Raw genomic sequence first — 61755 nt, 5'->3', positions numbered from 1 at the left:
TTCCTATTCTCTACTATCCTCCCTCCCCTTCCCTCCCCTCCCATCTTCTCTCTCTACCCCATCTACTGTAATTCATTTCCCTCCTTGTTTATTTTCCCCTTCCCCTCACAACCTCTTATATGTAATTTTGTATAACATTGAGGGTCTCCCTCCATTTCCATGCAATTTCCCTTTTCTCTCCCTTTCCCTCCCACCTCACGTCTCTGTTTAATGTTAATCATTTCTTCCTGCTCTTTCTCCCTGCTCTGTTCTTAGTTGCTCTCATTATATCAAAGAAGACATTTGGTATTTGTTTTTTAGGGATTGGCTAGCTTCACTAAGCATAATCTGCTCTAGTGCCATCCATTTCCCTGCAAATTCCATGATTTTGTTATTTTTTAGTGCTGCGTAATACTCCATGGTGTATAAATGCCACATTTTTTTAATCCATTCATCTATTGAAGGGCATCTGGATTGGTTCCACAGTCTAGCAATTGTGAATTGGGTATTTCATTGTTAATGGCACCTCTGTTTTGGTTTTCTCTCTCTGCTGGTTTGCATGGGTGAATAACATGACAGGAATAGCTGTCCCCTTGTCTCCAGGGTGTGGCTTTAGGGATTCTGACCCAAGCATTTGCTCCACTATGGGACATGGAAAAATCTAACTTCTCACCATCAAGTAGGACCATGACAGGAAAGACAATGATACTGAGGGGTTTTAATCTGTGCTATTCTTTCCATGAACATAAACATTAGTATCATGCAGATGTTTCTAGTGAATGACCTGGTAGGACTGTATAGAAAACAGGGCGCCTGAGGCTGGGGACAGTGGAGATGGCCAGGTTGGTCCTGCAGACTACTTTTGGTCTTGCCTCTGGTACTTAAAATCAGTAACTGAACCTATAAGAACCTGTTTTCTTTTTATTAGGAAACTTTAGCTTAATTAGACTTTTATTAACCATATTAGAACTATTTAGATTTCCCTTTGATTGAACAGATATTTTGTGTTGATTACACTAGTCCCACTGGTTAGTGGTACAGTTTTTACCTGATATGATTCTTACCTGTTTTATTTTGGGAGATTTATTGGCCAATATAATATTTTATGGAGATTTTAATATTTCTTTAAAATGTAATTGGGGGTTATCTTAGTAGTAGAGCCCTTGTTGGGCATGAGGGAATCCCTGAGTTTCATACCCAGCACCACAAAAAGCTAAACTAAATCATTATAATACAAATAATATTATGCAGAAATATTAACATTGTTTATTATTATATTTAAAATACAGATATTACACTAATATTGTAATACAAAATAGCATAATTAATGAAAGACTGTTAAGTTACTCTAGAATTCATGAATTAAAATGTATTTTTCCTCATAAGGAATTTGTGTATGTAATATATTGTTTCATTTGTTCTTGATTCTACAAAAGTTGTAATAATGAATGTCATCTGGTTCATTTTTTACTCAGCAATATTAGGATTAATATTTGTTAGGATTTGTTCACTTTGTTGGGCAGATCTGTAGTATATTTGTCTCCACAGCTGTGTTATATTCCACTGAGAGAATATTCTACACTCTAATATCCACTTCTCATTTGTAGCATTTGAATGCGTGCTCTTTCCAGTGCTCTTTCATACGGCTCCCCGTGTGCTTTGTGTATAGCAAGCATTTGTGACAATGGAAGGTATAGTAGAGTCTGACTCCATCTTCTCCTGTTTGACTGCTTTTCCATGTTTATGGTTTCCAGCCCCACATCTCACTCCCTTTCTGACCCACATCTGGATGAGCCCATGAGGAAGCAGCCTGCTCCATTCCTTGGTACAGGTAGGAAATTCAAGGCACAGATGAAAAAGTTCATCCCAACCCCAGCCCAAGACCCTGTGTAAACCCTAATTCTCTTTCCCCTTCCCTTAAGGCAATTTGCACCAGCTTGGGAAACCTCCCCTGCTCTCTCCTTCCTTACCCTCTTGGTGAGTATGTGGCATTGACCACTGGGACTAGTGTGGTTAACACAACAGACTGTGCAACAGCAAAACCTGACTTTTGGGCTGCGGATGGCCGCGAGCTCTCTGTACTGTGCTGCTGCTTGAGTCAGGGCCTCCCTGCAAGCTGCACCATTTCCTCCTGCATCTGCTGAGTTCCACAGAGCCTTCACTATATATTTAACTCTTCTAAGGCAAAATTCATACTTGAAATTTAGGGTAGGGGGCCCTCCTTGCAAAGGTACTAGGTCTTGTCTCAGCTGGATGTATTTATGCATTACTTTGAATGTCTTGATTCCAGCACTTCTAAAAGCAGTTTGCTCAATAGGACTTTTCCTGTATTTTTGACAGGAGAAAGTTCCTGATCCTCAAGATCATAAGAAAAAAACATTCATGGCACTCTATGATATGGCCTGAGGTTCTAATTCAACCACGATCATGCAGGAGGTCACTAGACATCAGGTGAGGTGTCCTGGAGGAAGATACTTGTAAATGTGAACAGCATCAATGCTTCTGAATCATAAGAAGGAAATGCGAAAGAGGAAGAAAAAGAGAGAGGGAGAAAAATCTGGATATAAAAGGAAGAAATGAAAAATGTAAACAGTAACCTAAAATTTAACAGTACTGGAAATCTAATTTTTATTAAAAGAATTATTACACCAAAAAAGAAAGAAAGAAAGAAAGAAAGAAAGAAAGAAAGGAAGGAAGGAAGGAAGGAAGGGAGGGAGGGAGGGAGGGAGGGAGGGAGGGGCTGGGCTGGGGTTGTGGCTCAGTGGTAGAACACTTGCCTAGCATGCATGAGGCCCTGGGTTTGATTCTCATCACCACATCAAAATAAATAAATAAAATAAAGGTATTGTGTCCAATTGCAAATAACCAACTAAATAAATAAATAAGAAAGGGAACTGATTGATTTTGAGCCTCTGAAAATGCACCAACTGGAAACATTCATGATTTTAGCCAATACTGAGGCTTGAGTAGAATAGTTGTTATATACAGGAATCCCACTAAATTAAAAAAGGTAGCACCTATTATCTTAGAGAAAATTACTGAAGCACAAAATAAAGAACAAGCATCTTGCATTTTAATCATTAGAATTAATCATTGCCTTACCCAAATTACCCATAGTCAGCATACTTTTTTTTCCTAAAGTATGTAATGGACACATTGACCCTATGAGTAATAAATCAGAATTAAACTATGGTTATGATTTTGGCATGTTTAAATCAACTTGAGAAAGTGCACATTATTGTCCAGTTGTCCCAGTCAAAACAGTTGATGTTGCATAATGTAAATAAAATATAGTCTTCAAGGGTGATCCCCAGTGTCCAATACGAATATGTCCTGTTAACTAAACCTGGAAAGACTATCGGAGCCTTAAAGACATGGCTCTACCCATTAAGTCTTTTATACACAAAATTAGGAAAATCACTCCCCCCATCAATCAAACTAATAATTATTTTGCTGCTATAGGTTTGGTGAATACATTGTGTTCCATCTTATTTCAACAGCCCCTCAGCTACCTTTTTCCCCTATGTTTATGGGGACACAACATATCTGCTCACCTCAGGGTCCCTCAGCTGCCTTGGGATCTGCCAAGCAAGACCTTAATGCACTGAAGTTTCTCAAAGAGCACTGCCATTACATCATCATGATGACTGCCTCATTACAGGGATTCATTTGACACGCTCACTTAGGACATACAACTAAATATTCAAAAAGGAGCTCACGAAGAGAGTGGATTCTAGCTTCACACAGCACTGGGCCCCATCTGCTTGGCCAAATTCCTGAAAATTACTTGGTAAACCAACGTTGCTCCATTCCTGACACTGTGAAAAAGCAGTAACATCCCTTAGGATTTTGTTTAGGTTCCCAGGCACCCATTGCTCATTTACAAGTTTTGCTTAAGCATATATGTGCTGTTACTTAAACGAAGCATACTTTGAGTGAGGCTTTCTCCAACAAGAGTCTCAGCTACCATAGAGTGGTGCTCCAGCTAGTGCTCCTAGAGTCCTTCAATGCAGAGGTTCTGGAAACCTCATCTCATGTACTCTGTATTATTTGGGCCATCCTGATGGTGCTGAATTGTCTGTGAGCTGCTAATGTGAAAAGCCTCCCTTCTTAGCCCTGTGCTATACACCATCAGAGCAGAAAGTACTGCCACTTTCTGGGTTCTGGTGGAACCAGAGAATCTCTTAGTGCCTGGTGTGTGTGATCCTCCTGACCCTGCTGCCCATTATGCATAGGGTCACAGAAGGAGCAACCTACAATTATGGCACAGTCACTAAGCCTCTTGCTATAGGATGCAGCCCAACATGGGCCCTGGGAGTGTTCCCCCTATAAGAGGGAACGTCCATTCTGTGCTCAGTCCCTTGCCATATGCCACAGTGCTAGAGGGTGTCACTCCTTACCCAGTCTTCTTGGGTACCTTAAGAGTTGATCTTTTGAGACAAACTGAATGAGCAGCTGCTGCAATTTGCATTCTTAATAAATTGCATCGCCTCTATTGCATGCAATGGAGCTCAGTGGAGAACTGCTGTTTTTTACCCCTTAATCAAAATGTCACTGATAACAGGTCAATAAAGTTGGCCAAACTGAAAGCATTTTAGTTCTAGATACCCTAGCCAACAACCAGACATATCTATACACTTTATGAACTCGTTGTCTATTGAAAACAGTCTGGCTGTCTGTTCTAGCCAATAACCCAATTCCTTTTTCAAGGATCCTCCCATTGGAAAAAGAACTCTGAGAATCTCTTGTTTCACTGAGATGAATTAAATATAGTGAGCTCCTTTTTATCTTATTTAGAGATAGGATCTCACTAAGTTGCTTAGGGTCTCTCTAACTTGCTGAGGCTGGCTTTGAACTTGTGATCCTCCTGCTTCAGCCTCCTGAGTCACTGGGATTACAGGCATGCACTACTGTGTCCAACAATATTGAGTTTTTAAATGAGGTGTTCAATGAACCTAAGTCTCTTTTATCATTTTCAAACTTCTTTTTTTTTTTTGTGATTTAAGTCTTTTTTTAAAAATTTTTTTATTTTTTTCATCTTTCATACATTTGATTCAAGTGAGTAGAGCATTATAACAGTTCACTCAAACAAGATCAAAATCACATTAAGTAGAACCTGGCACATTTTGATCATGTGTCAAACATAAGGGAGTATTATAATAAAGAATGGGGCTCCATTATTTCAATGTATGAGTGCTGAAAACTTTTAAGCCTCAGTTTTCCTTCATCTCCTTGTGCTACATAGCTAGGCAAGATCATAAACAAACTCAGTGTTCCCTCTTTTGGTGGTAGTGGGACCTTTGATCCACACCTGAGAACCTCTGCCAGAATTTCAGCCCTGAGCATTATGAACAGCCTAAGCCAACCACTTTGCCCTGTTCTCTCCAGTTATTCTTGGCCACACTAGGAAAACCTTTCCTACTCTCCCAGAAAGCCTCATTTTGCAGGTAAGTGAAAAAAAAAATCCAACTTTATCAGCTAAACAAATACCAGTCTTGGCTCTAAATAGAGAATGGAAGTTATTCAATTGTTCTGCTCTAAAACATTAAACAGCCATGCTCTAAATTCAGCTAATCAATGTATGTAATTAGTGTTTAATTTTTCTTTTATTTTCATTTCCCTGAATACTAATAAGATGCCAAGTATCTCCATTTATTTTTATAGATCATAGATATTTCCTTTTCTAAGAAATGGTTGTTCCTGTCATTGGATCATGTTTCCATTGGGGTATGATTTTCTTATACATTTCTACATGTTCTCTACAAATACTGAATAGTTATTTAGCATTGTTGCATGTGTTATTATATCTCCTCCCAGTGTCTGGTGGCTGATCACTTTTTAAAATATGTCTCAATGATAGGAGTGCTTCATTTTAATATGGTCGAACTTATAATTTTATACTGCAGATAGCAGTTTTGGTACTCAACCCTAGGGCAGATAGGCTGTCACTTATATTTTCTTCTAAGAGTCAAAAATTAGATAATTATGTTTTTACTTAAGCCGGCATTGACTTTGTATATAGTATGAATTAGAAGATTATACATATTTTCCTACTTATAGCTTATTTTCTAGTTTAACATATTGAATATTTCTCTTTCTCTCACAACTTTTGGCATCTAGCAACATTACATATGTGTTGAACTGTCTCTAAATTTTCCTTTGTTCCTTTGGTCACTGTCTTTTCTCTTTCAATATGTAATGACCATATCTTTGTTGGTTTTGTATATTGAGGAAACTCTCTACTTGCTATTCAGAACTTTCTTGAGCACTTTGTTCTCTTGTGTTTTCATACATATTTTATTTTATCACATTTATGTATTGGTTTATTTTTGTGGTGCTGGGGATTAAAACTGCAGCCTTGACCACACTAGGAAAGCACTTTAATCACTGAGCTCCATCCACATTTTAGCACTCTGGAGAATCCTTGTATAATTTTTATTGAAGTGGGTTCAAATTTGCAGATCAATTTAGAAGTGGTAGCTTAAAAATATTAAGGACTAAGGGCTTAAATCAAAGATATGCACAGGATGTTAAACATATACCAAGGGAACAATTAACTTTTCTATCCATGAATATGGACTAAATCTTCATTATTAAGATCTTTTTGTACATATTTAAGTAAATTTTTAAAATTTTACACCTTCGAGAATGACATGGTTTCATTAGATTTATTTCAAGTTGCTTTTTACTCTTAGTTATAAAGTATTATTTAAGATAACTCATTCTCTTTCTCTCCCTCTCTCTCTCCCTTCAGTGTACTGTAGCACTTATTTTTCCTTACTCAATGAAGTGTTGCTGGGGGCTAATGTTCTCATATAACAGTAGAAAACTAAAAATTTGTCATCTCGTAAATATTTGAGTATATACACACACACACACAAAAAAAAAAACCTTACATAATTTAAAATGAATAAATTTACAGGTGTAAATGCAAACCGTTTCCAACTCAAGGCAAGTAATAACCAAAGGTGGGCAGGCGGGAAAACGTTGGTTAAGAATGGAAACTGGGTCCTAAGGCTGGGACTTTCCCACCCCGTTAGACCAGCGAGAAGTGACAACTAATCCAGGAATTCTTGCCAGCCCAAGCAATCCTGGAACAATCTGTCAGCGGACACATCAATACCCTGCGGAGATCACTGCTGTGGTCTCAGATTCGCTAAGCCACGGACTTCTCTTCTGCATGCATGCTTTCACCTCAGGCACCAGGTGACCAAGCCACAGGGACTAAGGGCTGAAGTCAAAGGTATGCCCAGGGCGTTAAACATATACCAAGGGAACAATTAACTTGAATACAGGGTCCAAATCAGCAACAAGTTCTACGATCCAGTGCTGACATCAGATACAAGCTTCAAAGAAAAATTTCTTTACCAAGGCTTATTCCAGTTTCATGAGGCTAACATGAGGGTGTATACTTTTGCCAGGGCAAATTTATACTTCAGCATCCCCTCTGAGGGAGGGGCGGGCGGACGTGCGAAGGCTGGCTGCCAGGGTCACGCCGGGCGCGGGCCCAGCGCTCTGGTCCTGCAGAGTTGGCTACTGCCACTCGCTCCCCGCCGCGCGCCAACGCCGGCTTCTAGTGTGCCGCTGGCCCTCCGCCCCTCTCTCCCTTCCTTCCTCCCTCCCTCCCACTCCCCTCCTGCTTCGGCGCCCATTCCCACTCCCCCTGCCGCCAGCCAGGCCAGGCGCAGAGGACAGGGGCGGGGGTCCTTGACGCCACCGCTGTCTGGCGTAGGCTCAGGCTAGGGCAGCGGAGCCCCAGGTGTGGCCATGAATTTACCGCGGGCGGCGTCCGCAGAGGCAGAGGAGGAAATGGAGTGGAGCTTCGCAGGAGGAAAGCCTGGACCAAGTGCTCTGGAAGGTGTTGGAGACCGAGTATCTGTCCACAGAAGCGACGACGCAGGATGAGGACTGAGGACGAGGACCTGGGAGGACCTTCCTGGTGCGAAGTTGCAGGCACCCGCAGGGAGAGGAAAATTGCAGAAAAAGAAGATCGCCATATGGCACAAGGACTGACTTATACCTTTGAGAGCCTCACCGGATGAGCAAAGCACCAGTAACCTGAAGGGTGTACTTGTGAGAAATGGAGGAAGTTTTGTTGTTGTTTTGTTTTGTTGGTACCTGGGCTTCAACTCAGGGGCACTCAACCACTAAGCCATATTCCCAGCCCCTTTTTTGTGTTTTATTTAGAAACAGGGTATCACTGAGTTGCTTAGGACCTTGCTAAATTGTTGAGGCTGGTTTTGAACCATCAGCCTCCTGAATCGCTGGGATCATAGACAGGTGCCACCACCACACCCAGCGAAGAAATGGAGGAAGTTTGAAGATGATTTATCACTGGGAACTGAAGCCAACCACCTCCATGAAAGTGATACTCAAATTGAAAACGGGAATAACATCTTGGCCAAAGAGAGAAGACTCCAGTTTCATCAGAAGAGGAGAAATGTGAAATGTGGGTGTGGGAAGAGCGTGGGACAGTCTCAAGAGTTTCAGAATTATTGGAACTTTGTGAGGAAGAGCTTGAAGAAATTCTTTGTAATCTTGGATTCGGACGAGATGAACCAGACATTGCTTCTAAAATTCCTTCCAGATTTTTAAATTCTTCATCATTTGCCACAAGGGATAGATATTAAGGCATTTTTTAACATTTATTTTTTAGTTATAGGTGCCTCACGCATGCCAGGTGAGTGCTCTTCCACTGAGCCACAACCTCAGCCCCAATATTAATGTATTTTTGAGTGCTCAAATGCAACCAATGACATGCTTACTATTAAGGCAAATGTGTTTTATATTTTATATTTTTTCTTCTTTATACTCTCAAGTCTCTGGGACTCCCCTTCAGAGAATTGGAAATATGTCCTCAGTGACCTCTACCAAGGAAACAGACTCACCTCACCTTTAGATATCTGAGTCACCTTTAACAATGCAAATCATTTAATGAAAACACTATCAAAACTAAATTTTTGATAAAACAGAGAAAGGAGAAGGTAGCAATCCTTCCCCAGCAGTTGAAAAAGGAAAGATTCCAAATGTTTCAATGATTGAAGAAAGTGGCAATAAAAATGATAAAAAAAAAATCTCAAAAAGTTGTAAAAAAGAAAGACTCATCTTCTATGTTAGCTACAGTTAAAGAAGAAGCCTCGGGTATTTCCTTAGGGGTTTTGCAGAATGCTGACACTGACAGATTTTCTGATGAAACAAATAGAGATTTTAACCAAAAAACTGAGAATGAACAAAATAAAGAGACTCAAAGTCATGAGAGTATATTGCCTGAGGAGTCTGTAGTAGGATCTGATTCAGGTGGTGATTTCAACATGTCCAAACACAGTGAGCTAGAAAATGTCCCTCTGTCTGCACTTGAAAATGAGCCCTGTGCACCATTGATGATCCCATCCATAAGAAATATAATGACATAACAGAAGGACTCCTTTGAAATGGAAGATGTTCAGAGTATAGAGGGAGAAGCTCCTCATGTTCTGTCCACTTATGAGCTAGGTCTCACTAAATCCAAAAGAGATCATCTGCTATGTACTTGCAAGTCAGCATTCTGATAGCAGTGGTTTTGCCAAAGATTCCATTCATGGGTCCCTGCAAGCCATGGGGAATAGTGCCGATAGTTGTGACAGTGAGACAACAGTCACATCATTTGGTGAGGACCTTATTACATCAATAGCGCAAGATCAACCTTATTTCAATGAGGCAGAGGAGGAATCTCTTACCCTTCTTCAGGACGGAAGAGCCAGGGCAGCAACAGTTGCTGAATGTGGGACTGCTGAGAATACCAGAAATATGCAATCCCCCTGTAGTCCAGAGGATCACATTCCTGAAAGTACCAAAACAGAAGAGGATTTGTCTTCAGCACAGACAGTAGAGCTCACGAGGGAAACAAGTGGTGAAAGTGATGTGAATTTGCCCAGTACACCACACACCATATTCTGAAACTTCTGGCTTCCGTTGAAGCAAAATGCAGTGATACGAGCTCTGAAAATACAGTGGGGCCTCCTTCTTCTGTGGACAGATTTAATACAGCTTTGCAAAGAGCTCAAATGAAAGTTTGTAACTCTGTCTAATCAAAGATTAGGGCGTAACCTGATAAAATCAAAAGATCTTTTTTAAAACAAAGATACTTGCTGGCAAAAGCTGGCTCTCCTCCAAGAAGGTCTCAGTCTTTACCAACAACTTTATTGAGCCCAGTAGGGGTTGTGTCCTCTGTCAATGTCCAGTTGTCACCAGGGAAAAGGACCAGCTACAGCCCACTTTCCTTCAGCTAATAAATACACACCCAAAGAGGAACAGGAAGGGGATAAAGGGGTGACTGAGCATGACAGTCAGTCTTTGGTTAAATCTACCATTTTCATCTCTTCATCATCTGTGAAGAAAGAAGAAGCCACCCAGAGTGAGATGACCAGGTTGGAAGAATGCCATCATGGAAGGACTCCTGCCTGTTCACAATTCATCCCAGCATAGATATCTCAGTCCACCTCTCCCTTCACTCCGTCTACTCTCAGGGGCAGGAAAGGCCCCTGTGTGAGCACATGAGAACTCTGAGCACACACAGTTTTTTCAATATCTCAGGTACCATCTGCAGTGCCTTTGCCTCCCCTATCAGGTGTCCTTACTCACACAGGTACGTTGCCTACCCTTACTGAATGTGCTCTGTGAATCCTCCTTCTGCCATAGAAATGCAGTTTCAAAGAGCGTTGCATGATATTAGAAACTCACTGCAGAATCTTTCATGGTACCCTGTGATGAGAGGACCTGATTTTGCTGCTCTTCCTTTTAGTACTTAGAAATCATCTCTTCTACATCTTTATGAAAATACTTTTCAGGAGCTTCAAGTAATGAGGCAAAGCCTGAATGATGATGGATTTAGAGTTGGCATTGCTGCATCAGCAGACCAAGGTTTGTCACCACATGACTGAGGAGGAAAGATATGAAGTTGATCTGCTGCAGGGTTTGAGAAATTCAGTCCGAATGGAACTTCAGGACTGCTTGTTGGACCTGAATGGACAGCTTCAGGCTGTGCAGGTGTCTTCTCCTTTCCACTCCTCAGCACTTGTGGGAATGTGTGGCAGCAGAAGCGCTGATAACTTGTCATTTCCTTCTCCACTTTACGTAATAGAACCAGTCACTGAACTGATAATGAAAACAGTCGTACTTGAAGTCTGAATTGGGCCTGGAACTTGGAGAAGTGGGATATGAACTCCCTCCTGGAGAAAGCTCAGAATCAGTTTTCTCCTACTCAGTATCAGATGTCGGGGTTGGGGGGGTGCTGCCTTGAACAGGAGCTGAGCACACCCCCTTAGCCTTGAGTAATGGGGGTGTGGAACTGGTATTGCACACAGTGCAAGGCAGGTGGGCTTCATCTTCTCTTGGCAAGAAAGTACAGCTCTGGGATTGGGCTACACCCCTGTGTTTGCTGTAACACAATCCTTTGCCTTATTTGGGTAGAATTTTCTATCAAATGTCATTCCCCTAAATAAAAACAGGGGTTTAGGATGCGCTCGCTCTCTTGCCTCTTGCCTCCTTTGGTCCTCTTTCCCTCCAGTGTGGGAGCTTAGGTCTCAAAACCATCCCTGACCCCCGAAAAAGGTATTTCTGTGTTTGTGTGATCTTTCGGTTGCCAGCACAATTCATGCGGAGTGACCCTGATTCCATTGCTTGCGCAGGTTGTGGTAGATAATCAGAGTCATCCTCTGTGTGTTCTGGTCCCTCTCATGCTAACAGAAGAACTGGAGTGCCTTCGGACTCTGTGCAGATGCCTCCAGAGTTGGAGAGTTCTGAAGAAGTTGGAGTAGCCAAAGAAGAAGCCTCATGGGTTGTAGGACCTAACTCTGAAGTGGAGGAAGGGTCTGGAAAACTCCCCCTAATGCCTGAAGAAATGCATAGAAATGTGGAGCAGAACAAGTTGCAGCAAGTCATGTGGTAGACTAAAGAGTCAATTGTTGGGGAAATCAGAAGGGAAATTGTAAGTTGACTTTTAGCAGCAGTATCTTCCAGTACAGCATCTAATCCTAAGCAAGATAGTCATTAAGTGAAATTTTTAGGTTGGCATGGATCCTATAGTTATGACTATTTGTGTTATCAATGATATACACTGGTGGAGGTGTTATCTGTACTTCAGAAGATACTGTCTGCTGAGCTGGGCTACTATATACAATGTGCTATGTGTTTCCCCTCGGTATATCTTTTCAAAAAATATACATAGAAACTAGATACTTTGCTGATTATTTATTTTTTTAATCTCTCAAAACTGTAGCAATTTGGAAAGGCCTAATATTTATTTGTATGTTGATATTTTTCCAATTGATTCTCTATGTAGAATTAATTATAAAACTTGAAGGCTTCCCGACATAACCAGTTTATAAATAACATACTTCTTCAGACTAGCTTCTTACAACACTGACCTCTATGAGGTATTTATTATGCAATAACTGATTCATTTTATGAGAGCTTGAAGCAATCAATGATTTTTCCTTCACTGCTGTTAATTAGTATCACTTCCAAGAAAACAAACTGTTCTGTTGTAAAAATTGCTCTTAATTCTTGAAGAGGCTACTGATAGCAGTAAGTTAGAATTACCTACAACTGCTCAATGTTCTTACACTGTAAAACTCATTGCTTTACCCCAAACAAATGTAATTTTATTACAGCTTACATATTATTTTTCTTTTGGAAATGTACCTTTTGTTAAATGCTATGTACTTTTGCATTGTCTAGATTTCTTATAAGGAGATGTTTCTTCTTCTGTGTTTTAAACTACATAATATTGTCAAAATAATGGGGCCTCTGACTTGAATGGATAGAAATGAATAAGCTGGTTTCTTATTTTTTCCAAATGGAAGTAATTTAGATTTGTTCTCCTCTTATATAAATTATTTGAATTCGGTATTAGCCAGTCAAAACTCTTTACTTTTATCAAAGAAAAAGGAAAATGGTTTCCTATTTGGCTTTATATGTGCTAAATAAATGTGAAAAGTGACAACAACAACAATAATAAAGAATCTGTTTATGCAGTAGGTGCCCAGAACCTTCTCAGTCCATCTAGAAGCATTTGCAGTGGAAAATGGAAGGGCCTAACTCAGTGTACTCCTGCTTGTTCATCCACATCTGCTGGAAAGTAGATTGTGAGGGCAGGATGGAGCTGCCAATCCACACAGAGTCCTTGTGCTCAGGGGGAGCAATAATCTTGATCTTCATGGTGCTGGGTGCCAGGCTGTGATCTTCTGAGTCCTGTCAGTGATGCCTGGATAAATGGTGGAGCCAACAGACAGCAGAGTGTTGGCATAGAGGTCATTGCAGATGTTGATCTCACACTTCATGATGGAGTTGAAGGTGGTCTTGTGGATGCCAGAGGATTCTGTACCCAGGAAAGAGGGCTGGAAGACTGCCTCTGGACACCAGGACCACTCATTACCAATGATGATCACCTTCCTGTGGGGCAGCTCGTAGCTCTTCTCAGGGAGGAAGAGGATGAAGCAGTGGCCAACTCCTTCTTGAAGTCCAGGACAACATAGCACAGCTTTTCCTTGATGTAACACATGATCTCCTGCTCTGCTCTGGTGGTGAAGCTATGGCTATGTTCTGTCAGAATCTTCATGAGGTAGTCTCAGGTCCTGGCCAGCCAGGTCCAGATGCAGGATGGTATGGGGAAGGGCATAGCCCTCACAGATGAGCTTTATGGGGGTGACCCAGTTACCAGAGTTCATAACAATGTCAGTGGTGCACCCAGAGGCATACAGGGACAGCACGAACTGGATGGCCACATATGTGCCAGTGTGTTGAAGGTCTCTAACATGATCTGAGTCATCTTCTCTCTGTTGGCCTTGAGGTTCAGGGGGGCCTCAGTCAACAGCACCCTGTGCTCCTCATGGGCCATATGCAGCTCATAGTAGAAGGTATGGTGCCAGATCTTCTCCATGTCGCCCCAGTTGGTGACAATGCTGTGCTCCATGGAGTACTTCAGGGTCAGGATGCTGAGCTTGCTCTGGGCCTGTCCACCATCATACCCTGGTGGTGGAGACGCCCAATGATGGAGGGGAACACAGTCCTGGGGGCGTCATTGCCAGCAAAGCCAGCTTTGCACATGCCGAAGCCATTGTCAGTGGTGAGCTTAGTGATTTCTTCTTCCCTTGTGATTGCAGAGCTGCAGGAGGACACGGAGCTTGGGCCAGCGCATGATCAAGATAATGCATTCTCACTGTTTCTGCTATTGTATATATGTTACACGTATATGTAATATATATATAATAGCATTGCTATCGACGTTTGTATGTTATAACACACTGCCATATTAATAATCTGTTTTTTGAATCTTAGCATTTTTAACTATAAACACAAATTTTACTTGTTTTGTTATGAAGTAAAAGTGAAGGAAACCACATAAAGTACCCACTTTACAAGTATCCTTTATTACATCTCCTTTGGCATTACCTTTTCTTTGCCCAGAAATGCTCTTCTTGTTCAGTGCAAGAGTGAATTTCATAATCCAGGAGCCCAGAAGAACTCTCAGTTAACCATCACCACATATCTTGTGCTCTGTATTCTACCTGCAGTAAATAATATATATATATATATATATATATATATATATATATATATATATTAAAATTGCATCTATACTGAACATATACAGATTTATTTTGTCTTTATTCTCTAAATAATACAACAACCATTCACATAATATTTACAATATCTTAAGTATTTTATGCAATCTAGAGATGATGACTTCAAATATACGGGAAGATGTATAGGTTATATGCACATTCTACACTACTTTAATAGAGTTTAAGCTTCTGTGTATTCTAGTATTTTCAAAGGTGGGGGTTCTGGAACCAATCCCCTGAGGATATATGTATTACTACATTTTTACAGGGCAGGGAAAAATAGCAAAAGATGTGTGCCCTTTTACCTAAGGACCTCACATGCTGTAAATTTAGTTAAAATGCAGAAGTGTTTGTATTTTCCTGGAAAAATCAGATGAAACTGTGAGATAACATGCACACAAATGCTTTGTTGCTTTCACTGCAACACCTAAGAGACAACACAGCATGGCTCTGGCTCAGTACATACTTCCAACACAGTTGTAGGGTGTGAATATAAGAGTCACTGTTTTAAAAGCTTACAGCTTTTTTTTTCATTGTTTTTCCCTCATAAGAATTTAAGTGAACCAAAAATTAAAAGATTATATAAATAAAAAGACTGTGACTTTGGTCATAGTAGATTTTTCAGAACCAAAAGATAACAATAATAACATGACAACAGTTTTACTTCAATGTCAGGAGTCCAGCACAGATATCCCACATAACTGAATGTGAGAGTATACTCCAGGTAAGTGAGGTATGTGTCAGAGTAACAGGTAATTTTTGGAAGATGCACCCCCTACACAAATGATCAAAATTTTAATACATTAATTGAATCTGGAATAAAGTTTTTTGTTATTTTTGTATTATTTTTACTCAGACACTTAACATATAATCCAACAATCATAGTTTTTCATCTTATCCAAATATGTTCACAACTTATTTCTACAAAAAATCCGGCACGTGCATGTTTATAGCAAATTTCTTCATAATTACTAAGAATTGGGAGAAACCAAAATGTCACTCAGTAGATTTATGTATAAACAAACCATAGTACATCCATATAGCAGAACATCATCCAATATTAAATATTAAAAAGAAATAAAAAATTAACAAAAAGACATGGAGGAGCCTTAAATGCAAATTGTAAAGTAAATGAAACCAATCTTTAAAACCATATATACTGTGTAATTCTAGTTGTCCTTCATTCAGGAAAAGATAAAATTGTGGATACAATAAAAATAGCCCTGAGCAGAAAGGTCTCAGGAGCAGGAGGAGTGATGAATAGCTGGGGCACAGGATTCTAAGGTGATGAAACCATACCATATGATACTGTAATGGTGGGATGAAACCATACCATATATACTATATGATACCATATGATAATGTATTTCATGTAATGACATAGAATACATGTCATTATCCTTTTGTCAAACTCATAGGACAAAAGAGTGAACCCTACTGCAAGCTTGATTTATTAGGAATGTATAAACACTGGCTAATCAATTATAACAAATGCCCCACACTAGTGTAAGTAGGGGAACCTGGAGGTTTTGAAAGAGGCATAAGGGAATTCTATTCTTTCCATTCAATATTTCTGTGAACGTACAGTTGTTCAAAAATAATATTTTACTTAAAAAGTATTAGCCAAGGGAGTTGAAGATTTATATCAAAGTATTCATGCAAGTTTCAGAAATTTAAAAATCAAATATTAGTGAAGACTTAGAGTAGGGGGCCTAGGAGACAGGGTGTGAGCTTGTGAGCTAAAGAGCCTGAGGATTAAAGTTCTAAATGTGACTTTGGTATTGGTGGTGTATTAAAAACTATTGCATTGTTCTCTCTAAATGGATGAATTTTGTGGTATGTGAATCATATCTCAATCTGATAAAATTGTGGAGGACCCTGGACTGGCAGTTAGAGACCAGCATCACCAAACCTTTTGATGAGTGTGGAGGAACGACCCATGTACTGCGGCTCAGCTGGTCACCTGATGGGCATTACTTTGTGTCTGCCCATGCAATGAACAATTCTGGCCCCACTGCCCAGATCATCGAGCGGGAGGGCTGGAAAACCAACATGGACTTTGTGGGACACCGGAAAGCTGTAACTGTTGTGAAATTCAACCCAAAAATCTTCAAAAAGAAGCAGAAGAATGGGAGTTCTGCAAAGCCCAGCTGCCCTTACTGCTGCTGTGCTGTTGGCAGCAAGGATTGCTCACTCTCTGTCTGGCTCACGTGTCTGAAACGGCCTCTGGTTGTCATCCATGAGCTGTTTGACAAATCCATCATGGATATTTCCTGGACTCTGAATGGGCTGGGCATCCTGGTGTGCTCCATGGATGGCTCTGTGGCATTCCTCGACTTCTCCCAGGATGAGCTTGGAGACCCCCTCAGTGAGGAGGAAAAGAGCCGCATTCACCAGTCCACCTATGGCAAGAGCCTGGCCATCATGACTGAGGCCCAGCTCTCCACAGCTGTCATCAAGAACCCAGAGATGCTCAAGTACCAACGGAGGCAGCAACAGCAGCAGTTAGACCAGAAGAGTGCCGCAGCCAGAGAGATGGGCTCAGCATCCTCAGTCGCGGGTGTTGTCAACGGGGAGAGTCTGGAAGATATTAGGAAGAATCTTGAGAAGTTGAGACTCGGACAGCAGATGGTCGAAGAAGAATCACGCCTCTCTGCATAGCTCAGCTGGACACTGGGGACTTCTCCACGGCATTCTTTAACAGCATCCCACTCTCGGGCTCACTGGCAGGCACCATGCTCTCCTCTCATAGCAGTCAGCAGCTACTGCCATTGGACTCCAGTACCCCCAACTCCTTCGGCGCCTCGAAGCCTTGCACAGAGCCTGTGGCAGCTGCCAGTGCCAGGCCTGCAGGCGAGTCTGTCAGTAAGGACAGTATGAATGCTACCTCTACTACTGCTGCATTGTCACCCTCCGTGTTAACAACCCCGTCCAAGATTGAACCCATGAAAGCATTTGACTCCCGATTCACAGAGCGGTCCAAAGCCACGCCAGGTGCTCCTTCCTTGACAAGTGTGACTTCGACGGCTGTTGAAAGGTTGAAAGAACAGAACCTTGTGAAAGAGCTGAGGCCCCGGGATCTCCTAGAGAGCAGCAGTGACAGTGATGAAAAGGTCCCCTTGGCTAAGCCATCCTCATTGTCCAAGCGAAAACTTGAGCTTGAGGTAGAGACAGTGGAAAAGAAGAAAAAGGGGCGTCCTCGGAAGGACTCCCGTCTCCTGCCTATGTCTCTGTCTGTCCAGTCTCCAGCCACAGAGAAGGAGGCCATGTGTCTGACTGCACCAGCACTTGCACTGAAGCTGCCAATACCAGGCCCCCAGAGAGCATTCACCCTCCAGGTGAGCTCTGACCCCTCCATGTACATTGAGGTTGAAAATGAAGTAACCACCGTGGGGAGTGTAAAACTGAGCCGACTGAAGTGCAACCGGGAAGGAAAGGAGTGGGAGACAGTGCTCACTAGCCGGATCCTCACTGCTGCCGGCAGCTGTGATGTGGTGTGTGTCGCCTGTGAAAAGAGGACGCTGTCGGTGTTCTCCACCTGTGGTCGCTGCCTCCTCCCTCCCATCCTCCTGCCGTCCCCGATCTCTACTTTGCACTGCACAGATTCCTATGTCATGGCGCTCACTGCTGCAGCTACACTGTCTGTCTGGGATGTTCACAGGCAGGTGGTTGTGGTGAAAGAAGAGTCTCTACACTCCATCTTGGCAGGAAGTGATATGACAGTGTCACAGATCTTGCTGATGCAGCATGGAATCCCAGTGATGAACCTATCTGATGGGAAAGCGTACTGCTTTAATCTGTCACTCTCTACGTGGAACCTGGTTTCTGACAAGCAAGACTCACTGACCCAATGTGCGGACTTTAGGAGCAGCCTGCCATCCCAGGATGCCATGCTGTGCTCAGGACCGTTAGCCATAATCCAGGGCCGCACCTCCAACTCTGGAAGGCAAGCTGCCCGGCTTTTCTCCGTGCCTCATGGGGTACAGCAGGAGACCACGCTGGCCTACCTAGAGAACCAGGTTGCAGCGGCACTCACCCTACAGTCCAGCCATGAGTACCGCCACTGGCTCCTTCTTTATGCACGTACCTCGTGAATGAAGGGATGGAATACCAACTTCGAGAAATATGCAAGGACTTACTGGGTCCGGTTCACTGCTCCACTGGAAGCCAGTGGGAGTCAACAGTAGTGGGTCTGCGGAAGAGGGAATTGCTAAAGGAGCTATTGCCAGTCATTGGGCAAAACCTCCGCTTCCAGCGCCTCTTCACCGAGTGTCAGGAACAACTCGACATCCTGAGGGACAAGTAGCCTGCCCCGACCTGCCCCAGCAGCAACAAGGGCGGGGCTACATTCTGACTGCTAATGATGCCCAGGGTTGCCTCTCACCTGGCCAGTCCGCAGTAGGAGGAGACGTTGGCAGGCAATGTGCTGTCCTGCACCAGCACCAGCCCAGCTCCCTAGGTGGACGTGCCCTGTGTCCTGGGCCTGTTCTTGCTTCAGAAAGGGACAGCTCATTCCTCTCTCCAGGGTCCCCATGCAGAGCTGGGGCTGGGGTTGTGCCCTTCTGCCCTGGGGCCAGCAAGATGTTCCTGGGCCTGCCATCTCCAATACGGCCCCATGGTGGACACTAGCCCCTGCAGCTCCAGGCACTGTGCTGCTTCAGCTATGACGAATGAGCCATTTGTGAGAGCAAGAATCTGCAAACATTAAGTGTTATACAGTCAGAAGACTGACTTCAGACCTATGTAAAAGGAAAGCTGTTCCAACACATGGACTATTTTTGTACTAGAATTTGCTAACTTGTAATATGGAATTTTTCTTTTGGCCAATAATCAGGATTTCCCTATAAGTAACTTGGACATTGGTCACTTGTAGGAAATTTAAACTCTAATTATGACAGCTACACTGAAAAATAATTGTACTGAAATTAACTTGTCTATTCATTTGGTTTAATTTTTAAATGTTTGTAAAAAGAGATGTTTTTGGGGGGATGGGGCAAATGGGAGGGTGATTTCTTTTGTAAGTGTAAAATAAATGAATATGCATTGGATACCAAAAAAAAAAAAATCAAAAGGCCTAGTTCTGTGCTGTTAACTTGAATGAATAGAATTTAATAGCTTTCTTTTGCTGAAATGCATGATGTGTATTCTGAGATCCTCACATATGATTTTTTTTGCCAGAAAGACAATAATGATTAAAAATATAAAATCTGGAATAAACATCAGTCTTTAACAGAGTTTAGTGAAGGTTCAGGAGAATTACAGAAGCTAGGGCCAGGAGGCATAAAATGTTTTCCTTCTAGATGACTGTTAGAATGTCAGAGCAATATTATCTAATATCAGCAGTGGTGACATGGAAAGAGTATAAAATGTGAATTTGGAATAAAATTTTAAGTATTTGTTTTTTAGTACAAGCAGTTCCAAGGACTGGGAACTGCTTGTACTAAAGGGGCACAACTCAGGGGGCACAACTGGGGGCACAACTCAGTGGCATAGCATTTTCCTAGCATATTTGAGGTTCTGGTTAGATCCCTAGCATAACACATAAACACACAAAAAGTTACAAGAACCCCTTTTCCCTAAATCACATGCACAGAAAGGCTAAAGTGTATAGCATCCTTCATCAAGCTGCCAAAGCAATAAAAAAGATGAATTTCCCCAACTCTGTAATTAGTACCAAGTCTAAGATCCTAGGATATTTGACCTAAACTTGAAGCATCTCATATGGATGGTTTTGGACTCTGAGTTTTGAGCACCAACCAATCATTTGGACTTTGAAAGAAATAGCCTTTGGCAGTAATGTCACCAGGGGGAGATACTCTTCATTATCTCAAAGGGCACTTTATATATCTATAAGCTTTTAGTGTAATTTATACCAAAGGTATTTAACCACCTAAAAATATAGAAAGTACATTTTTATATTTGTGTTATTTTCCCCTCAGATTAACAAAATACTTGAGATAACTGAATTGTGAAGAAAACCAGTTTGTTTTGGCCCACAATTTCAGTCTCCTGTCCATGATCAAGTGTATACACTACCTTCATGGTGTGGGTGCCCAATGGCAATAATGGGACCTCATTCTGGAGTAAAGTTGCTCACATCTTGGTCAAGAAACAAAAGAAAAAGAGGAAGATGAAAAGGTTAGAGTCCCATCATCCCCTGGAATAGCATGCTCCAGAGACCTAAGGACTTCTCACAAAGCCCCTCCCCATAAAAGTCCATCTTGCTTCCCAAAAGTACTGCCTTGGGGAATGAGCCATTAACATACAGACCTTTGGGGAACATTTATCTAAACCACTTAGTATTCTAAATTCTGATCATATTCTTAAAACTTATTGTCTTCAAAACATCTGTATACAGAACTGAATTTCAAAGGCCCACTTTAAGAGATATTACTGCACACAGACCAATTCTGTATGTTTTATAGGGAAGGATGGATTTCCGCAATATAGTACATACATATTGTGCTTTCCTTGTATGTTTGAATGATCTCTACAGGCTAACATTCATGGTATGTGTGCATAGAAAGTCTATTTAAGGCAAGATATAGAGTTTCATGTACTTTTTTCTTATAATTCATAAATATTAAAATGAGGTGACTAAAAATAAAACAACAAAAAATTAACTAAATTATTTTTCTAACACATTGAATCTAAATTCTAAAAAGTAATGCCTGTAGGAATTATTTCCAGGACAAAAACACATACATAATGTTTGAGAAAACAAAAAAATTCTTTTCAAAATGTGTACATGTATAATTATGTGTTAGTCAATGTCTATTTCTAAACCTTTATCCTCATCAGGCTCCATGCTCACCTTTCCAAAAAATATGATCACGTAAAGTCAATAACGCACAACTCTTTTTAAAAATGTGTGCACACTATATTTAAAAAGGTGAATTGAAACCCATGTTCAATTATTTAAATTCATGCTTCATCCTACAAACTGTAATATATTAAGTCATGTAGTGTCCCTAATAAATAACTAATATATATCAGAAATAATATAGGTTTAGAAGATAATATTGATCAGAAGAAATAATTTGAATTATTATAATTATTTGAAAAATAGGAAGATTTTTCATGAATCCTTTTAGGTCTATAGTCCACAGTTTGATGGTTTGGATGGAACTCTAGCCAAGAAAAAAGTCCTATCTATAATGTTTTCCCATGAAGATAAATCTTGAAGTGTAAAAGAAAAACAACAAGGGGGAATTAATCCAGTTTATGTTGATCCTTTATTTTATCAGCTATTACTTAAAGTCAATTTTAAATATGTTTAATAAAATTGAAGGAATTAAGTAAATAGTTTTTTAAGTATAGGCATGCCCATCCACGATGGTGTCTCCACTTAAATATGCATTAAAATGATAGGCTAAGATTTCAGAGCAGAATTTAGTTAGTTAAAGCTCCTAAAATCTTTTTCTAAAAGTCACAATCACTAATTTAAAATATTGTATTATTTTTATGGAGCCAAACTTTGCATTAAGCTTTGGAAGCAAAACTTTGCAACTTTGTCTTATTGATATTTGGGGACAGAGTTAAAGATACTTTTTACTGAATAAAATGTGTCTCTATTAAATTGAAATATTTAAAGTCTGATCATGAAAATAACACAGATAAACAGTGTCTAAAGTCAAAAAGCACCAAAACATTTTCCTTGAAAATCAACTTTCCAGCAGCTTTTACTTTGCCAAGTCTTATAATCTCAATGTGCTTGAGTTTCCTCAGCTATAAAATAGGAACGATAGGTTATTTGTTTTGGATGGTTCTGACATTAACCTTCCAAACAGCCACAATTTATAAACATAATGTTAGTACTAAGGTGATTTTTTTTTTATTTAGAAAGACCCAACTACAATAAAGCATGAATTTGTCATACTGTTTAAAATTGGTAACAATGTGTATTCAGCCCCAGTTTACAGTATTTTTTGCTTTTAGAGTGAATGAAGATTTTATTTTATTATATTTTAAAATAATTTCTAAGTGTTAGCAGGAAGACTGAGTATAATTCAGTTTTTATTTTCTATGGAACAGACTTGATAAACTGGAGACCCTGAAGCAGGTATACCCAAATGGTAGTGTCAGATTTTAGCTGTACCAGAGGCCTTTATGTGCTACACATAATTTGTATAAAGTTTTATATGTGCAAATTGGGTACATAAACAGCTCTCCATTTTTCTAAGGGAATTCAATGAATGTAGCATAGTGAATAAGCATAACTTTTATGCTCCTCAAAAAAAAATGGGAATGATAATGTTTGTAACTTCCACAACATTAATGTAGATTAATTGAGAGTCCTGAAACCATGCTTGTCAATAGGCTCTATGTACATTTAACTTACTATTAATACTATGACCTCAGGAGGTCCTTTAAATATCCTTGCCCACTTCTTGCTTCTACTCTCAAATATGATGTCTTCTTTTAAGGGGGCAACTATATGAAACACACTCATGTTTAGTAAATTTAAGATTTCAGGTATCTGACACAGTGATGCACACCTATAAACCCAGCAATTTGGAAAGCTGAGGTATGAGAATTGTGAGTTCAAAACCAGCCTCAGCAACTGAGAGAGATCCTAAGCAACTTAGTGAGATCCTGTATCAAAATAAAAAATGAAAAGGGCTGGGGATGCAGCTCAATGGTTCATCCCTGGGCGGTGGAGGGGGGGATTTCAACATTTAGAAAATGTTAACAAGATTTTTTATCCTTCTGAAGAGAATTTGGGGTTATTTTCTTAGGAATTGATAGGAAATACAAATTTTCGAAGACAAAAATAATAATCATCTATCAGAAGTGTGCTTGGATTGACAATGGATTTACATATGTGTGTTTCTTTCAAAATCAAGTCTAAAAAGGCAAGCCATTATTTCATTTTTGTCATTCTTAAGCTTATGTTTTTCCTAGAGTTTATAAAATATGGGGCTGAAGATGTAGCTTAGTGGTGGAGCAGGTGTTTATTATGCATGAGACCCTGAGATCAATCTCAGTACTGCCCTCCAAATTAATTAAATTAAATTTAAAAATGAATAAATAAAACCAAGCCAAACAAAAAACCACACCCTACAACAACAACAACAACAACAACAACAACAACAACAAAAACAAGAAACAATAACAAAAGGAAAGGAAAAAATGGGTTTTTGGGGGAGAACATACCCCACATAGTCATCTTACTCAATGAACTGGAGTTCCAGTATCATAAGCAACATCTGAAGGTTTGTATTGCAGGCAGCTAAGGAGATGAACAGATAAGACATAAAATCAATGAAGATACATGCTGGGTCCTGGAAACCCTAGTCTCTCTCACAAATTTTCCATGGAAAGTACTTTGGGTCCATGGAAAAGCCAAATGTCCCTGAAGATGGAATTTTGCAGGTTCAGGAAAACCTTTATGTATTATTAACATAGACACAAAAATTAATGCAACTGCTTTGCCAATTTCTCACTTTAGAATGTATGAAAAATTTGTTGGAACAGTATTTAAATTTCCAGATCTGTCTGATGTTTGTAAGGTTTTGTCCAGATGTTTATCAAACACTACAAGAACAAAACTCTTCCTGTTGACTGTCATTGTCTAACTTGACTTCTATTTTGGTTTCAAATTTTAAGGGCACACAACATGACTTCCTAAGTAATGGAATTACTTATGAGTCCTGAACACCCAGAATTCACACACATTCTTGCACACACTTAAAGATCCATAAATATAGGTATTTTTTATTAACCCAATGCAATTATTTTTCAACATTAAAATATATATACTCTATTCACCACGCCAGAAACAACTCTCTACCATTGGTCCCAATCCCAGCATCACTGGGCTTTGTCCAATTCTTTTCTAAGATTAACAGGGCACACCTCCATTGTCTGAAATCCACAGTCAATGGGCAGAGCTGGAATTAAACATTAATAAAGAGATTTTTTTTTTTGCAACTAGGCCATTCAAATCACACAGTGCCTGGCATATAGGAAATCTACAAATACTTTTTTATGTAATGCAGAGTCTACGCACTTCTCAATATATGAAACTTGATTGACTTTGAACAATAAGTATATCATGGGCAGTGAGTGAATCTGAAACTTCCACTCCCCTCCCCTTCTTCACTACATGCAAGCTTAAAGATCAGAATTTAAGAACACTTTAATAGCTGACTGGACCGAGATGGTGGCACTAGCTGCCACGGAGTTTTGTCTCCAATCCCTCCGTTTTGTCTCTGAGCCAGAATCAAATAGCATGGGCCACTCAGGAACCTGGAGAAAAGAAGCCAAAGCAAGCACAGTCAGGGTGGAGGTGCCCATAGGGCGAAAGAATGAGGCCCTCCTCGCCTCTGGCTATGTCTGTGGGTTGATCTATCAAGACCCTGTTGCTTTGGTTCCAATTGCCCCATGCAATGAGGCTCTGTTTGGAGGAGGGCAGCCCAGCAGGTTCCGCCACCTTTGCCGTCCGTCCTTTCCACTGCGTGCGAAGACCCTGGATAGTGTGTCGACCTCCGGGGCAGCGGTAGTTCCAAGGCAAGTCATGGAAGTGAGGAACCCAAGACCAGCGTCCAGGAGCAACTCAGACCCTGAGAACAACCGTTGTAGGAAGCTGCCCAGCTGTGACCAGGCTGCAAAGCCTACAGGGCGCTACCTGCATTCTAGGGCTTCTACCGCGCAATGATAGGTGCCTCTGCCGCCATCTTCTCCGAGGTCTCCACCCAGAGCACGTCTCAAGCTTTTACTTGGAATCACCCAACCAGTCCAGGGTCTGCCCTTCACAGCCAAGCTGGCAGGTCAGGCCCTGTCCTCTGCAATAGTACCACACTTCCAGGTCGAGCCCTTGAACGACATGCATCTGCAACAGATCCTGCTTACCACAGCCGCGCCACTTGGCAATGTCCTGAGATCTACGTCCGTGCCACCCCACCAGGCCCAGTTCTCCACATGCATCTGAGCCAAGCCCTGATCAATAACGCTATGCATCAATACCAGTCCCTGTTCTGGGCAATTGTTCATCAGAACCGGCCCTGATCTCCACAGCAGTGCCAACCGGTCAGGCCCTATTCTTCAGAATGGTGCCTCTGAACTCGACCCTCCGCAACCTTGCCACCGGCCAGGTCCTGTTCTCAGCAGTGCATCCCCTGCTCTTCAATGTCCAGTATCTGCACTAGGCACTAATCCTAGGAGCCGTGCCACCTGATCAGGCCCTCATCTTCGCAGTGGTGGCGCTTCATCAGTTCTTGTTTGCACAAGTGCATCCCGGCCAACCCTGCCCTCAGAAGTCCTGCAACAAAGTCAGGCCCTACTCCTAGCAGCACGACCTCAACCACAGGCTTTGGTCCAAGGAGTCACCCTACTCAGCGAAGTTCATCTAGAAAGTTGGCCATTCTCAGCTGCCACCCTCTGCCTGAGCCAGCTGGCAGAGACTTCCTTCTTCCTCTAGGGCAGCCTTACAAGACCTTGTCTTTCAGAGTAGCTTAAGTTCTTCTGAACCTGTGGAAGCATGCCTTCCCAGTCTGTAGGGCATGCAGTCTGTTTGCCTTCTTCCTCATCCTCACCTCCTTGTAGGTTCTTTCCTTTAAGTAAGCAGTGTGGTGAAGCCTTCTCTTCCTCCTCCTTCTTCTCTTTGTCCTCCCTTCCCTCCTGTCTCACTAGATCTCTTGGCCTAAGCCCCTTCTACACCCCCCCCACCAAGTTTTCCTAAATACTAAAATTAACTTCCTATTTTTTCTGATTTTGTTATAAATGTCCTAGGGATGAAAAATCTAAGTAAAGAATCTTCCAAATCAGTGAAAATTTGTAAGCAAAATTATAAAATTTATGAAGACATCTGACTTAAGTATGTCATTGCTCTTAACAAAATACCTTCTATCACTGTTATGCCTATTTACTTTTGAGTGTTAGTGCAATAATATAAAGTGTAATTTTATCAACCTCCTAAAAGTCATCTTGACTATCAAATATTATTATTTCTATGATTATAATTCAAGTACAAATTAATTAGAAGTCTATGGATTAAACTTACTTACAGAACAATATATTTAGCAGAAAGATGTTTACAAATACTTAAACCAGCTGTATCCATTCTTCTCTAGTTCTTGGATTATTACAAAAAAGAGGGAGATACTTAAGATGTTATTTTTAAAGTTTTCACAGCCCCGAATTTCAAGATTTGAGAACTGTTTTGACATTGAGGATTGTTTTCTTTTAAGCAATTTAAATATTTTCAGCTTGTGTCTTTTTTTTTTTACCTCCATGTATGACTAAAGTACTAGTAAAAGAGAGCAATTAAACATTTCACTGTTTTTTTTTTTTTCTCTGATGAAAGGATGATGTTTGAGTTACTTGTGAACGAACATGTATTGTGCTCAGCTTACCGTCTGTCTGCATCACGTATATTCATGTGGCAGATACAGAGCCTGATGCACTGAGTGCTTTGTCCTTTGGTTTTAACAAGACAAAAATCCAGTGCAATCTTGATTCTGAGAAAAGATGAGATTACAGTGGAAACTGAAACTATCTTTCTTCCCTAAAGGGGTAGAATGAATATATAGTTAGTTAGTTAGTTAGTTAGCTGTCAATGGATCTTTATTTTATTTATTTATATTGTAGTGCTGAGAATCAAACCCAGTACCTCACACTTGCTAGGCAAGAGCTCTACTACTGAGCCACAACCCCAGCCTCTTAAGTACATATTTAAATATAAACATATATTTAAATATATGTTTTAGTAAGCAAACTCTTCTCATTTTATCAAGTGAAACCAGATGGGCTTCAAATGCTCCTATGCCAAAAAAATTAAAGGATCTGGTTTTGAAATAATTCAAGACCTTTGATCCAAAACAAGAGCACTCTCTTTCAAAACAATTTCTTCCAGAGTCTATGTATGATGCCAAGTATTCTGCCTGGTCTCATAATTCATTTTCTATATACAAGTAGCAATTATACTCTAAAGACTTGCATTGGTAAACATAATTATGCAATATAATATGAACTTTTTCCAAGTTTGTTTCTGATTTCAATAATCTGACATTGTCATTTTCAAGTCTGTAAGGGCTTTGAAGGGGACTCTATGATTCTTTTTTCACATCATTTTCTGAACACATTTTGATCAGGCTATGACCAGGTTGTCACAGATGCATGATTTCCTTCTCCTAACCCCGTCTGGAGCATTAATTTATTCTACATGTATAACCACTGAAATAATCTAACTTTGTGAGTGATATCTACATACTCAATCTCCTTGTTAGGCTGAGGAGAAAATACAAGTCAGGTTGTTTAAGGGATTTATCCAAGATGATGAGAGGACTGCTTTATAACTTCACAGGTGTGTAAATTTCCTAAAGTGCTGCACCATATTGCCATGATTGTTGTGACTTAAAATTTTTTTTTATATTACAGTTTTAGTGTTCAGAATCCTGGAGCCAGTTTTCTGACCTTCAATCAAGATGTATACAAGGCTGCTTTCCTTCTGGAGGCTCCAGGGAAGGATCTGTTTTTCATCTTTTTCAGAGTCCACCTGCTATCTTTGGCTTATGACCAGATCTTCCACCTTCAAAGCAAGTCACTACACCTCTCTTCTTTCTGACATGTTTCTGTCTTATAAGGACTCTTGTGATCACATTGAACCACCCTGGATAATTCACTATTTTTACCCTACCTTAAGATTCTTAACTTGCTGTGCAAAGTCCCTTTTACTAGAATCATAGATTCCTGAACTAGCACACAAACAGCTTTGGGGAATACATTATTCTTTCTAACTTAATAGGTAATTTTGCCATGCTGACATTTTTTTCATTAAATAATATTACAGATTATACTTTATCACTGCATCAGCAAAAATACAAATATAACTCAGGCCTGATTTTATTATTATTATTATTATATATTCATTATTATGACAGTTGCATTTTTCTTCTGATTTAGAAACAAAAATGAAAATTAAACCATTTCATTGACTTTCGTACCTAACAGATAGGTAGGCCCTGGAGGACTAATATAAAGGGTCTCAGATGTTTGAATTTCCCCTGCTATCTTTCACTTTCATAGGCCAGTGTGTGTGTGTCAGAGCTAAATCGTATAAGCAATTACATGCTACTTTGGAATGGTCACCACGTATGGCTTCTTGCAGTGTGATTAAGAGTCCACTCATCAATGCAGTTTTGTTGATCCTGTTGCTGGGGAGTTACCTAAATGTCAGCTTGCTGCCTGACATTTAGGAATGACACCATCATATCAACACAGTTCCATCCTCATGAGCAAATACTTTTGCCTGAGAATTTTATAAATCATGCCACTAACCTCTCATGCTCCTTTGAATGTTCCAGCCATGTAATATCCAGAGAGAAATTCATATATCCTCTGAGGTAAAGATCTACCTGTATCCTTTCTTCACATTGCTGCTATTTTCTCTAGCCCATGAAATGAATGATATTACATGACTATGTGGCACATTGTAATATGACTGTGGACCAGTGTCCTCCCAAGTGAAGGGTCAGCCAGAGGACCCCAGGCTACAACTACACAACATCCTTAGAGTTCCATGTCTCAGCAACCTACCTTCACACAAGGAGCTACCTGTATCATATCATGAAATCCCTGTCTCTCTCATTGATACACATGATAGAGTTTCTAAAACATTGTCTTGACCCACTTTTGAGGTCCTGGCCAGAAGGTGTTTCCTTTCCCTTTTTGAGCACACAATTTAGTCCGTAACCCACCTCCTCCATTTCTGGGTTCTCACACTCTGGGCTACTATTTCCCTTTTCACCCCAGGGTCAGGTACCAGGCTACTAGTGATAGCCCTTGTGCCCCAGAGCCCACTGGTATTATTCAAACTTGTCCTAAATCAGCTTATTCTGCTTCATCTATTCCTTCTCATAGTTGGTCATAGTTCCCCTCTCTTCCTTTGCATAGATACCTCATCCTAAGGGACTCTTTAGTGGCTTCTAGTGAGGCATGCCCTTTTGCTCATAAGCCTGTGAGTAAAATAAGTATCCTTGAATGGCAGTCCTGTTTTGAATCATTGACCTTCCCATAACTCAGAAGTCATAAGACCTATTAAAACAGACATGTCTTTACAAGACCTACTGAAACCTGGTACTGAATCAACCAAATAGTCCAAAGAGCTCATTGATTCCAGGGTAAGACATGAGAGCCCAGGAATGCAGCAATAGAATTGGTGAGCTAAAATACAGAAACTGGCATATGAACAGTGAGGCGTTTAGAATGCAAACACAAAAGAAGATATATTTATATAAAGAGTTAATGAATGATGAAAAATTGTGCTCTATGTGTGTAATAGGAATTGTAATGCATTCTGCTGTCATATATAACAAATCAGAATTAAAAATACATCTTGCAAGAATACAAATGCTTACTTACACCAAATACATTACATATGAAAAGCTTTGTAAGTACTATCTTAATTAATCCTCACCACAGACACACAGGTTTAGAGGTCTTATACTTTTATTACAGATTTAGAATATGAGGCTCAAGAAAATTAAGTAATTGCCGAAAGTCATGTAAGTAGTAAGATACATAGGCAGATTTTCAGTGTATTCTGCCTGACTCTTGCCATTTCTATAATGGAAAATAATGCTTCTCACTTCCACAAACATTTTTTGAAGGGGATTCAAGAGTTTGAGGACATTTCCATGGACATGGAAAATATCTTAAAAGAGATTCAGAAATTGAAAAGTTTGCTAAAGAGAGAATAAATTAGAATTGTTGTATAATGGTGTATTAAGAAATGTAATGCAAAATAAATAAATAAATAAAATCATTAAAAAAGTAAAAAGCAAAAAAAAAAAAAAGAAAAATCAAATAGTAATTCCTTTAAAATAACATGTTAGCATTTTAAGTGTGTAATAGAGTAATATTAACAATTCATATTGTTGGAACAACCTAGGTGTCCTTTAACAGATGAATCGATGAAGAAAGTATGCTATATATATATACACAGTGGAATATTATTCAGCCTTAAGGAGAATGAACATATGGCAATATGGCATTTGCTTGTTAATTTATGGGACTGAAGCTATCATGCTAAGTGATATTAACCAGTCTCAATAAAACCAAAGACCAAATGTTCTCTCTGAGATGTGGTTGCTAACCCATGACAAGGGAGGGGAAGGGAAGTATAGAAGTTCACTGAATTGGACAAAAGGGAATGAAAAGGAGGGGGGTGGGAATAGGAAAGACAGTAGATGAAATGCACATGATTTTTCTATGATCATATGAACACATGACCACTGTACCCACACAAGAATTGGATAAAAATTGGAATGGCTCCCACTCCATTTATGCATAATATGTTAAAATACATCCTAGGGTCACGTGTATGTAAAAAACAAATTTAAAAAAGGAGAAATAATTTTATATGAGTTTTATATTCAAATCAGCATATTTCATGCTGTCAGTGATGAGAAATAAAATAATGTTTTCTGATAAATAAAAAAGAATAAATTGGAAAATGTGCTGGGTTTTGTGGTGAGGTAGGTGGCGGGGGAGAGAGCTCTCTGCATTTCAGAGTCATGTCAGGGGCTCTTAAGTTGGTATATTATGTCCAGTTATTTAGAATTCAGGGAAGGATGAAGCCTCTCAAGTGCAAGGGGGAGGTGGCACCTTATTCTGAGTTTTGTCACTGCTTCTGTCAACCAACTAATTTTGACCTTGCCAATTTGACTTTTAGGATGTCATGGTGAGGACACGTGTCTCATACAGTGATTGTAGTTTATTTACAGCAGACCCCTCGTTTTCCTGAAAAAAATGAATATAACTCAGGTTTATAAAAATGTGGATGCCAAATTTTGAGGAAAGGAAAGGAGTGAGACATCTCTGCTACTGAGGCTGGGTAATGTATAGAAGATTTAGTCAATGGCCTTTAGAGAGTTTATATTTTCATAATTCCAAATCTAAAACTAGCTACATAGAACTCTTTTCCTTGAAAGTACACATTTATCCATACATAATTTAAGGAGGTATTCTTCTGGTGAAAATTTAAAATGCATAAATTATAGTGGTGCATTGCAAAATAAATCAGAGATAAAATACTCTAAAGCTCCAACTCTCCAATCTCTCAGGAGATTCAGCCTCTGCCTCCACCTTAGGTTGTGCATAACATTTATTTTTTCATCTAACAACATCTTTGCTTTAAATTTTTACTTTCTCTTTCTAAGGAATCACTTTTGCATCTTAGATCCTGCTTTTAGGTTCATATCCATATGGGTGAAACAATCTCACAAATGTCTTACTCATTAGGAGAAATGTCTTTGGAAGTCTGTATTTCTGACTTTCTAATAGGTTAATGAGTAGCAGTTCTATTTGAAATTATATTTTAAATGATTTGATCAAGTGATCACAAAGAGATATATCAATGTATTGAATAATTATTTTTATTCTGTTTTTATGAATTTTGTCATTGATTTTTGACAAAGTCTACTTCTAAGAATATTAATGCATTAAGTATTTTTTGACAAAAGAATTTCTAAGAAGTATTAAGTTTTAAGGTATTAATAATTTTGAATCCCAATTAAGTCTTGCTTGAAGTCTCTGCATGGAGCATCTGTTCTTGAACACTCTTGGCTAGTATTTCTTTAAATTCTTTAAGTATTGTTTCTGCCTTTATGTCTTTCTTCTTTCTTATTCTAAGTCCAGACACATATCTTTTAGATATGTTGGGCATTTCCTGCATGTCTCTTATGATTTTGTTTTTTTCCCCCTCTATCCTTATTTTCTCTATGTTCCATTTTAGATATTTTCCATAAATCTGCCTTCATTTTCAATAGTTCAGTAGAATCTGTTATTGAAGTAATCTGTTATAATTTCAGATAATGGATTTTTCATTTCTAGAGTATCTATTTGGTTTGTATAAATTCTAGTACTCATAAAAATCTTCTATTTCTTCTCTGATTCTTGAACCTATAGATCAGTTGTGTTAAAGTTCTTCTCTATCACAGTCCATAGCTGGTTCCTCTGTGACTGTTTCTAATGCTGCTTTTTCTTTTGGTTATCAGTTATATTGTCTCACCTCTTCACCACCCTGCATTTTGACAACGTGCCAGGTATTTTCTCAAAGGATGTCAATGATAAATTTTACTATTGAGGTTTTCTTTCTTTTATTGAGGCATAAATGGCAGGGGCTGATTTCCCTACATCCAGCATTGGGAAAATACTTAAAAATAAAATCATCTGACAAGCCAGAAAACCCCTCCACAAAAGTTGAAGCCCAATTTATTGTTGAATGAGCATTAAATTACCCTGCAGTGCACATCACGGGAAATCCACAAAAGGTATTGCAAAGACAGGAAGAAATCTCACCTTTGATATAGAAGATGCAAATTCTTGCAGATAGGTAAATGATCTTTATCAAAATGATGTTCTGTCCACCTCTGGTTTACCTGTGTTCCTGAGGTTCACTAGCATTTGGAGAATGTCTCTAAATGATGGCTGAAGATCCACATCTGTTTTCAATTAAATCTTGAGACCATCATTCAACAGCTTCAAAAATCTCACAATTGTCACCAGTGGAAGACCCGTTATGTGTCTGAAGCCCTTCAAGTTTCCACAATTGTCACTTCACTTCCAGACAGACATCCTTTCTGCCAACCCAGGGGCCTTCTGCCAAATGCAGTAGGTATCCTCAGGTCAAGCAAGGACAGATCCTTTGTGTCATATCACACCTCCCTTCAGGGCTCTCATCTCAGGCACCTGCAACAGCAGGTCATCACTGCCTAAAACCCTGAGGTCTTGCTCTGCCTTTGAGAAGGTTTTGCCTCAGATCTTTTTCCTTTTGTGCAGAATTTGCCAAATTCTTCTGAGGAAACCCATATTAAAAAAAAATATATTCGTGACACCTGACAAAATGGTAAGGCAGTTGGGCATGGTGGCTCAGGCCTGTAATCCCAGCAGCTCAGGAGACTGAGGCATCAGGATGTCAAGTTCAAAGCCATTCTCAGCCAATTAACAAGGCCCTAAGCAACTTAGTAAGACTCTGTCTCAAAAACAAACAAATAAACAAACAAATAAATATACTTTTAAAAGGCTGGGATGTTAAGTGGTTAAGTGCTTAATCCCTAGTAGCAAAAAAAAAAAAAAAAAAAAAAAAAAAAAAAGAAAAAAGAAAAAAAAAAGAGAGAAGACTTTATTTGGGACATCAGCTATGACTCTATTCCTGTGTTGAAAGTTTTGTCTACTTTCTCTTCCCTACCTTGGCTGGACCATAATCTGCTCCTCAGCCAGTGCCCAGAACTGGCAAAAAACCCTGGGAAAGAACAGTTACCCTTAGCTTGCCCTGGGATGACCATACTAGTTGAAAATTGTGCTTTTCCTGGTCTATCTGGTTTCTGTAGCTTTTTAACACCTTTAAAATTACATTGTTTGTGGTGTTGATCTGGAACATTTTTCCAGTTGTTGGCAGGGTGCCCCCATGCTGTGCTAGGATATGCTCAGGGGCAGAAGGGTCCTCCCAGAGTGTTTGGTAGGGCTTCAGCTTTAATTTCTAACACTGAACCTGTCTTTTTGTCACAAAATGCAGTGATCCATATTTCTCTAGTGATCTGTAACTACTTGTTTTTTAAAAGCAAAAGCAAAAAAAAAAAAAAAAAAAGCCAAACAAAAAAATACTTCTTTCCTTTTTCCTCAAAAAGTGCCCTGTACCTTTAAAAGAATTCTGGTAGTCTCTCTACTTCATTTCTTTCATGGACACAGGCTTCAATTCAAGTGTCTGTGACATTATACCCCTCACAGCTTTCCAGACAGATATTTTTCTGTGCTTATAAATAAATTACTTACAGATCCCTCATGAGGTATGGTTAAAAAAAAAAACAACAGAATTACTTTTCTTTGCCTAGCAAGCAAGAGGAATTCTATAATGTGAAATAATATCCTAATTTTTTTGTTATGTTTGTAGTACTATTTTGCAATAAAGAGTTCATTGCATGGTTTAAAATGGCGTAGAAAAATTTATATTTATTTAACAAGTTTTAATCACCTATACAGATTAAATGAAGAGTAGACTACAAATACACACCCTGGAGTACAAAGAAATTGATTTAATACAACTTGATATGTCAGAGCTCACTTTAGGGAAAAATAATTCTTTCATTATTAATTCATCCATTCCCTCATACAAGAAATTGATCAAGTCTTTAATTAAACCTTAATGACCACTGATTGGTTTGGTTGGGATGGAGAAAAATGATTATTAGACATTTGCATGTGACTTTGGAAGATAACAGACATTCTCTAAAGTAACTAAAAAATTAGAAATCAGCTCATCCAAATGAGAGAAAGTAGGATGTTAAGAAGAAAATGAAACTCACAACTCCAAGTATCTCTATTACAGTGTGAGAAAAATGATGTAGGACCAAATAGAGTTAACCTGCTTTGTGTATCATACCCTCTGATTATTAAACTATAGTTTAGTTGAAAGCAAACAGCACAAATAAGATTGGTCAGTAATACCAATAGCTTGCCATCTCTGTAGAGACACATTTGTATGCCATGAAATGTGAAAAAATTATGAGTCTTTGTAGTTACTAGAAGAAAATCCATCAAATCTCCAGCTAACAGGAAAAAAAATGTTTGTTTTCATTATTTAAAATCTGAGCAGGTGGGAGTCTGCCCTCTGAGAAGCCCCAGCAGTACCCTGGTTAGGACAAGTCTAGCCAGCAGTGGGACACTAATGAACTGGTTGTTGTTTCACCACAGCAGACAGAATGAATTGTGGGGGAGTGAGGTGGGCTGTGACTCACCAAGCTGCAGTCAGTAGAAAGTAATTTTTTTACACCTTTATCCTCTCCACACACTCTAACACTATTTGACTCTCAGTTATTCTGGCTCAATAATTCTGGTCACATGTGCTGGGTGTTGATAAAGTCCATCACCAACCACAGTTTATTCAGCCTGTTTTCTTTAGATATGTCAAGAACACAAAAGGATTCTCCCTTTGAAAGACTCAACTGGAACTGGCCAGAGACGAAGTGCTCCGACCCATGAGGCAGCTGCGTTAGCTAGCTCTTCCAGGGAAAGAGTGGCCCTTACTGGGCAGTGTTCTCACAAGTACATGGCAGCATGTGAGGGCAAATGGGGTATTCTGGCAGTGATCCCAGAGAACATCAGCAGGATTTCTCGGGGAGCCTGGGGATGGAAGGAAGTTCTCAGCAGGTACAATTAGCAGGAAACTGGGTCATTCCACAGGACTTGCTGAAAGAACAGTCATGCCTTAATGTCCCACCTGAAGGACAAGGAAGCTGGGGATATGTACCACCAGCTTTGTCACTGAGGGATGGATGAGGAGTCCATCTGCAATTGTCTGCCCTGGGTAATGTCTAAACATGTTCTTTGGCCAAAGAAAGCCTAGGGCAGAATCCTGGGTTCTTCTTATAAGAAGTCCTTAGCACAGGAAAGCCATGCACACCAGCAGTGTCTTCCATGCCCAGGTGAAAGGAACAATAGAAACTGAACCTGAGAACCAGGGTGAACTCACAGCACCCCTGGTTGGGAGACTTAAGCAGAAAATAGAAGCCATTAATCTCTGTGCAGTGTTCCTGATTTTGTCTATAACATACGTATAATGAATGCTGATCTAGGTTTATATTTGCTTCATGTAATTCAATGTGTTTCTCATTCCATACCCTGAACCATGGTGTCTAGAACATTCTGTGGTCAGCACTTTCTGACTATAGCAGGTTGACACTCATGGTTTTTGACAGCTGGACCAACTGTTAGATAATTACCTGTGGTGTTTGGTCTTTTCTTTGAGTTGTTTGCCGTACACAGTTTTAAAGATATCTGGGAAAACATGTATAGATTAATTTACATTTTTACCTTATAGAATACTTTCTATAGTAGAGAAAATTTTTATGCAATACATGATTACTCTCAACAATGGACTTTGTTGGAAAAGGTTAACTTTTGCATTCATCAAGAAATCTGAAGCACCTGAAAGAAATGAATAAGTACAAAGTTTTGAGGCAAACAATTGTAACTTTCCAATTCCAGCTTTCAGAAAAATTCAAATTCACTTTAAATACTGTTTATTTTTATTTTCAAAGAGGTTTTTTAAACACCATTGACAATATTTAATCTTAGTTTTATCACTGATAAAAGACACTTTAAGGAGATAAATATTTTCACACATTTCCTCCTACCCGTTAGTGTAGCAACCATAGGTTCAGCAATCAGGTGGTCTTTTGGGCCCATTTACATACAAGCTTTATTGTACTGTGCACATCAGCACTAAACAGTTGCTTCCTTTTTGCAGAAGCATAGAGAAAATGAGTAGAAAGTTCTCAATAGTCTCATCATTCTGTAATTATTGACTTTGTGCACAGAATCCAGAAAAATTACATTCTAAATAATACATTTTTAATAAGCTGTGATAAAAAGCTGATTTATTTTGACAAATATACAAAATATACATAAAAAATTTATATTTGATTTGAGGAAGACTCATATATTGTTCACTTGGAAAAATAAACAATAATTTCAAAAACTTTAAAAATATCTTCCATGATGTTAAAGTATTATGGAACAAATTTCAAAAAATGGCAGAAATAATAATGCAAAATTCAAGAGAGTAGAGAGCTCCCAAAGGGTGTTGTGTTCCCAGGGAACCCAAGTTTTGGTTATCTTCTAATTGCTAAATCTCAATGGTTGATGTGAATTAGTGGGGTATGAGTTAGAAATAATCAGCTATTATGTGAAGCCACACAGATTCAGGCCTTTCTGTTTTAACAGACACCCTAACTGTTTGAAGATACAATGCATGATCTGTGTCCTAATGACCTACATAATTGTAGTCCAGAATTTGCCAAGGAAAATAAGACTGGAAATGGTGAAAGAAAATTTGGTTCCTCAGGTTTCTTTATCACGGATCTCTGATGGGCACAAGACCTGCCAGTGATTGTCATTAAGTGCATTCTTGTTTGATACTAACTGAGTTCACATACTGCAAAGATGAATGGAACCAACTATAGATATAATAGAATCAGAAGGGTTTTCATTTGACTGTTAGCTTGGTAGTTTTGACTATTTTTTATACATATGAACTGTTTCACCTGTCTTTAATAAGTCATATGAAAACAAAACCTCATTTTACTCTGCAAAGAAAATTTTGGAGATAAAATGTCTGGAGATTAATGAGTTTATTTATCATCATGTGGTAGTTTTATTTGTGAGTAAAAGTTTTCCTCTTCAGTGGTTTATTATTTACATTTTATGTTTTTTTTTTTTTATATTCTGGTTTTGGCCCAGTTCTTTATTGATTTGCATTTTAAAGCAGCACTCCCCTCCTGCTTTACAAACATTACATAACTCTTAAGTGAAACAGGAAGTAATGTATAAACACCAATCATGTGCAATTTAGAGGCAATAAATGTTTATTTTATATGAATAAAATATACATGAAGGTATTTTTCATGTTATATGGTATATATTAATTTCACCTACCAACTCCTTCATAAAAGCAATATTTATGATTTATATACTATATTTACCTCAGTAGATTTTAGCATAAGTACAGGACAGTTAGCATTAAGTAAATCTAGAAAATAATCTTCACTAATGACTGCAATATGCATTTCTGCCATCATAGAAATTTCCTGACAGCGTTGTTCAATATGGTGACTCCTAGCTACAAGTGGCTATTAAGCATTTGAAATGTGGATGACAAAACTCAACTGAGATATTTATTTTGCTGAATTTTAAGTAAGCTAAATTTAAATGGCCACAGATGGCCCGTGGGTGGCACAGCTGTAGAGCGACCTCTCTTCAACAGACAGCAGTATCTGGGATGACTCCTTATAGAAGTCAAATTCTCTTGTCAAAAAAAAAAAAAAAAAAAAAAAAAAGAAGAAGAAGAAGAAAAAAGAAAAAGAAAGAAAGAAGTTCAAATTCAAACGTGTATCCTCATTGAATTCAAAGGTATATCTTATTTTGATGTCTTCTTAAAATGGGAGACAATTTTATTCAGAGCAATAAATAAAATCATTGAATAATACTTTGTTGAAGTTTTCCAAAAATATATGCTTGCTCTACTATTTGTAAAAGGATTTACACATTTTACCTGACCATTTTTATGTTTCTGTATTGTTACATAGAATGCTCACTTTTCCTCTTTCTGACAAAGTTCTGTTCTCTTTGTATAAAGCAACTACATATATTGAAAAGAACCAGCAATATCAATATTTATTCTCATTTCCTTTTGTCTTGGGTCTTATACTAGCCAGTCAAAAAAAATCAAGTTACTTAGGTTGATTCCTTTCTTCCCCACTTGTGTAGTTCTGTGGTTTATCAGTGATAGGATTAGGTTCATTTGTTATTGTTTATATGCCTTTTTGGTCATTCCTGTATCACATGAATCTTTATTTAGAATTAACATAGAACATTTAAGAGTTAACATAGATTGGCTGTGCATTTTATGTGGATTTTAACAACGTATCTACTACCAAGTCATGGTATGTAATGTTTCCATTACTATAAACTTCCACTGGGCTTTGCTTCTGTCATCACGCCCTCCCCAGGTCCCAAGTCCTGATAATCACTGTAGTATTTCCATGTTCAGAATGTGTACAAGTGGAATCATGGAATAGGTCACATTCAGTATCTGGATTTTGTTCCATCTATGTTGCATGAATCAATAGTTTATTCTTTTCATCAATGAAAAGAATATTGTGTTGAAATCTAAGTTTCATTGTGTGGATATCTCAGTTTCTTAATTCATTTACCTGTTGATTAACATCAGTATTGTTTTCATTTTTTTTTGAAGTTATGAAATCATTTGGTTAAACTTCCCTGAGAACTAGTAACTTTTATTAATTCACAAAATGAAATTGAGGGAGAGTTTATTTACTCCCTGCTTTCCCCATGGGGCAATGTGTGCCATCAGAAATCTCTGCAGGAAGGAAGACAAAAGGAAATGGATCTTGATCTTTCATGTTTCCCTTTCCCAAGGAGAAAGCAAATCTTTGTAGAAAGCTGGACCGAGAAAAAAAAATTAGGAATTTCACCAAAATCACTCATTACTCATGGACTGAAGGCCATATCAAAAGGTGAAGGTTGAATTTTCCTTGGTAAATGACAGAAAAATACTTAGGAGTTAGATACACAGAGAGAACAAGGCTTAGAAGTGACCTTGAGAACTGGGCTGCAGTCATGTCTTGGTCAATCTTACCTTTATTTCTGCTTTCTAGAGAAACTTTTTTTGACATATTCCTCACCTCCTCAAAATAAAATGTGCTGATCCAGAAGTTAATTCTAGCTAGATTTTCTTGAATTAAGTTTGGATATAGAGTAATGAGAAGTAAAAAGTTAGTGGTACAAAATGCCATAGGCCATTATTGCCATAAAAAGCAATAATGTAAGACAAAGGAATCATTACAGATAAGACCCTAAATTAAAAGCACATCTAAATTATTGACTCAGTTATGCAGATATAATTTAATAAAGAACTGAGAAGTCTTCAGGGACTTGTAGTGAATGAGATACTGCAAATTAAATATAAATTGAACATGTTAGCAAATTTATTCAATATGTTCCATAGGCCATGCTGTATTAAGTGAGCAAGAATGAAAATTTGTTTCCATTAAAATTCTTAAGAATAGAATTTGATTTGGCCAATTAGAAAATGAACTGCTTCCCCTTAAAAAACACAAACTTAGAAATGTTTCATGTTATCTCCCCTAAAGTTGGCATCAGCTCAGACATCTGTGTGACACAAACCCAATTTTCCAAATCACTTCTTTTTGCTTTGTACCTTGCTACAGCTGCTGGATCACCCTCTAGTTCCCTATGTTAAACCTCAGAGCCATCTTTTGACTTATATGTCTCTTACTTGCTATTCATATCCCTATCTCATGCCTGTATACCACTACTTACCAGTTGCTCTTGCACGTAGTTATTTTGCTGTGTATATTTGGCTATTCAAAAGCCACTCTGGCTGGGCATGATGGCATATGACTGTAATCCCAGTGGCATAGGAAGCTGAGACAAGGAGGACTGGGAGTTCAAAGCCACCTTTAGCATCTTACCAAGGACCTAAGCTTTAGATTTAGCAAGATCCTGTCTCTAAATAAGATATTTAAAAAGGGCTGATGATGTAGCAGTGGTTAAGCTTAAGGTTCAATCTCAGGTACAAAAACAAAAAACAAAACACACACACACACACATACACAGATAACTAGAGCTCAATAAATGTAAGTTTTTATGGTTATAATTTTCAGTACTGCTTGTTTGTTTTTTTTCTGTACGAATTTCCATGCTTTTATGTTGAAAAAAGTCACAAGCAATATTGAATTATATTAATTATGTTATATACTATTGATTATGTTAATTATAACATAGATAATCTTCTGGTAGATAAACTATATAACTTGTATCCAACCTATGTTGAAAATTTTCACCTCTATCTCAAATGTTTTTTTTTTTTTTTTTAAATAGCAGGCATATCTTTTATACGACCAGATATGTGTGTTTATTTTAAATATCTATTTTGTATATTGAGTTCCAGTATTCTTTTTCTTGTGGGGGGGAACCCATGATGTCATGGTGAAGATTTCCCCCCAAATATGCACTACTTGGAAGTTGATTGATTTAAAAAACACTTTTTGATAACTGAGTAAATCTCAGTATTGATCCCTGAAACTGATATGGAGTTGCCCACAGGCAGCAAAACTCACAAATGAACTGCACAGATGTGTGCCTCATCCATTAATCCCTTATGCCTTTAGTGCAGTGTCACAAACAAAAATAGATAGTAATTGGTACTCAAGGAATGGATCACTGACAGACATAAAAGCAATAAGCTGTTTCCTGGGAGCAGCAGATGAAGAGTGGGTTTCGTGTCTGGAAACTCCCTCCTGACTCCTTGGAAGAATGCGTTCATTTGCTGTCTATCAGTGTAGAATCAAAAAAGGTTAGTTGGGCAGGAACAAAAGCAATTTTGTAAGTCATCTCTGAGAAACAGATTCACCCTGATGGGAAAGAACAGATCATTTTTCAACCCCTCTCTCCATGTTCAAACCATCATCTCATTCCTTCATAAAATAATTTCCTAAGAAGAACTGAAGAATCAGAAATCTTTCTCTATAGCACAAACACAAATTTTTGATCCTCAGTATCACTTGTGTAACTGGAAGAATGAAATAGAATGGTACCATCTAGAGCCAGTGATTGTGTCTGATTTTTTTTTTAGCTTGAAAAAAAACTCTGCAAAACCAATATATATATATGGAAATAAACATGGAAATTTTCTAGCTGAATCAGGTGAAAAGTCTGTATCCTCCATGCCCACTCCATGACTGAAAGGCAAATTGCAGGGGTCTTTTGGCTCTGGAAGTCATCCTGAAAATCATTGACTCAAAAAAATATTGAGAAAAAAATAAAGGATGACAGGGACAGGTAAAAGATATTTTACACACAGTCCTTGTGTTAGTCAGCTTTATGTTACTAAACAAATACTCAAGGTAATACAATTTATCATCATCAAAAGTTTCTTTTGGTCAGATGTGTGGGAGGCCATCCTCGCAGGTGATTTGAGTTACCTCCCTGGCTGGGCGAGAGGCGCTTAGGCACATCTTGTGTCCAGAACTTTCCCCATTCTTCTCAGGTCCTAGGGCTTGTCCGTGTGAAGGTGTGTCTGGCCACTACCCCAAAGACCCAATCATCGCCCTTGACCTTGGGACACTGCCCCCCTTAATCTTCATTGGATGGGATTTTCCCCAGAATTTTTTGTTCCCCAATAAAAGTCCACTCCTTGGCATGTTCTCTCTCTCTTGCTAGCCTCTTCAGTAAACCTTGCTACCATAATAGGTGGCTGGAGGCTGGAGCTAAGAGAAGCCATCCTGGAGCTGGTTTAAAGGTAATTAGAGTCTGTCTCTTTAATTCAAAACTCCCTAGAGGTTTCTCACATTGTGAACCTTCATTTATGAAGCCTGTACTGACCGCGGGCTAAACAGATGCAGTGGTGCATGTCTGTAATCGCAGCAATTTGGGAGGCCTAGGCAGGAGGAACATAACTTAAGATGACAATTTAACAAGGACCTAAACAACTAGGCGAGATCCTGTCTCAAAATTTTAAAAAGGCTGGGGGTGTGTGGCTCAGTGATTAAGCATCCCTAGGTTCTGTACCAAAAGAGAAAAAACAGGTTTTTTGGCTCACAGTTTCATAGATGCCTGACCCATAGATGTCATTGTTTTGGACTGTGATGAGTTAGCACATACTGATGGGAGTAGGTGGTAGAACAAAACAGGTCACCTCATGACCTGGAAATAAAAACAGAACAAGAAAGAGGAAGAGACCAGGGTCCTATAATCCTTTTTAGGGCACACTCCAAATATTTAAAGACCTCTCAAAAGGCCCTATCACTTCCAGATTCCACCAACTTCCAAATATGCCAACTTGGGGACCAAGCTTTTAATATATGGGCCTTTGAAGGGGGCTTTTAGGATTCAAATTGTAGCCAAAATATTCTTTCTTCTATATAAATACATTGTGCCTTATGCTCACTTAACTCTTTCACAAATTCTTCATAGCTAAATGGTTTTCAAAAATTCATTTCTTACCTTTATTCTGGTAATTCTCTAGTAACATTCTCTTGGCTTAACATTTTCCAGCCCACATAGAAGAAAATCTCTGATTTCAATGTTATATGAAACCCTTCTATAGTCCAGTTTTTTTTCTAGCTGCCTGATGTCCTACTCCCCCCACGTGCTTCTGGTCCACATGTCCACCAGGTAGTTCATGTTTCAGGCATCCAAGTTCCCTGGTTGCCTTCACACACCAAGACTTGGAAATGATCAATATTTAACAGATAAGTTTTAATGGAAACAATGTGTGCATGCAGGCAAATGAGTCTCAAATTTCTTTGAAGATGCAGCCCTTAGAGAATCCTTTCAAAACTCTCTACAGGACTGGATCAAGATGGTGGAAGTGAGGGAGGCTGCAGGTCTTAACTCCACAGTTTGAAACCAAAGCAGTGAGAGAATTGCATAATGGAGAGGTGGGTGAGAGAGGGAATGCCCTGATTCAAAATACTAACTATCAGAGCATTGTAGGGACTTGAAAATTCTGGTTACTAGAAACAAAAAACAGAAAAGAATTTGTTGCACAAAGGGCAGTATCTGCAACATCAGGGCAGGTCTGGGGAGAGGGATAAGACATGGAGAAAGGAGAGGCAGAAAAAGCAGTAGAAGAGAGAGAAAGAGTTAAGCTGGTGCAGGAGTTACAAAAACACATGTTGATCAAGAAGTGTTCTATTCTCTCAATTTGCCAGTGGAGAAAAGTAGTGGGCAGCCCATTTATAGAGAGCATACCTCAACTTACAGCTAGGGATAGGCTTCCTACCTAGAGATAATAAGAAATGTCTTAATTAAATATTTAAAAAGGAACACCTTTTAAGTGAACCAGCTGAGCAACCTATGTAGTGGGATCACTATCTATGAGATGAAGATACCTGAACCCCTCCTCTCCTTCTGGCTTCTGCAATGAGTGAGGTGGAGCAGAACAGGCACATGACACTACCAGGGAGTGCAGCACCCATGGTGTGCTGCATGTCTCTGCCCCAGGCCACCACTTTTTGCTTCTGCCAGTAGTTGCAGCCCCTAGAAAGTGGCAAGTGCTTCTGCTGTTGGCCACTACCACATACCCAACCTTTCTTCACCACCTCATGTCCTCATTGCCAGGCTGTCACATTCTTCTGCCACTGTACCCCATGCACTGAAACTCACAGCTGTTTTGATAACCTCAAGTGTGTGCTGCATTTCTATAGGCAGATCCACAAGACTGTAGTACCAGGCAGGGAGAGACCTGTCCATTCTTTCAGAATCAGGGGTCATTTCTTCTGACTTTCCAGAGAGTTAGCATGCGACAGTCATGCTGAGAAAGTGCAGAACCCAGCTAGGTTCATTCCAGAAATGGGGAGGTCTGTGTCCATAGGGCTTGCCTGAGGCTTGAAATCATGACCTGAGTTCTGCACAGTTCTTGAAGGAAAAAGGTGAACTAAATGCAGAATAAATTAATATACAGCTCTTTGTTTCATCATGGGGAAAGCTGATGTAATTACTATCTCTGAACCCAGAGAAACCAAACCAGACTGAGAAGCAGCATAAATCAGGTTGGGAAGAGTGCTAGATACAATGAATAGGAGAACTGGACACATGCACTGAGGCATTTAGAAGGGCTGTGGTAGATGGTGTGGGGCATTGCAATGTGTGGACCAGGGGAATAAGCCAATTAAACCATACATTATGAAAAAGGTTGTCTGCTTTAAGCAATACTTAGGATGTACTGAGATGAATTGAAAGATGACTGCAGAAATCTAATTGAAAGTTGAGGTGGGACACATAATAGGAGTGCAAAGAAAGAAATGGACGCAAAAAGGAAGAATTTGAAAAAAAAGGAATAATAAAAGGAATCACAGGGGAAATAAAAGGGAGACCAACAGAGTAGAGGAAAAGGATAGAGAAATAGGGAGAAGAAGAGGGCATGAGGAAATATTGGGGAACAAAGTCTACCATATATGCTATGTCCATGTATGAATATACCATGATGAATCTAGTTTATATACATTATTATAATGTACTACTACTACTACCACCACTACTACTACTAATGACAATAGAAAGAAGATCAGAGGAATAGAGGGAGCAGATCAGGAGAAGAAAGAGGGGAGGGCAAGGGAAAGTACTGAGGATGAGATTGATCAAATTATGATATGTGCATATATAAATATTGCATAATGAATCCCATTATTATGTATAGTTATCATGCACCTATAAAAAGGATAATATTTTTTTTTAAAAAAGAAGAGGATTTACAGGGAAGTGAATAAAGGAAAAACTAAATGTATGCAACCATTGAAAATCACCTGAAGAAGGCCCAATATTTTAGAGACTGAGAAAATAGCAGAAATAAGCAAGGTGCATCAGTTGATTGCAGAGAAAAAAGATGAGCTCCAGGGCAAAACACATCTGCAGTGTTCTGTGGGTTTGCCACCACCAAATAGTGAGTCCCCAGTAAGACCTAGATGGAAGGGCTTGCCTGAAGCTTGAAATCATTTTTATATCATACAGGTTACCTACCTTGGGTTTTCCTTCCCTGCTGGGGACAGAATGTTGTCATTCACACTAGAATAGTTGCAAGAGCCTTGGCAACAAGGCCCTTTTTGAGGATAAGGTGCAGACAGGGCAACAGTTGGAGAGAATATATATTGTCTCTCCTGCAACTGTCACTCTTGAAAGCAGCACCTGGCTAACATCTCTGTTCCCTCTAAGAGTATTCCTATGTCTTTAGAACCATGTGGGCTCAGGCTGAGGCTCCTACAACACTTTGTCCTCAAGTGGTCTATTTGATTTGCTGAGATTGACCCCTGCTTTGGTCAGCTCAGGGTGCTCCAACAAATACCATAGCCTGGGTAGCTGAAGCAACAGACATTTTAAGATTTCTCACTTTTTTTTTTTTTTTTTGAGTGTGCCCATTGGGATTTTTTAAAGTTGATTTTAGTTTTTTAAATACACGACAGCGAAATGTATTACAATTCTTATTACACATATAGAGCACAATTTTTCATATCTTTGTATAAAGTATGTTCACGTCTTTATACATGTACTTGTTTTTTTGCATTACAATTCTTATTACACATTTTTCATATCTCTCTTTGTATAAAAAGTAGGTTGACACCCAATTTCTGTCTTCATACATGTACTTCGGATATTGATGTCCATCACATTCCACTATCCTTGCTAATCCCCTGCCTCCTCTCTTTCCCTTCCTCCCCTCTTTCCTATATAAAATTCATCTATTCATCCCATGTTTCCCCTCCTTACCCCACTATGAGTCAGCCTCCTTATATCAGAAAAAAAAACATTCAGCATTTTTTTTTTGGATTAGCTAACTTCACTTAGCATTATCTTCTCCAATGCCATCCATTTATCTGCAAATGAGATGATTTTATTCTCTTTCATTGCTGAGTAAAATTCCATTGTGTATATATATGCCACATTTTTTTTTATCCGTTCATCCACTGAGGGGCATCTAGGTTGGCTCCACAGTTTAGCTTCTGTGAATTGTGCTGCTATAAACATTGATGTAGAAATGCAAATCAAAACTACTCTAAGATATCATCTCACTCCAGTTAGAATGGCAGCTATTATGAAGAAAAACAACAATAAGTGTTGGCAAGGATGTGGGGAAAAAGGTACACTCATACACTGCTGGTGGGACTGCAAATTGGTGCAGCCAATGTGGAAAGCAGTATGGAGATTTCTTGGAAATCTGGGAAGGAAACCACCATTTGACCCAGCTATCCCTCTCCTCAGCCTATACCCAAAGGACTTAAACACAGCAACACAGCATACTACAGGGACACAGCCACATCAATGTTTATAGCAGCACAATTCACAATAGATTTCTCACCTTTCTAGAGGCTGGAAGTACAAGATCAGAGGGCCAGCATGGCTGGGTTCTGGTGAGCACTCTCAGCCCGGATTGTAGACCCAGGCTTCTCTTTGTGTCCTCACACAGTAGAGAGAGAGAGAGAGAGAGAGAGAGAGAGAGAGAGAGAGAGAGAGAGAGCAGATTACCTCCTTCCCGAGGACTAAACTCATTCATGAGAACTCCACCTTTGTGACTAAATTACCTACCAAAAGCCTTAACTTCATAACTGCAAGCCCTAACTTCATAATTGTGGCTTTGGGGATTAGGCCTTCAACATATAAATGTTGGTGAGGGAGGGACAGACAAGGGGCTGAGGAATGGATAACACTCAAAATTCTGAAGGTTCATGTTTCAATTTGTCTTTGATTCAGTTTCTCCTGACCAGTGTCTTGGAGGGAAGGATACAAGGCAAGACTTGGACGATGACTGGAGTGACTAAGTACACTGCACACACCCAGCACCAAGGAGCAACACACAAGCAGATGGATGCTAGCAACAGGCTTTGAAGGGAAACTGTTTCAAGCTCACAGAAAGCATCTCTCTCTCTCTCTCTCTATTCCTCTGCTCTCTCTCTCTCCCTCTCCCTCTCCTCTCTCCTCTCTCTCTCCCTGTCTTCTCTCCTGTCTCTATCCCTCTCCTCCCCCCCCCTCCTCCCCACCTCTATGCTGGGATTGTGGCTCAGCAGTAAGAGCGCTCGCCTAGCATGTGCAAGGCTCTGGGTTTGATCCTTAGCACCACATTAAAATAAAGGTATTGTGTCCAACTACAAATAAAAAATAAATATTAAAAAAGAAAGAAAGAAAGCACCTGTCTCTATTCAGGTGTGTCCTGGATGTGTTTCCAGGAATTTTTCTGGAAAAATTAGATGACTAATAATTTGGACTTATAGCTATTTATTTTAATTCTAATATATTTACCTAAATGATTTCACTCATTTGGACAACCTGGAGTTGTCAAATTCATAGAAAATAGATTGTTGTTACCCAGAGCTGAGGAAAAGTGTGTTATTGGGTAGCTCTCATTTCATGGGTACAGAATTTCACTTTTGGAAGATGGCAATAATTCTGCAGTGTGGCTATCCAACAATTTGAACCTATTCAGCGTTATACAACTGCATACTTAAAAATGGTAGACAGTTAACTTTATATCATATATTTTGCCACAATTATAAAAGAAAAAATTCAGTATAAGAGCTAAGCACAGCATTTTATGTAAATTACTTATTTAATCTTCATAATCATACAAGGCAAGCGCTATGAGTCTCCCTATTTTAAAAATGCTAACAGAGTTGGGGAGATGTAGCCCAGTGGCAAAGCACTTGCCTACTATGCATGAGGCTCTGGGTGGGATCCCTAGCACTACAAGCAAACACACACATACACACAGACACACACGCACACACACAAAGGTGAATGTTACACAGCTAGGTCGGGGCAGGGCTGAGACCAAAATCTTAAAATCTCTAACTTAAAAGATCATCCTATAAAACATATCTGGACACCAAGAAGTCACAGCACCATGTTTGTAATTGTTTCATTCTCTTCCCTGAGTTTGACAACTTTCCACTGTTTCCTGTAGACAGGCAACAGGCACACACATTTATGTTGCCCCTAAATTAAATGAGAACCAACTAAACCTTGCCATCGTGGCTAAACTTTAAAAGTAAAAACTTTTTTAGAAAAAAATGATGAATGGAGACTGCAGTATTTGGAAGCAAAGTAACCCAAAGATACCCCAGGTTGAAGGGCAGAAGAGAAAGGCTAGCAAGAGATCCTCACAGGGTTCCGCTTTACAATGGAGTGTTAGCAATATGCTTTCAGAGGAAAGCATACTTTGAATTTTGAACTTGTTTCTTTTTCTGAACTAGTGATAAGTGGTGTGATCTCTTGTGTTGCTGGGCAGGGGCAATAAGCCACAGCTCTTCATCAGCCACCATCAGGAGGGGAAGCAGCCCATACTCTACAAGGCACTTTGTTGCTAAGCATGGGTGATGAGCAGGATAGGAGCACTCAATGAACCTTCCGCTTAAAATATTTTCAACTTCCAATGGGTTTATAAGGAAGATGCAACCTCATCATAAGTTGAGGAGTATTTGTTTATAAAAATCACCATCTGACAGAGGTTGGCAGATCAAATCTTGCAAACAAAGGAAGAACAACACAACAAATAATGAAAACATTGACGATTTAGGGAAAATTATCTACATTTCTTCTTCCCATCAAATATTAAAATGAACTATGCATTTGTTAAGAGAAATATGGGCAGACAATGAAAATTGAGCCATTTTATCAAGAAAAGAAAATCTATCTGGATGGGATTATACGTTTAAAACAAAATGACCAAGGAAAAATAATTATACATATCACTAGGGAAAATTAAAACATTCAGTTCCCCCAAACCATGATCAATAAAATGAAGAAGAAATATGGGGAAAACCTACTTGAAAAATGTGTTGTAGTCTAAAAGCTAACATCTTTAGATAAGGAGTTATTACAAATCAATAAGATGCAAATTCATTAGAAAACTAGAAATAAACCATGAATAGTCCATAAAAAAGAAATATGGATGAGTAAGTACAATATGGAAAATATTCAACTTTACTACATTCAATTAACTATAACTTTAAACAATAATAGGGCATTTTTATTAAAAATAGGAGAAAATTCAATAAAATGTGCAGAGGTTATACGGAAAAATGCTCACATACACACCCCAACTAAATGCAAGTCAGCATATGTATTCAAATAGCTATTCTCAGTCTTCTAGAAATTTATGCCAATGTAATTATCAGAAGCCCAGAAAAAGACTAGTTGTGAAATATTTACCAGTTTTATGTACACCAACAACAAAGCTATATTAAAAGCTGTATTAAAGGACAGAACAAATTCTGATGCAGAAGGTGCTAATATTTGAAAGAAATTAAGAAATCAGGATTTAGTATTGAATAATGTGAAAAAAAAAATCCAGGCACTCTTGTGTACACCAGTAATCCCAGCAGCTTGGGAGGCTGAGGCAGAAGGATTGCAAGTTTAAGGCCAGCCTCAGCAAATTGACAAGATTTTGTATCAAAACAAACAAACAAAACAAAAAATAAGCCTGGTGAAGTGGCACTAACCTGTAATCCCAGTGGCTCCAGACGCTGAGGTAGCAAGATTGCAAGTTCAAAGCCAGCCTTAACAACTTAGTGAGGCCTTAAGCAACTGGCAAGACCCTGTCTCTAAATAAAATACCAAAAGGGCTGGTGTTGTTGCTCAGTGGGTAAGCACTCCTGGGTTCAATCACCAGTACCAAAATAAATAAAATTAAAAAATAGAAAGGGAAAAGGGCTCTGGGTGTAGCCCAGGGGTAAAACACCCCTGGGTTCAGAGCAAATAAGCAGAACATAAAATGTGCAAATATACATGTATGGATATGTAAACTCTGTGAATATACAAAAGACCCACAGATGTATGTATATTTGCATTTAGATATGAATAGAAAAAAATCACTGGCAGCAAATTGAATAAAATGTTAATTATGGTTTTATCTGAGTAATACAGAATTAATGTTGATTTTTAAATTTTTTCTGCAGTTTCCAAATTTAAAAAAAATAAGTCAGAACTATAATTTAAAAAAAATAAATGATATCATAAACACTTTTTAGATATACTAAACCTGTTAACACTTGTCATCGACCCCATATCATGATAAGGAAAAGAAGCCTTAGACACAAAGATAAACTCCTGACAATAGACAGCTTTTGCAAAAAGAGCCACATATTGGTATAAAGGTTGCAATGTAAGAAAAGTAGAAATAGGAACCAAAAGACATGAACATTATCTTGTAATTAAAAGCCCAAAAGACTTCTCAGAGAACAAAAAACGTCTAAATCCCCACCTTATGTCCCCCATAGTAGGTGTCTGCATTTAGAAGGAAGCCCCAGCCTTCAATAAAAACCATAGAGCCTCTCCTCTCTTGTTTCTTTACCAATTGCGTGGCTCCTTTTATTGTCCACCTTCTAGAGATACTGTTTCCTTAGCAGGAACACAATCCACTCTTCAGTGCCCATCACCAACAGCTCTAGGAAAACTTCTTACGTTTGTTATAACTTAATACAAATTAAAACCCAAGAATCTGCTTTTCCTGGTGTCTATTTACTTCATTCTCCTATGCTTTAATGGTCCAATAAAGCCATCTTAAAACAAATTTCAAATTTCAGACAAACAGGTAGAGCAGATTAGCCAAGAAGAAATGACAGATCACTGAAAATGAGAGGATGTACAAGGGACTGTTAACTCACCTAGAAAGCTTTCCCTGATATATTTGAGGGTTTTTTTGTTTTTGTACCAGGGATTGAACTCAGGGGCACTTGACCACTAAGCCACATCTCCTGTCCTATTTTTTGTATTTTATTTAGAGGTAGCGTCTCGCCGAGTTGCTTAGCATCTTGCTGCTGCTGAGGCTGACTTTGAACTCATGATCCTCCTGTCTCAGCATCCCCAGCGGCTGGGATTACAGGCATGCACCACAATGTCCAGCCCTGATGTAATTTTGATATGCTAACAATGTTCAGGAATTAAAAAAAAGAATTCAACTAAATTTACTTTTTCTTTTTACAGTTATTTACTGCTAACAATCTTTCCTGTAGGAAAAAATGTAGAGAAAGTGTAATGAAAATATTGCACAAAATGTACCCTGAGTTTAAAAAAGAAGATGATCTAAATACAGGAAATAATCTTCATTAAATATATCTTGTAGGGAGATCCACTATGTCCCAAGCCTTAAATTAGAAAGTCAGCAAAAAAAAAAAAAAAAAAAAAAAAAAAATGAACTGAATCCCAGATGTTAATTTTACAGGCTTACTGGATTAGAACTAGAGATAATTAATTGCTAAATTTTAATATGCATGGGGCTAAATGGATGATAAGATTTCCAGTAGTGGGTTTGAGGTCCTGAGGGGAATGATTATTTCTTTATAGGCCTGGGAACCTTGGGGGCCAAAGGCATTTAAAATGTCTGTATTTGGGGAGAAACCAGTCAAGCAAATAGTATAAGAGGTTAGAAAACAGTATAAACTTCTAGAAAGAGTATGGAAGTTCAAATTGCCTTTCCCATGTGAAATCTACAATATAATATTTTATAGGAAAGAGGCTTTAATTTTTTTTATTTGTACTGGAGCTTCAGTGATTAGCATTCCTTTCCTATAATGTCAACATTAAATCCAGACAGACCCAAGTCCATTACTTCCTATCTGAAAAAAAAAGACACTGTTTATCACCTAGATAATTACATTTTTTTATGTTCTTAAGAATTCAGGAGGATGCATAGTTAATTGGGAAATTTTTGAATTATGGCTAAGTTGTGCCTGTTCCTTTTTTTCTTATTTTATTAAACTTGTCACAAAGCAAATGATGAAGAACTGAGGATTTGCCAATGCTGAGGGTTCAGGGAGCAAAAAACACTCAAAGAATTCAAATGAGTCAATTCCATTAAAAAAAAAAAAAATGGTTGCCAAGATAGATGATGGAGTTTGAGAAGAAGATGGACTGTAGAGATAGGTAGAGAAAAGAATCCCCTGCTTCCCAGGCAGAAAATTCGAACTGCTTGAAGAAGACAACTTTAATTAGATATATTTAGGAGAGAGAGAAAAAAGAAGATAAGCAAAGAATAAAAGTTGAATCTAGGATTCATGAGAGGAGAAAATAATTACAATCTGTACCTTTTTTTTTTAGCATAACAATTTGCCAACCATACAACAAAGTAGTCAAGACCATGAGATCTAAAACCAACTTAAACCATCTTAAATCATAGCTTTGGTATATTTACTTTTGTGAGATCCTGAACAAGATGCAGCCAAGGAATCAGTTTCTATAGGGACAACATAATGGTGCTGCCTACCCCATAAAGCTGTTGTGGGAACTGATTTGAGTTGTAAACAACTCAAAATGTTGTTTACAGCCCAAGAGAAAATAAGCATTTAGCAAACACTAGCTAGTATTATAATATGTAAACCTTACTAACTGAGTAAAGAACTGATAACAGTAGTGGTTTGTTATTCAAATTTTATTTATATATTTATATTTCTTGCACCAGAAATGATGCAAAACAATTCAAAGACAAAGAGAAAATGGCCCAAGTTAAGATTAGAGGTTTAGTGAACATATAAACAAAGGTTATAGAATAAACAAAGAATAAGAATCAGAAAGATATGACTGCTATAATAAGCTATCAATTTGTCTTAGGCTTTCTGGCATCTAACACAAGAAAGAAAACTAGGTCTGCAGCACAATTTTCAGTTCCATGAGATTAAAATACACTAAATGCCTGGGAAGAGTGCAATGATTTTCTTAGAGACAGAGAACATAAAGAACTAATGCCAACAAATGTAGCAAATCTCTAGAGACGCACATAATTAATAAGCATGGTAGATAGGAATGTTGGCCTCAATTCTTTACCCTTCTTTTGGATCCACACCTACATTATATCTGAATTCTGCAACCAAATGTATTTTCTAACCCTTTCACTTTAAGAGTGGACCTAGGATTTTTGTTGGCCGTGATATACCAGTAGAAATGACCTGGGCCTTAAAAGATCTCCAGTAGATCTGCTTGCCCTGTTGCATCTGTGCCACAGCCAGGGGGAGTAAATGACCTAGTCAATCTAGTTCTGAGCTGCAGGAGAATGGAAGACACAAAGCAGGGTTAGAGACTAGTGCATGGAGCAGAATCACCAGGTAAACACCTGCCTAGTTAAACAAAACCCCAGTGATTCTCCAAGATGTAATCAGTAATAAAAGGTAGTTGTTTTCAGCCTCAGATTTTTAGTGTAATTTGTTATTCAGCAATGGAAAATGAATACAACCACCAAAAAACAAGAGCAGCTTAAGCAGTATAGATATGCCAACCCTCAGACCAAATAATGTTTTCTAAGTAACTTACCATGACCCAGATAAAAAACAGCAAGAAGGATATCACTGCATATCCACATAGCTTCAATCTCTAAATTTATTAACCTATTATTTATTTTAGATTTCCTCAACAATTAATATAAATCAAATTACATTTGGTGGGTTTCTTACTTCCAGCATGCTAAAGCAAAGTGCCTTGACACAGTTACCTGAATGAAATGATAAATTTGTGGTCATCAATCTCCAAATTCAGGTCCTACAGCATAAGGAAAATTTACTGGAGGGTGAGACAAGGTGAAAAGGTTATACCTGAAAGGGATAAACAGTTTTCAAAAATAGTGCAGAACATGGTACATGGCCCATGTGTGTGGCCTGCTGAAAAGCTGCCCTATGTATGGAAATGTGACATAAAGAGAAATCAGCCTCTTCAAATGTCTGCTGTATTCAAAGACACAGGGCAGATGATGAAAATGATTTGTGTTGAGTTTGGGCTGTTTCTCACATGGGCAACTCCATCCTACGTGTGTGAGTGGCTCTAGAGATTTCTATATTTAACCATGGTTAGTGATTCTCATGAGCAAGACTTCGGGAGGTTAACTAGTAATAGCAGTAGCAGCAGTAGGTGCAGCAGCAGTAGTAGTAGTAAATGTTAACATGCATTCATTAGTGTAGATATCCTAGTCACTATGCTAACTAAGCCTAGGCATGAATCATTCCATTCAACTTGTTTAGCATTCTGAATAACCCAGGAAGGTAGGTATTTTTATTCTGTTCTCCAACCTGCTTTTACAACCAGGTATTCTGAAGTGTGGAGAGGCAAGTGACTTGCCTATGATTATACAGGTGATCTTTCTTTAATGGGGGCTAGAGACAAAATTCCAATAGGAATATGGGATTACTAGCTGTTTTAGGTATATCTTGGTCATTTCTTTATTCAGTTTCAGTTTCTTACTCAAGTTATTCATGTTTCAGTTCTTTCCTTAAATAGAAAGCTTTTCTTAAAATATAATTTTAACTGACCTGGAAAAATATTGTACAAAATAGAATATACTTCTTAAATTGAAGAGACTGTGCTGAACTGTGACATCACCTGCTTGGTTTAAAGAGAGCATCAATTACAATGATATTATTTTAGAGTGTCCCACCAGTCTAGGTTTATTCAGAGATCTTTGAACTGAATCCCTCAACGCCACCCTGTAACTTATTCTGACCCTTTGGGCATCCCATTGGTATGTTCTCATTCTCAGATGGACAACCAACAAATGATGTTTTTCTCCTTTGAATTGTTTTCCACTGGAAACAATCCTCAGACTTCATCATTATTGGAAATTGCATTACAAATGCACAAGTTATGTCGGATTATTTCTCTTTAGTTCTGTTCATCTCACTATTGATATATCAAACAGATGAGAGATTCTATGTCCATAGTACATATAAATGATATACAAGTTCCACCACTTGGACTTGCACAATATTCTAATGATTTTCTAGAATGGCATATGGTGGACATGAAAATAACCAGCAATAAATCATTAGAAATTAAATTCAAATCCTTTGTGTGCTGGGTCTATGCATTTTCAATGTAGGTAGCCTACATTTGAGCTTAGATTACTAAAAACAAACCTATGGTACTGTTCAAAGACACCAATACCCTACAAAATTATGCAGTTCTGAGAGGCTGGTGTTCTGGTCCAGAATACACATTGTTAATCAGCAAGTGAAGCAAACTTAGAATCCACATACAAAATGAATACAAAGATGGTCCTATGCCAGCTCGATTCTTCTGGTTGTTCATCATAATGAGCAACTGTTAACCACATTTATCCTGATAAACATTATCTAGTTTAGAAACAAAACCATCCCCAGTACAATCTTGAAACTCCATGTTACTCAATTTCTCCCTCAAAGGTTGTGAATCTTAGAATACAACCAAGCAATTTATACTGTTGCATCTCTGCCATTTAAAGCCTCTACAAGAACAGTGAATACTAATCAGTCAGATTGTTATCATCAGCCAAGAGAAAGTTCTAGAAATTTCATATTACCTCTTTCAGATATTTTTTAACACCCAACAGGGACACGTAGCTTTGTAATCAGAGACTGCTCTTGTTTTATCACTTTTTATTCCATATAACATGGAGGGAAGATGTCAATCAGAACAGAAAAATAAATAATTTAGCCAAGTCAGACCTCTTACTGTTGCACACGAGGGTAAACTAACTTGAATAAAATTAAAAGGGAGTGTGCAAAATAGGAAGTTAACTAGCTCAGATGAGAAGAGTTCCTAGTATTATTTAGGATGGATTAAGGCAGTGGTGGCTGATAAATATTTTACAGTATAACATATATATATATATATATATATATATATATATATATATGTTTTGCTTTAAAAAGGCAGCAAGAGGGTGGATTTGTGGCCAATTACAAACTAGTAATATAATCTCAACAAACTCATAATTCATGAAAATTTAACAATAGGTTGTTGTGTGCTAGCATAGGCCAGCTTTAGGACATTACTAGATCCAGATACTAACGTGAGATCACAAATGTCCCATTTACCTCTCTCCTTTCTGCTTCTTTCCATCTGATTTTTATTCTCAAAGAGGTTTATTCTACATGGTAAAAAACTGTAAGAGTCTGTGTTCAGAAATACTCTGAATATTGCGGCTTCCAATCTGCCTTTTTAGAATCATACACTCTGGCCATGGAATAAAGTATTCTGACCACCCAGTTTGAGAGAAGAGGGAACAGGAACAGCTAACTTCAAATTGTCTGGATTAAGTCAAATTTATCCAGAACTGGAAAAGGTTAACCTTCCTAAGAAAGAAACTGTGCAACATCAACATCATGAATTCAAATCCAAGTTTCAACAGGTCAACAATTAAATTTGTACCAAAAGTTACTCCACTTTGGGGGGCGGGGAGCAGCTAGAACTTCTTCCCATGTGTCCACTTTCAACAGAAATTTGAGGCAAACACATAAGTTCCAAGAAAATAAAATGTGTTTGGAAGAAAAATATGCTCCTGCAACATAAAGAAGCTGTCTCTTGTAATAGACAAACACAAGAAGTGAAGATAGATAATTGCTGCATAAATTTATTAATAGAAGTGCTAATGTTGTAAATCGCACATCTTCATTTTGACACACAATCTTTTATTTTCCTTTTACTGAGGAAGAAAAATAAAGAAGCAGAACTGAGAATATTGCTTGCAACTAAATTGGATTTTCCACGAGAAAAAGCTGTTTCGAAAATGCAAAAAAGTACTCACAAAAAGGTATTAATTATTCCAACCAGGAGGAAAAAGTCTCCTACAATGCAAACAAAGCTTTCCAAAACCTCTTTGGAGACTGGAAACTGAAGGATGCTTTGAACTCCCTAGCTTTGCAGAAATGATTTCACCTGCCAGACGAGTAAAAGATCCAGTTGAGGTTTTAGGATAAGAACTTTTAACTTAAAGTAGGAGTCTCAGGGATGACTCAGGAGAAGAGATCTCAGCAACTCCAGGTTTGGAAAGAAACCAATAAATACATCCTGCCCTTCAACTGTAAAGGCACTAGAGAAATGAGATGTAAACTACACCTTGCCTTCAAATTCTTGTCCTGGCCACTGTCACTGTCATCAGATAGAGGTGAGAGACTAAGGCAAAACAAGGAAAGATCAAGCCAGTGCTGTGGCTTAATCCTGGATAGCTCATTTCACTGCTTGCCTCTAGAATTTTAAAATTCTATTAGTTTAGCTACCCATATTTATTTATTTATTTAATAACCAAAAAAACCCAAGATTGTTAGCAAAGAAAACCTGAGCATTTTTCTCCCAACTCAAAGGAATTGAGTCCTTTCCATGGTTTATCTTTATCACTAAATCAGGTCAGTAGCAAAAAAAAAGAAAAAGAAAAAGAAAAGAAATTGTTGCTATAGCTCAACGTCCTGCACTGAGGGATGAAGCAGTTTACAGATGACATCAGTGGAACAAATCCAGGTTCATTTGTGGGTTTTTTTTATTATTATTTTTACAGTATTCACACCATACTAGAGTGTCTAGCCAGGCCACAATTAGAATGGTGAAAAAGTCTGGGTGAGAAGCTCTGATTAACTCAATTGTCACTAAGTATATCTGATGCTGAAGGGGCTTCCATGATACCAGATCAATGGGGACAAATGTTGCTGGATGTGACCAGGAGGAGTGTTCCAAAATATAATCATTTCCTGTCACAATAACACAGCCATATTCACTAGAAAATAGATTTAGACCTATAATTTAAATTGCAAAAAGGAAAAAACGTTCAATGTCTGCTCACTCATACTGTTATATATTATGTATGTTAATAAGCCCTAGAGTCCCATGCCATGTATGTCATATGGATAGATAAATGGCGTACATGTCACTAGCACTTTGAATCATATGATGACAGTTTTCCAGGTCAGGATAATAGCTATTAAAATAGCTATTAAAATAGCACTGTTTGAGAATAGAACAATAACAAATATTTTGTGATAAAACCTAGTGAAAATATGGCAGAATACCTGGGACAGCTGGGAGGGGGCCTGTGTAGTATTGCTTTTTATCCTAGTAAATTACACTATACTTTTTTGGTAGAATTCCACCTCTGGAAATTTCGCTAATATCATATATAGCCTCAGTAGCATCTTTGATTTAGAACCACAGATATTAGTTAGAAAAATATCCACAGAGAGATTTATTAGACTGCATAAACAGATGAGGCAGTTAAGACATGGTACCTGAATTGATTTATAAGTTACATCACATTATAGCTAAATACAAAATAGCTGTTAATGTTACCAATCAGGAAAGATAACCAAGTTTAAAAATTACCTTTTGCAGAATTAAAATCATAAGATTCTCTTAGAGCTCGAGTTTGCATTCTCTTGCTCAGAAGGGAAAGATGTGTAGCTAAATACAAAATAGCTGTCAATGTTACCAATCAGGAAAGATAATCAAGTTTAAAAATTACCTTTTGCAAAATTAAAATCATAAGATTCTCTTAGAGCTCGAGTTTGCATTCTCTTGCTCAGAAGGGAAAGATGTGCTACATCTCTGTATTTTCTTTTATTCTTGGGTACCAGCTGTTTTAATAAAGGCATAACTTCTGACTTAAAATATAAATCTAGGCTTAACAAATAAGTGTAAACATGACCTTAATTTTCACTCTGCCTTCCTTTTTTTTCCTGCTGAGTTCATTAGCAGTTGCTCTTTGACCTGGAATATGTAACAGTAATCCTTTGAGAATTCCAATTTCTACTACTAAGAAGAGGTTCCCTCCACTCTGGTAATGTTTTTATTATAGTTGTTGACATGGTAGGTAAAGTATTTTCCTTTGGACATTAAAGCCTTTTCAAAACCAGCTCCTTCAAACAATTTACCTAATAGAACTTTCAAAGGTATTAAATCACTGCTGTGAGCAATTGAGGATAATTTTTTTTCCTTCAGAATTTGTTCCATTCATTTTCTGGCACCTATGCCATTGGGTTTAGAAAGAATAGCTATACAAATATAACTTATGTGAATTTCCAAGGAGGAATTCTGGATGTGGATCACAATAGAGGTATGAAGCAGTATGGAAGTAGAGTAACATGGAAGAAACTCTTCCACATGCTCTTTAAGGATGTACACTGATGGGCTCTATTGAAAACAAAAGCGTATGTCCTCTACCAAGTTGTTTTTCAAAGTCCTATCCTAGAGTTCTATTTCCCTTTTTTAACTAGGGCAAAGCAAATGTGAAAAAAAGGAGCATGTGGTATTTTGATTAAAATACATCTGCCATTAAAACCGGGAGACCAGAACTCCATGGTATCTAAAGGCTGCTTCACAGAGCAGAGGCTCCAGTGCTATCCTAGGGCAGTGAACCCCCATAGACCTTTTCCCTTTCCTCCTGGAAAAACCTTGACATCATTTGGGAACTCAACATCCCTTACTTTCCATCTATAAGGTCCAAGTCTCATGCAATCCCTCAGGATGAGAAAGTGCCCCAGGACAAACCCCCAGATACATGACACTCCCTAGCCACTGTAAAGCAGAAACATGACCTAATCCATTCTAGTCAGAATGAATCTCAGGCAACCTACAGGAGCTACAATAAAAGAAGCTTATTCTTTGCTACCGGTGCTCTGCAGCCATATCACCACCATTGATTAAAATGGTGATGAAGTTAGAGATGTTTCAAGCATTCAACAGGATTTGAGTGATACAACACTGGAATTTTTAATTTGGAGACCCTATCCAGGATATGGCAATAATCTAGCTCCTTAGGGCAGACCTCAGAAATGTATACCCCAGAATCGCTTCTGGCTTTGGACATTCTTTGGTATAAGTGCATTTGAAAATGTTTTGTAAAAAAATCAACATGAAATACAATTTACTACACAATGCACTTAAAGACCTCTAACAAGTCATAATAGGTTTAACATGGCAATATCCCATTTTGTCAGGTATAAAGTTGCATGGGAGAACAATGTATCCCCAAAATCTTGATGCAAAAGATTGCACTTGAGAGTTGTGGCAGCTTTATAATTCTGTCCACTCCTTCTCCATTTAGTCAGATTTAAGTATAGTATGGGCCTATCCTACCCCAAAATTGGTTCTGTGTATAATCCTGTGATATGAGTATATCAAATCAATTCACATTTCTGAATGTAGTCTAACAACTTCAAACTATATCACCAAATCCATGTTCATCAAATCTGAAATACTACCATCCCCTTTCTGAATGACTCCTAAAGCATCCAAATTGTTTTCTTCTCTGCTTCCAAACTTGTTCCTATATAATCTATACTTTACATAATAACCAACAAAGGTATTTTAAGAAAAATTATATTGTGGGGCTGGGGTTTTGGCTCAGTGGAAGAGCGCTTGCCTAGCATGGGTGAGGCACTGGGTTCGATTCTCATTACCATGTATCAATAAATAAAGTAAAGGTCTACTGACAACTAAAAAAATTATATTGTGGTATGACATAACACCCTCTTCTGTTCTCCCATGGCAGAATCCTCATCAGTCTACAAGGTCCTCTGGACTTGATGTGACCCATGTCTATTCATGCAGCCTGGATTCCTACCACTCACACAAAGCTCTAGTGCATTGGCTTTCCTGCTATTACAAGGTGACAAACAAGGAGTGGGGGAGGAAGTTGTTCACTCATGTTTTCTAATTCTAAAGAGAAGAATTTTCTTAAGGCACTGAAAGAGAGTAGAGTGAAGTGTTGGACATGTGGCATGATAACTCACAGCTGCCCCTTTGCCAAGAGGCAACACCGTGTCCCCTGTGGAATTCCCTCTCATTGCTTCTTTTGATTTTCTTCCTCAGTCAACAGATGAATAACTGTAATACCTTGCATTTCCCTTGTGATTTACCTAGTACCTTTTCCTTCCTCATTTCTACAAATATTTTCTAAGATATACCAGAAAAAAATGTCTCTATTTTCCACATAAAATTTTAGAAAAAAAGATTTTCTCTTTGTCTCTCAGTCACTCAGTAGTGAGTTCAGACTAGGACCTATGTTTTCTGATGACCTGTTTAAACTTCTTTCTACCACAACGGTCTCTGAAGATACCAGTGAAAAGATGGTAATTGTCACACATAATTCATCAAAAGAACAAAACAAGAAGAGAAAGAGAAGAAGAAAGGGAGAAAAAAGTGATGGAGGAGAATGTAGGGACAACAGCTGCTCAGTTCCTCCATACTAATCTCTTAACCCATCCTCATAAGTCAACTCCAAACTTCAGCTAAATTACATTCGTGTAACCTGAATGCTACACCCAGCTGAGCCTGCCTGTTAGTTTCTATTACCTTTAACAAAAATGCCAATTATTACATGGAAATTCTATTTTGAGATTTACCATGAAATGTT

At 38.5% G+C, this 61755-nt stretch overlaps 4 pseudogenes; 3 read left to right on the top strand and 1 right to left on the bottom strand.

Moving 5' to 3' along the window:
• The first annotated feature begins 7746 nt into the window (after positions 1-7746).
• LOC143382854 (protein ITPRID2 pseudogene) lies at positions 7747-7992 on the top strand (annotated as a pseudogene).
• A 1581-nt stretch (positions 7993-9573) lies between these two features.
• LOC143638111 (protein ITPRID2 pseudogene) lies at positions 9574-12010 on the top strand (annotated as a pseudogene).
• Positions 12011-13020: 1010 nt separating this feature from the next.
• On the bottom strand, positions 13021-13855 carry LOC143382810 (actin, cytoplasmic 3-like; annotated as a pseudogene).
• A 2551-nt stretch (positions 13856-16406) lies between these two features.
• LOC143382689 (protein HIRA pseudogene) lies at positions 16407-18946 on the top strand (annotated as a pseudogene).
• The last annotated feature ends 42809 nt before the right edge of the window (positions 18947-61755 follow it).

This window comes from Callospermophilus lateralis, chromosome 17 (genome assembly GCF_048772815.1).
Source record: "Callospermophilus lateralis isolate mCalLat2 chromosome 17, mCalLat2.hap1, whole genome shotgun sequence".
Classification (NCBI taxonomy): Eukaryota; Metazoa; Chordata; class Mammalia; order Rodentia; family Sciuridae; genus Callospermophilus; species Callospermophilus lateralis.
The sequence above is the reverse complement of the archived record's forward strand: the minus strand, read 5'-3'. Positions and strand labels throughout refer to the sequence as shown.